This window comes from Bufo gargarizans, chromosome 4 (genome assembly GCF_014858855.1).
Source record: "Bufo gargarizans isolate SCDJY-AF-19 chromosome 4, ASM1485885v1, whole genome shotgun sequence".
NCBI lineage: Eukaryota > Metazoa > Chordata > Amphibia > Anura > Bufonidae > Bufo > Bufo gargarizans.
In genome coordinates, this window is record NC_058083.1 from 858,681 (window position 1) to 930,769 (window position 72,089).

The 72,089-nt window shown below is 46.4% G+C and overlaps 2 long non-coding RNA genes across 5 annotated transcripts; one reads left to right on the top strand and one right to left on the bottom strand.

The window, feature by feature from the left end:
• Positions 1-15,541: 15,541 nt before the first annotated feature.
• On the bottom strand, positions 15,542-44,578 carry LOC122935566. Of its 4 annotated transcripts, XR_006388800.1 has the most exons (4): positions 44,223-44,578; positions 41,074-41,177; positions 17,783-17,929; positions 15,542-15,951 (listed from the first exon to the last, which is right to left on the bottom strand). It is a non-coding gene; the product is annotated as an uncharacterized LOC122935566 (long non-coding RNA). The 4 variants fall into 4 exon arrangements; XR_006388798.1 differs by lacking the exon at positions 41,074-41,177 and having other exon boundaries at positions 44,223-44,559; XR_006388801.1 differs by lacking the exons at positions 41,074-41,177; positions 44,223-44,578 and adding an exon at positions 42,525-42,716.
• LOC122935567 lies at positions 37,844-41,220 on the top strand. The gene is made up of 2 exons (XR_006388802.1): positions 37,844-38,235; positions 40,338-41,220. It is a non-coding gene; the product is annotated as an uncharacterized LOC122935567 (long non-coding RNA).
• Positions 44,579-72,089: the final 27,511 nt, after the last annotated feature.

Sequence of the window (72,089 nt, forward strand, 5' to 3'; positions counted from 1 at the left end):
ATGTTTTTAAAGAGATTGAAGAAGGTTGCAAAGGAATTGAGCAATCCGTTGGGAGCAGGACTGCCAGAAGCCTTTCAGGGCCATGATGAATCAGTGGATAAATATCATGCCCGAGTGGTTAGTATATTTGCAGATCAGGACTTTGTAACTAGTAACCCTGACAGTAGAGACGGGCGCATACACAGAACCTGTTTTATTAATTGATTTAAGGGATTAAAACTTGCCGTTGTATCAACATTGTGCCTGGGATTACCAAACTATGATCTTGGTTTTAATCTGTTTTGCCATGAAAATATAGGACATGCAAAAGGTGTGTTGACTCAATTGCTTGGGGGTAAACATCGCCCACTAGGCTACTACTCGGTACAGTTGGATGTGGTAGCTAGGGTTGCCCCCTCTTGTGTGCAGGCAATTGCTGCCCGTGCATTACTGACTGTAAAGGTTGCTGACATAGTCCTTGACCATGCTTTGATAATTTATGTGCCCCATGCTGTTCAATAACTACAAACAAGAATTTGTCATTTGTCAATGGCTAGGCTGACAAAGTATGAGGTAGCCCTTCTTACACCTCTAAGCATAACAATCAAGAGGTGTACAATCCTTAACCCTGCTACCCTACTCTCAGAGTCTAGTCAGGTAGAACAGGCCGGATGTTCAAATGATGACCATGATTGTTTTGAACTAATGAAAACTGAAACAAAAGAACTTGACAATGTAACTGAGACACCGATACCTAATGCTGATTTTGAGCTTTTTGTAGATGGATCCAGATATTACGTCGATGGAAAGCCATACACGGGATATGCTGTGACTACCTTGGAGGAAGTTGTGAGACAGGGATCACTCCCACCTGGATTTTCTGCACAAGAGGCAGAGCTGAGAGCACTCACTGAGGAATGTATAATGGCTGAAGGTCAGACTGTAAACATTTACACTGACTGAATCTGAATCTCTTGCTCAGTTGTTTAGAGCTTTAGTGCTGCCTAAGATGGTGGCCATTGTTAGGGTACAGCCCTATACAAAAGAACAGACTAAAGAGGTAGAAGGAAACCATCGAGCAGATGCAGCTGCAAAACAAGCTTCTCCGCTACCTCTCCCTATGACAGGCCATGTAGTGGACATAGTGCCACATGTAGGGGAGGTGGATCTGGATGTGCTCCAGAAATTCCAAGAGAAAACTCTGAAGCAGGAAAAAGAAGAGTGGGAAAGAAGAGAGGCTGAGAACCAGGAGGGTTTGTATGCCACAAATTATAAACTTTGCCTTCCTAGGGCACTATACCCAATGATGTGTGCCTTATCTCATGGTCTCACCCACCATTCTAAAGAAGCAATGGTCTGTGCTTGCCATCACATAGGGAGTGATATGGCTCTGATTCTGGATCTGACCCAATAGTCAGGTAAGGTTGATGCACTGCTCCGAATGGTATGAAATGATTGGCATACGTACGCCTTGAGAGATCACACACAGACTGTCACAGAGAAGTCAATGCTATGATGTTCCGTTTATTCAGATTACATGATTTTTTATAGCAGAAAAAGGGGAACTTTATGACTCGGCTAATTTGATGATCTAATTGTCACATTACTAAGTCCCATGATAACGTATCACATTATCACTCCATACTTTAGCAAAAGTCAGCATTATGTCAGCATTATGTCAGCAATTTCAATATCATAAAGTGATTAGTAAGGGATTATTAAGGGAGCTGGCTGCTACTTCAGGGGCCATTTTGTTAAGCAAACTGTTAGATATAATACAAGCAAGTATACATTTGATACTAGATATATGATTCCACAACAGTCCCCCCTTGTAGACTTGATTGTAGACTTGATTGTAGACTTTCCCTAAACCTAGCGAATCCCCTGGCATACCATTCGTATCCTCTTCACCCACAGTGGCGACAACTTATCCCTTGTGAATAAGTTCCCGATTGAGCGGACTTCTGGTAATACCCTGGGATTCATTTGTCCCTAATTCTCATCATCTCTTGGATCTTCAGGCCTGGGTAGAGGAGCTTCATCAGCGGGAGTTGGAGAAGGCGGGGGTGTCGGGAATGCAGGGATCACATTCACATCTATTGCGGTGCTAGCCATTTGTTCATAGAGAAGTAGTATGGTTTTCTCAGCAGGCTTCTTTCTGTTGGTGATGCCGTTAATGCAGGAAACAACAACTTTGATAAATATGTAGATTACCATCAATATTAGGGCTATCTGTAATATTCCCTGAATTATTCCCATCGTCCATCCACTAATTCCCTTGAACCAGTTACTGGGATTAAGGAATGAGAAAGTGTCAGACCACCATGTTGACTTATCTGCACTGTGAGCCTCTAGCCATTCATCACGTATCTCACTCATCTTTTCCAAACCAGCTTTTACTTGTAGATTACCTTGTGGATCGATATAATGGCAGCATGCAGTACCTACTACCTGACACATACCTCCATCCTTTGCAGTCAAATAGTCTAATACTAAAGTGTGTTGATTAGTGACTATGATGAGCTGTTTCTGGACAACATTAGATGTATTCATCAGTTTCATAATTTCCCAAATCTGATCATCCAAGTAGTCGGTAGCCATTACTAGTTTGTCATATGTTTGTGTAAGCATAGGATAGATTAATAAAGTGCTAAAGAACTTGTTGGCACCACTCATTTCTACAAGATGGGGTTTTCCATTTGGTCTAGGAATGTTATCTGCGGCTCTTTTATATAAGGTGTGTTTGGGGATGGCATTGACATTTAATTTTCCATGAGGCAGTGTAAAAGTGGCTGGTGTGAGCCTAGCAATTGTACATAAACCTTTGAAATCCGAAGGGAGCCATTTATATGCCCTGTGTCCACATACTAGGTATATATTTTTTGGGACCGAAACCACTGTACTATTGAACAAACGAGTGATTAAGTGGGCTAATTTGATACCTTCTGCTAGTTTTTGACCCTTTTCTTGACCCTCTGTGGTTTTACTAGTTATCCCTATTGTCAAGTCCCTTACACTGCGCCGGGCGCAGGCCAGATCACCACTTGCTTCAGCATATACCAATGCACTGTACTGGACTGTCTGGGTTGGAATCATTACAGCCTGATCTGTTATGGGAACTGAAAACCATACCATGGGTTTGTACCTGTAGGCAGTAACAGTGGGTCCAATTTGGGAAGCAGGATACATTGCTCCACATATAGTCATTCCAGGGCATATTGCTATTCTGAGCTGAGGGTCCTGTTCTGTTTATCATTAGCCATGGGGACCCATCCCATGCTACTACTATTAGGGAAGCTTTTCTGTTGCCATTTTTGGTATCAACCTCATTTATGCTAGAAAGGAAAACAGCTGATCCTGCCAAATCTTTTATCTCTTGGAAGGTTAGGGGCACAGCTAAATAAGGCTCTAGCATTTACTGGGCCATGTGTACATATCCAACAATCTTTTAGTGAAGAGGTAGTGGTGTCAGAATCACCTTCCTTCAGGCTTTTATACAACACTTGATGATGTTTGACAAACTTATTGTCGGGGGAGGAATGTATGCACTGGTGAGTGTCACCAGTGCTAGCAGATAAAAGAAAATCATTTTGTTATTTCTGAATCTGGCGGGTTCCTTATCCTTTTGCAGTGAGAGGCGTGGATCCAGGTGGATCTCCCTTCGAGCTTTACAGAAGTTGGAGTGGTCAGTAGTACTTGGTAAGGCCCCTCGAAGCGTGGTTCTAGGGTACTTCTGACGTGTTTCTTGACCACTACCCACTCTCCTGGTTTCAGAGTGTGGCTGCCTTCTAGGGAGTCAGGATCTGGAATGGAAGAAAAGACTTGTACATGGATGTTAGACAACTGTTTGCTCAAAGCTATCACATACTTTGCAACAGATTCATAATGCATTTGCAACTGTTGAGGGAAGTACAGCCCCATCCGGGGTCCCGACCCAAACAATATCTCATGTGGAGTCGGCTTATGGGGAGGTTTGGGAGTGTGTCTGACTGCAAAGAGTGCTGCTATTGGTAAACACTGAACCCAATTGAGCCCTGTCTCCCTAGTCATTTTCAGCATTTTTGACTTTAATACCCCATTCAGTCTCTCGACTTTGCCGCTACTTTGGGGTCTGTAAGGGGTGTGGAATGCCAGGTGTGACCCTACCATCTTCCAGACCTCTTGGGTTAGGTTAGCAGTGAATGCTGGGCCCTGATCACTCTCAATGACCTCAGGTACCCCGTACCTACAGACAGTTTCCTGTATCAATTTTTTAGCAGTAGTTGTTGCTGTCTGATTCCTGACGGGGTAGGCTTCTGGCCACCCAGAGAACATGTCTACCACTACTAACACGTATTGAAACCCTTGGCACATTGGCATCTGGATATGATCAATCTGGATCCTCTGGAAGGGGTATAAGGCTTTTGGGAGACATTTTTTGGGCGTGGGCTCAGTCCTACCTGGATTGCATTGGGCACAGATTAAACATGACTGGACATATTTCACTAGTACAGGAGTGATTCCTGGGGCTACCCATATTTTATCGATGAGTTCTTTCATTATTGTCTTAGATTGATGAGTGGGCCCATGGGCCACAGAGGCTATTACAGGATAGAGTGCTCTAGGCAAGCACACTTTCTTCCCTTGTGTCCAAAGTCCGGATTCTTCTTCCAGGGCTGACTCCTTTAGCCAGGTTTCCTTTTCTGAGCGGGTGGCTTGCTTCTGCATCTGTTTCAGTAGATCCCATGATACTTCTTGTTGCTTGACATCCGGTTGTGCTAACATGATTTTATCTGGCTGTGCTCTTTCCTCTTCCATTGCTGCCTGTTTGGCTGCTTGGTCAGCCAATGCATTTCCTTTGGCTTCTGGTGTGTCAGCACGGGTATGTGCCTTTACTTTGATTACTGCTACTTTGGTGGGCAGGAGTACTGCAGTCATCAAAGCCTCCACTGCTAAAGCATGTTTAATTGGGGTTCCTGCTGCTGTAATGTAATCTCTGGCCTTCCATATTATTCCGAAATCATGAACTACTCCAAAAGCATATCTGGAGTCTGTGTAGATGTTAGCAGTGGAGTCTTTTGCTATGAGGCAGGCCTCAGTAAGGGCTATGAGTTCAGCCTCTTGTGCTGACTGGTCTGGGCGCAATTGCCTTGCACACAGTACTTCATACTCACTAGTAACTGCCATGCCTGTATGGAATTTCCCCTTGTCATCGGCATACCTTGAACCGTCTACAAAGAGTGTCCAGTGTGGGTTTTGCAAAGGAGTATCCTGTATTGATGGTGGAGTTCCTACTTCAGCTTCCATCATTGTAATGCAATCATGTTCTTGTTCTTTGTAAAGAGAGTCGGTTGAGGCCCATAGTTCTTCTTCCTGAAGATCTTCTTCAGCACGTAGATCAATAAAATCTTCAGAATCTCCATCTGCAGTATACTTATACTCCCCCCTTGGGAGAGGAAGGAGTGCAGCAGGATTGAGGATGTGGCATCTCTGGATGGTGACATTATCTGGCAGAAGCAGACTACACTGGAGCCTGAGGTGGCGTTGTGCAGTGAGGTGTTTAGGTTGTGTTTGTTGCAGGATAGCTGAGATGTCATGGGGAGCCATGATGGTGAGTGGGTGTCCCAGGACGATGTCAGCGGTAGCGTTCAGGAGAGAACTAGCAGCATGAACGGCCCTGACACAGGAAGGGGTGGCTCTGGCTACAGGGTCTAGACGTTTTGAGAAGTAGCCTAGAGGTCTACTACGACCCCCATGGCTCTGGGTGAGAACTCCAGTGGCATGACCCTGACGTTCCATGACATAAAGGCGAAAGGGAAGCTGATAGTTAGGGATGCCAAGAGCTGGGGCAGTGACAATGATTTGTTTGAGAGATTGGAATGCTTTTATGGCTTCTGCAGTCATTTGGAAAGGGACAGTAGCAATACAGGGTATGCAATCAAACAGTGGCTGCATCAGAACGGATGCATCAGGGATCCATGGTCTACAGTATGAAATTAGTCCCAGAAAGGTTTGCAGTTGGTGAGGGGTATCTGGCAGTGGGATGTCTGAGACTGCTTTCTTTCTGGCATCCGTAAGATGCTTACTGCCTTGTGAGATGCAGTGACCTAGGAAAACAACTTTTGGAAGACACAACTGTAATTTAGAACGTGAGACTCTGCACCCAGCATCCGCCAGGTAGGCAAGAAGTGAGGCAGATGAGTTCAGGCAGACGGGGTGTGAGTCAGCACAGAGGAGTAAATCATCGACATATTGTAAGAGTTCCACCTCTGGGTGATCTGCTTGCCATGGTTATAAGATGGATGCCATTGCTTTGCTAAAGCAGGAAGGACTATTATGAGCTCCTTGAGGCAACACCGTCCAGGTGTATTGTTTTCCATCATGTGTAAAAGCAAAGAGAAATTGGGAGTCTTCATGTAATGGGACAGAAAAAAAGGCATTTGCTAGATCAATGACTGTAAAGATAGCAGCCACAGGAGGAATGCTAGCAAGCAAAGTGTGGGGATTTGGTACAATGGGGGTTTCAAAGACCGTAGCCTCATTAATTGCTCTGAGGTCTTGTACCATGCGATATACAGGAGGCTGTCCCTTCACACTCTTCTTTTTAATTGGGTATAAGGGAGTGTTACATGGTGAGGTGGTAATTTTAATAGCTCCATTTGCAAGAAGAGCCTGTATCTGGAGGGTTAAGTTAAGGTGCCCCCAAGGTGCACTCCAAAGCTCTTATACCCATTCCAGAGACTGCAAATTGCTCACTCCTCACTAATCTTCACCAAATTTGGCACACAGTTACACACAGGTGTCCGGGAAGGTTTTAGACCGGGTTTCGGCTCTCTATTACTTACCATTCCTGAGATATTCCCCAAAAATTACCTGCATTAACCAATAGAAGACAGCAAACCTTTCACTTAAATCCGAACTGCCATTTACACGGTCACATGTCCCTTATTAGCCAATAGAAGCTTGCAGGTCCTACTCTAGGTTGCAATGACAACTGACCACAGGATGTTGCAGTTTGCAGGTCCTTAAATATCAGTCATATGACGTATGACGACACAACTACACTGTTACATGCATGGGGCGAGCCACAATTAAACAGACGGGCACTGTGGAGTTTACTGTTAAAGGGGTGGGCACTGTGGAGGTCACTGTTAAAGAGGAAGGCACTGCAAATGTCACTGTTAAGGGGGCGGGCACTGTGGAAGTCACTGTTAAAGGGGCGGGTACTGTGGAGGTCACTGTTAAAGAGGCGGCTACAATGAAGGTCACTGTTAAAAAGGAGATCAAAGTTAAAGCGGCGGGCACTGTAGAGTTCACTGTTAAAGGAGTGCTCAATGTTAAAGGGGCAGGCACTGTGACGGTCACTGTTAAAGGGGGAAGTACAGTGGAGGTCACTGATAAAATGGCGGGCACTGTGGAGGTCACTGTTAAAGGGGTGGGCACTGTGGAAGTCACTGTTAAAAGGGCGGGCACTGCGGAGGTCAGTGCTAAAGGGGTGGGAACTGTGGAATTCACTGTTTAAGGGGCGGGTACTGTGGAGGTAACTTTTAAAGAGGCTGCCAATATGAAGGTCACTGTTAAAGGGTTAGTCAATGTTAAAGGGGTGGGCACTGTTGAGGTCCCTGGTAAAGGGGCAGAAGTCACTTTTAACCACTTCAGCTCCCCTAGATGAAACCCCCTTAATAACCAGACCACTTTTTACAATTCTGCACTACACTACTTTCACCGTTTATTGCTCGGTCATACAACTTACCACCCAAATGAATTTTACCTCCTTTTCTTCACACTAATGGAGCTTTCATTTGGTGGTATTTCATTGCTGCTGACATTTTTACTTTTTTTGTTATTAATTGAAATTTACCGATTTTTTTGCAAAAAAATTACATTTTTCACTTTCAGTTGCAAAATTTTTCAAATAAAACTACATTTCTATATAAATTTTTCTCTAAATGTATTGTTCTACATGTCTTTGATAAAAAAACAAAAAATTCAATAAGTGTATATTTATTGGTTTGCGCAAAAGTTATAACGTATACAAACTATGGTACAAAAATTTGAATTTCCGCATTTTGAAGAAGCTCTGACTTTCTGAGCACCTGTCATATTTCCTGAGGTTCTACAATGCCCAGACAGTAGAAACACCCCACAAATGACCCCATTTCAGAAAGTAGACACCCTAAGGTATTCGCTGATGGGCATACTGAGTTCATAGAAGTTTTTATTTTTTGTCACAAGTTAGCGGAAAATGATGTTGATTTTTTTTATTTTACTTTTTCTTACAAAGTCTCATATTCCACTAACTTGTGACAAAAAATAAAAACTTCCATGAACTCACTATGCCCATCACAAAATACCTTGGGGTGTTTTCTTTCCAAAATGGGGTCACTTGTGGGGTAGTTATACTGCCTTGGCATTTTAGGGGCCCTAATGCGTGAGAAGTAGTTTGAAAACCAAATGTGTAAAAAATGCCCTGTGAAATCCTAAAGGTGCTCTTTAGAATTTGGGCCCCTTTGGCCACCTAGGCTGCAAAAAAGTGTCACACATCTGGTATCTCCGTACTCACAAGAAGTAGGGCAATGTGTTTTGGGGTGTATTTTTACATATACCCATGCTGGGTGAGAGAAATATCTCTAAAAGTCAACTTTTCCCATTTTTTTTATACAAAGTTGTCATTTTAGAGAAATATTTCTCTCACCCAGCATGGGTATATGTAAAAAGACACCCCAAAACACATTGCCCAACTTCTCCTGAGTACGGCGATACCACATGTGTGACATTTTTATGCAGCCTAGGTGCGCAAAGGGGCACAAATTCCTTTTAGGAGGGCATTTTTAGACATTTGGATTCCAGACTTCTTCTCACGCTTTAGGGCACCTAAAATGCCAGGGCAGTATAAATATCCCACATGTGACCCCATTTTGGAAAGAAGACACCCCAAGGTATTTCGTGATGGGCATAATGAGTTCATGGAAGTTTTTATTTTTTGTCACAAGTTAGTGGAATATGAGACTTTGTAAGAAAAATAAAATAAAACAACATAATTTTCCGCTAACTTGTGACAAAAAATAAAAACTTCTATGAAGTCACTTTGCCCATCAGCGAATACCTTAGGGTGTCTTCTTTCCAAAATGGGGTCAGTTGTGGGGTGTTTGTACTGCCCTGGCATTTGAGGGTCTCCGCAATCATTACATATATGGCCAGCATTAGGAGTTTCTGCTATTCTCCTTATATTGTGCATACGGGTAATGAGATTTTTTTTTTCTGTTCAGCCTCTGGGCTGAAAAAAAAAATGAACGGCACAGATTTCTTCATTCGCATCGATCAATGTGGATGAAAAAATCTCTGCCCAATAAAAAAAAAGGAGGGGAAAGGCATCTGCCAGGACATAGCAGCTCCGCCCAACATCCATACCCACTTAGCTTGTATGCCCTGGCAAACCCGATTTCTCCATTCGCATCAATCGATGTGGATGAAAAAATCATTGCCGGGTTTTTTATTTTTCTTTCTTTTATATACAAAGTGTTTGCCAAAGCATATGAACACCGCCCCTCAGCTTATAAGCCTCAGCAAACATATCTTTTTTACTGCAGAGGAGAAATCTCGTCTTGCAGCGCCGCATACACCGACTTTTGTGTAATCTGACAGCAGCGCAATGCTTCTGTCAGAATGCACATCGGTGCTGCAGCTGGTTCATCGGTTGGTCCACCTGGAAGGTAAAAAACAAACAAAAAAAAAACAGGCTGCAATGCAATAATTGTATTAACATGAACTTTATAATAACAGTTGAACAGAACATTAACTTTATTAAACTTTTGGAACAGAACATTAACTTTTTTGCTTACCGGTGATTTATAATTTTATTTTTACCTTTATAGGACGAACCTCTCCTTCCCCATGGGACAATGTGCAAAGCGCAAATCGCCCAGAGATGTGGCGAAGTACATTATGCACTTTGTCCCAGGTGAAAGGAGAGGTTTGCAGCAGCTCTTGGTGAAAAAGCCCTAAGAGCCCTGTGTGCCTGTCCTGTGTGAAGCAATCCCTATGCTAAGTGTACCTGTGTGTGGTACTTCTGGAAACACTCTTCTAAGCATAGGACAGGGTGGTCAGGGCAGTCAGGACAGAAATAGCGGGTGTCACGCCTTATTCCACTCCTGCTACAGACACGACATACCAGGCGCGCTTGCTTGGGATGTATTGTTTGAAGCCAAGGCGCCCGGTAAAATGTATAAGGGACTCGTCTCTGCAGATGTTTTGCTCAGGGGTATACAAATCAGCAAATTTGGTGTTATGGTGGTCTATGAGGGGTCGAATTTTGTGGAGCCGGTCAAAAGCTGGGTGGCCTCTGGGACGAGAGGTGCTGTTATCACTAAAGTGCAGGAAACGCAGGATGGTCTCAAATCGTGTCCTGGACATGGCAGCAGAGGCCATGGGCATGTGATGAATTGGGTTCGTGGACCAATATGACCGCAATTCATGCTTTTCTGTCAGGCCCATGTTGAGGAGAAGGCCCAGAAAAGTTTTAAATTCGGAAACTTGGATGGGTTTCCACCGGAAAGACTGGGCATAAAAGCTTCCCGAGTTGGCAGCTATAAATTAAGTGGCATACCGATTTGTTTCTGCCACGACTAAGTCCAAGAGCTCCGCAGTCAAGAACAGCTCAAAAAACCCCAGTGTTGATCCGATCTGAGCTGTTTCAACCCGAACTCCAATCTGGGCGGTGAAAGGGGGAACTACTGGTGCGGCTGAAGTTGGGGGCTGCCAATCAGGGTTTGCCAGCACCTCAGGGACTCTAGGGGCTCTACGGGCACGTCTGTGCGGTGGCTGCGACGGGGGAACTACTGCACGTTCCACCGTACAAGCTTCAACTGCCCTTCTGGTGCTCGCTACTTCACCATGTTGTACGACAGTGCTGGTACTAGGTCAGGGAGGGCTGTGCTGCTGGTGTATGCCTCACAACGTATTTATAAATATAATGTGTTAACTGGCTTGTGATTAGTTTTTTTTGAAAATCACCAGCCTGCCAGCGATGATTATTGGCTGGCAGGCTGGTGAAGAAATACTCCTTTAACTTTTGCCGGCCCGCAATGCACATGCGCGGGCCGGCTCTTACCGAAATCTTGCGTCTCGCGAGATGACGCACGGATGCGTCCAGGAGGAATGAATCGACCGCCTCTGGAACGTGATCCTGCGTTAGGCGGTCCGGAGGCAGTTAAAGGGGCGGGCACTGTGAAGGTCACAACTACACTGCTACATGCATGGTGGGCAGGGGCCAATATTAAGCAAACGGGCGCTGCAGAGTTCACTGTTAAAGGGGCGGGCACTGTCGAGGTCACTGTTAAAGGGGCAGGCACTTTAAAAGACACTGTTAAAGAGGCGAGCACTGTGGAAGTCACTGTAAAAGGGGCAAGTACTGTGGGGGTCACTGTTAAAGGGTCGGCCACTATGAAGGTCACTGCTAAAGGGGTTGCCAATGTTAAAGGGGTTGGCAATGCAGAGGTCACTGTTAAAGGGGTTGGCACTGTGGAAGTCACTGTTAAAGGGACGGGCACTGTAAAAATCACTGTTAAAGGGGTTAACACTATAAAGGTCACTGTTAAAGGGGTGGTCAATGTTAAAGAAGCAAGCACTGTAGAGGTCACTGTTAAAGAGGTGGTCAATGTTAAAGAAGTGGGCACTGTGGTGGTCACTGTTTAAAAGGTGGTCAATATTAAAGGGGCAGGCACTGTGGAGGTTACTGTTAAAGGGGCAGGTACAGTGGAGGTCAATCTTAAAGGGGCAGGCACTGTGGAGGTCACTGTTAAAGGGGCAGGCACGGTGTAAGTCACTATTAAAGGGGCGTGCCCTGCGGAGATCACTGTTAAAGGGGTGGGTACTGTGGAGGTCACTTTTAAAAGGGCAGGCACTGTGCAGGTCACTGTTATAGATGTGGTCACTGTTAAAGGGGCGGGCACTGTGGAGGTCATTGTTAAATGGGTGGGCACTATGGAGGTCACTGTTAAAGGGGTGGGCACTGTGGAGGTCACTGTTAAAGGAGCAGGCATTGTAGAGGTTACTGTTAAAGGGGTGGTCACTATTAAATAGATGGGCACTGTGAAGGTAACTGTTAAAGGGGCAGGCACTGCCGAAGTCACTCTTAACCCCTTAACCCCTTAAGGACCGGGCTCATTTTCACTTTAAGGACCAGGCCATTTTTTTGCAAATCTAACCAGTGTCACTTTATGTGGTGATAACTTTAAAACGCTTTGACTTATCCAAGCCATTTTTTCATCACATATTGTATTTCATGACACTGGTAAAATGGAGTAAAAAAATAATTTTTATTTATAAAAGAATACCAAATTTACCAAAAATTAGCAAAAATTAGCTAATTTCCAAGTTTAAATTTCTCTACTTCTATAATACATAGTAATACCTACAAAATGAGTTACTACTTTACATTCCCCATATGTCTACTTCATGTTTGTTGATTTTTTTGGGATGTTACAAGGCTTAGAAGTTTAGAAGCAAAACCCACTTTTTAAGGACCAGTTCAGGTCTGAAGTCACTTTGTGAGGCTGACATAATTGAAACCACCCAAAAATCACCCCTTTCTAGAAACAACACCCCTCAAGGTATTCAAAATGGATTTTACAAATTGTGTTAACCCTTTAGGTGTTCCACAAGAATTAATGAAATATAGAGATACCTTTTCAAACTTTTTTTGGCCGATTTTCCATTTTAATAAATTTTTTCCAGTTACAAAGCAAAGCTTAACAGCCAAACAAAACTCAATATTTATGGCTCTGATTCTGTAGTTTACAGAAACACCCCATATGTGGTCATAAACTGCTGTACGGGCACACGGCAGGGCGCAGAAGGAAAGGAATGCCATACGGTTCCTGGAATGCAGATTTTGCTGGACTGTTTTTTTGACACCATGTCCCATTTGAAGCCTCTGATGCAGCCCTAGAGTAGAAACTCCCAAAAAGTGACCCCATTTTAGAAACTACCTCCCTCAAGGTATTCAAAATGGATTTTACAAACTTTGTTAACCCTTTACGTGTTCCACAAGAATTAATAGAAAATAGAGATACAATTTCAAAATTTTACTTTTGATAGGACCCACACCTATAAGACAATGGGGGCATATCCTAGCGATATGTCCCCATTGTCTAAGATGGGATAACCCCTTTAAAGGGGAGGGTACTGTGGAAGTCACTGTTAAATGGACGGGTACTGTGGATGTCACTGTTAAAGGTGCGGCCACTATAAAGGTCACTGGTAAATGAGTGGTCAATGTTAAAGGGGTGGGCACTGTGGAGGTCATTGTTAAATAGGTGGGAAATGTTAAAGGGGCGGGCACTGTGGGGATCATGTGTTAAAGGGGAGGGCACTGTGGAGGTCACTGTTAAAGATGCGGTCAATGTTAAAGGGGCAGGCACTGTGGAGGTCAATGCTAAAGGGGCGGCCACTGTAGATGTCACTGTTAAAAGGGCAGCCACTGTAGATGTCACTGTTAAAGTGGCGGGCACTGCAGAGATCACTGTTAAAGGGGCGGTTACTGTGAAAGTCACTGTTAAAGGGGCAGCCACTGTGCAGGTCACTGTTAAAGATGCGGTCACCAAACCTACTGCATTTGAAAAACGGTGTAAGCTCTCGGCCACTACATAGGGGCTGATATCTGATATATACGTCATCTTACCTTCTACCCTTCTCCTGCGCTTGTAGGACATGCGTATATGACTAAATGGGAAAAGATTCAGAATATGACTAAATGGGAAAAGATTGATCTGGAATAGGACGGGAATGACTTCCTCCTGCATCACTCATAGGGAAAACTCATGCAAGGTTTTAATGTTTTGGTAGCACACTCCGCAGCTGCTGAGACATCTTAACGCCAATGTTTCAGGTGGATGTTGGCGATGTGGATCGGGATTTGGATCTCATATCCACATATTTGGGGAATGCTCCCTGATACGCCCCTTCTGGTTTACAGTGCAGGACATTCTTTTCCAACTTCTCAACATTAGATTACCATTAGACCCTTTTTTCTTTCTGTTGACCATGCCGCCTACTCCATAGAAACGGCACTTCCTAAGACTATCTTTGCACATTTTGACAGCCGCCAGACGTCTGATTGCGAGCTTCTGGAAGAGATCTGTCTCACTGTACAGCTTGATCTTATTGCTAGTATTGCTGAGGTTAGAAAAATGGAGCATCTGGCAGCTATGCTGGCCAATCCGACTGATCGATTTGAGAAAGTATGGCAATTATTGGAGGAGTTTTTTGACTCACACGCTAAAACATCAATGGTACCAGTCTCCCATCCCTCCTTCCTTCCCCTCCTTTGCCTTGTCTTCTGGTGTCTCCCCCCTTTGTACGAGTTTATTGTTTATATGGCTCTTTAGTGGCTCTTTTTTGGAATTCTTTATTGTATTTTGCCAAATAGACTTTCCTTCATGTATCTTGCAAGTATTCAACTGCTAACTTTATTGTTATTGGATTTAGGTTCCTTCTTTGATCACCTATGCATTTAATGGACAAATGTTTGCTTCTAATAATATATTACTGTATTATATAAAATACTCTAATAAAAAGACAATTACAAAAAAAATAGATGCAGTCACTGTTAAAGGGGCGGGCACTGTGGAGGTCACTGTTAAAGGGGCAGGCACTGTGGAGGTCACTGTTAAAGGGGCAGGCACTGTGGAGGTCACTGTTAAAGGGGCAGGCACTGTGGAGGTCACTGTTAAAGGGGCGGGTACAATATAGGTCACTGTTATGGGGGAAACTGTTGATATATTTTTACGACACACAGAAACATTAAATGAAATAGATGAAATATATCCGTGCAAAGCCGGGTCCTTCTGCTAGTGTATATATTTCTGTCAAAATGACAAAATAAAAAAGGAATGTCCTCACAGGTCGCTGCTTTTGATGTTCTGCAGCAGCTGCGGCTGTGTTATAGGGCAGTAATTGCAGCTAGAAGGCACGGCCAGGCACAGCCAGCGACCTCTTCTCACTCCTGGGCTGACAGTTTTCCCTGTCTGCTCATAGTCTACACAATCCTTCCTCTGTCTGATTCCGGCATTCCCCTTCTCTGTCCCTGACACTAGAATACAATCCTGATTGTGTCTTTTGAATGTCCCTAAAATAGTTTTCCTGGCAGACCCTGCAAGTCCCAACCCCCTCATCCACAGCCCAGCCCAGAATGACGTTCTGCTCGCTCTGCTCGGGCACCTCCCTGTCTGCGGCAGCACTGATTGGCTCATCCATGCTGTCTGTCAGCCCGGGGTCCAATCAGGGCAAGGCCCCCCCACTTCCTGTCAGGGTCATGTGAGAACCCTTCTTCTTCCTCTTTTTCCCGCTGACACGTGCACTAATACTATGTTACGTGCCGTTATAGTGGACTCATCCGAAACAGACCTGAAAAGGTTCATAACGAGTCTGGTTGAGCGCAGTCCTGACCTCTGACCACCAGGACCTCGCCCGCTCTAGACTGCAGTGTCTAATGTCAGCGTCAATGAGCAGGAATTACATTTCTCGGCCACCAGTAATAATTTGATGCCTCACAATGGACGGTCAATGATACATCTCAGTCTCATTTTTCATCTTCTGCTTTATTACATTGATAAATGTCACTATGATCGCTGAGAAGGAGGAGAAATCTGGCTATAATGGGGGTGTATTCAGACTGGGCACCTGGGGCAGCGGATCCGGCCCTGAGTGTCTTCACCGCTGTCACCTCCCAGGGTTATCTGCAACTAGAGAAGGAAAAGCCGCGAGAAGAGAGAATTACTGAGGCTGATCGGCGATGTGTCCTCCGCTGTGAGGGACGGAGATGCATCCGGCCGCCTCACATCACTTATTACACATTGATTCACCATAAGCTACAATTTATGAAGCAGCATTTCTGTTTTCCTGGACAATCACTGTCCACTTTACATATTCCAGGTGGCAGATCGGATGGGCAATCGGTCCGGCGTGGTGGTGGTGGGCATGTTCCGGGCTTCTCTGGAGAAGAAATGGTCATTGAGTTAGATTTCCAGATGTAACTATAGAAACATAAGACACAAAGTATCAACACTACATATCCTGAGAGACTGGAAGAGCGGCATCAATGAGAGAGATATCCAGAAAATGGCAGAATAGTGAGTGCAGCTCTGGAGTATAATACAGGGTGTAACTCAGGATCAGTACAGGATAAGTAATGTAATGTACACAGTGACTGCACCAGCAGAATAGTGAGTGCAGCTCTGGAGTATAATACAGGATGAAACTCAGGATCAGTACAGGATAAGTAATGTAATGTATGTACACAGTGACTGCACCAGCAGAATAGTGAGTGCAGCTCTGGAGTATAATACAGGATGTAACTCAGAATCAGTACAGGATAAGTAATGTAATGTATGTACACCGTGACTGCACCAGCAGAATAGTGAGTGCAGCTCTGGGGTATAATACAGGATGTAACTCAGTATCAGTGCAGGATAAGTAATGTAATGTATGTACACAGTGACTGCACCAGCAGAATAGTGAGTGCAGCTCTGGAGTATAATACAGGATGTAACTCAGGATCAGTACAGGATAAGTATTGTAATGTATGTACACAGTGACTGCACCAGCAGAATAGTGAGTGCAGCTCTGGAGTATAATACAGGATGTAACTCAGGATCTGTACAGGTTAAGTAATGTATGTACACAGTGACTGCACCAGCAGAATAGTGAGTGCAGCTCTGGAGTATAATACAGGATGTAACTCAGGATCTGTACAGGATAAGTAATGTACTGTATGTACACAGTGACTGCACCAGCAGAATAGTGAGTGCAGCTCTGGAGTATAATACAGGATGTAAATCAGGAGCAGTACAGGATAAGTAATGTAATGTAATGTACACAGTGACTGCACCAGCAGAATAGTGAGTGCAGCTCTGGAGTATAATACAGGATGTAACTCAGGATCAGTACAGGATAAGTATTGTAATGTATGTACACAGTGACTGCACCAGCAGAATAGTGAGTGCAGCTCTGGAGTATAATACAGGATGTAACTCAGGATCTGTACAGGTTAAGTAATGTACTGTATGTACACAGTGACTGCACCAGCAGAATAGTGAGTGCAGCTCTGGAGTATAATACAGGATGTAACTCAGGATCTGTACAGGTTAAGTAATGTACTGTATGTACACAGTGACTGCACCAGCAGAATAGTGAGTGCAGCTCTGGGGTATAATACAGGATGTAACTCAGGATCAGTACAGGATAAGTAATGTAATGTAATGTATGTACACAGTGACTGCACCAACAGAATAGTGAGTGCAGCTCTGGGGTATAATACAAGATGTAACTCAGGATCAGTACAGGATAAGTAATGTAATGTATGTACCCAGTGACTGCACCAGCAGAATAGTGAGTGCAGCTCTGGGGTATAATACAGGATGTAACTCAGTATCAGTACAGGTGCTGTATATTATTTATGTACCTAATGGAAATGTATGTAATGGCAGTAGAAATAATACTTCTAGAGGAGCACACAGAACCTTGTGGAGCTATCATATGATGACACATGAAGTGCTCACAGGTCCACACTTTGGAACATTAATGTGCTCCTTGCGTTAGTCCTCACAGTCATGTGATGCAGATACAGTCCTGATAATTGCCGGGCTGCCTGCCACCAGTGAAGCTGAATTTACCTCTGAGATGTGTTTGTGGTAAAGCAGATTTTGGCAGATCAGGTGGAGCTGGTCATGTAACCATACAGCTGTCAGATTCCTTCACCAGGTGCCAAATCCTGTCTAATAATGAGCTCCATCTACTTGTTGGGTTTGGTTTCTAATGAACTTACACTCGATGGGATCCCTGCATTTTATGGTGCACTGATCACTGCAGCACTTTTCTTTTTCAGGACAGACATCGTCCGATTTGCACTCAGGAGGAGAAATGTTAGGAGGACACTTTGCTAATGGTTCTAGGGGACATTGTCCAGGTTTCTCTGTAAATAAAGAAGTTGATGTGTCACACACGTATCAGGTAGTTACATGTCGCCTCTTATAAACCAGATTCAAAAAGTGACAAATATCAGTAATAAACACTTTGGTCGAATGATCCCGTCTGTGACCGACTTTGTTCTTGGTGGAAAGATTTTCCTTGTGTTGACAGAACTGTCTCATTCAGAAGGATCAGAGGCATAACCAGGGGCGTTGCTGGGGTCTGAGAACATCCGGGGCTCAAGCCCACTGAGTGGAAATTTGCATAATAAGAATTAACATACAAGCCAACGCACTTAAATACCAGATGTTATCTCTATGGAGGTTCCGGAGATGGCTGTGTACAGCAATCGGCTGTCTCTGGCACTCCGATAGAAAAGAATAGAGGAATTGTGCACATTTCTGACCAGCCACTCCGTCCATTTCAGGTGGGCTTCACAGGATACAGAGCCTCCATTATCGTGATCTGAGGAGGGGGGTTAGAGAACCCATAGGACCCTCACCAATCCAATAGTGGATAGGGGACTACTTTCTTTAACTGGAAATTGGAATAATCCTTTAATGCTGAAATAAAATTTGTAAAAATAACAATAATGTAAAGGTGCATTTTGTGTCCCTCGCCAACTCTGCGTACAATTATCGGGAAGGAACAGTTCCGTCCTGATAACTGTCTGCTGCTTGTTAGTGGAGGGGAAGAACTACATTTACACTTACAGGCTGGTGTCATGGAAGATGTGTGCACACCTTGTACTTGTTCCGCTGATCCGCTACTTGAGGGCTGCGCGGGCATGAGTTCAGTCACTTCGGTGCACAATCCCGTCCTCCAGCGCGTGATCCCACGAGACTCGTGACCTCCAGTGACGGGTCTTGCGGGATCACGCGCCGCAGGACGGGATTGCGCACTGAAGTGAATGAACTCATGCCCGCGCAGCCTGCAAGTAGTGGAACAAGTACAAGGAGGGTGGGGAGATGATCTGTGGGATTGCCCAGGTCAAATCAATATTAAAGGGCCCTGGAATAGCCAAAAATGCTACCAGCATAACATAACATTCGGGGCACTGGACAGAACATCCGGATGCTTTGACCTAACGACGCCCCTGGGCATAACAGTAAAACCAGTAGATGTTCCATAGCTTTGTCCGTGTGGACTCTTGACAATCACTGAACCCTAACCGTGCAATGATGGTGTTGGTCAGATATAATTCTTCTGACTTCCTCTTTGCTTGGATTGTATATACTATAGCTTGAACCTAGAGATGAGCAAATCGAAGCTGAGGAAGGTGAATTTGTTCAGAGTTTCAGGAAAAATTTGATTCTGAACGAATGCGAATTTCCTCATACTTCGTGGTAACGAAACACAATTTTTCCTAACAATGGCAGCTAAAATGGTGGCTACACGTGTGAGGACATGGGGCAAGGAACTCTGGGAAGGGGGGATGACCCATAATGCCATGAATGCAGCCAATCAGCAGCCCGCCAGCCCGGTGATGTCACAGCCCTATAAATACGGCGGCCATCTTAGATTCTGCCATTCACCATCGTACTTTGTTCAGGGACAGACGTTTCAGGTGCTAGGGAGAGTGAAAGAAAACCTCAATGTGGAAAAAAAGTGCTTTATAAGTGCACGATAAGGATAGGGAGGAATCATGTCACATCAGCTTAGTGCAGGGACAGACGTTGCAGGGGCTAGGGAGAGTCATACAGAAAACATCATTGGGAAAAAATACCATTAAGGCCTCATGCACACGACCATTGTGTGTTTTGCTGTCCGCAAATTGTGGATCCGCAAAACACGGATGGCGTCCGTGTACGTTCTGCAATTTGCGGAACGGCACGAACAGCCATTGATATAACTGCCTATTCTTGTCCGCAAAACGGACAAGAATAGGACAGGTTATATATTTTTGGCGGACCACGGAACGGAGAAACGGATGGGGACAGCACACAGAGTGTTGTTCGTATCTTTTGTGGCCCCATTGAAGTGAATAGGTCCGCATCCAAGCTGCAAAAACTGCGAACCAAAACAATGGCCGTGTGCATGAGGCCTTACAAGTGCAGGGAAAGATTATTTGGGGATCCAAATGTCCATTATACAGCTTTGTCATTCCAGTAATTTGTTGTAGGGGTTCAAGTGTTATGTTGAAAAGCCTTTAGTGGCTTATATCTGTGGGAAAAGAGAAACACATACTCTGTTCACTTCTGCAGCTATATATGGTGAAAACGTTTAGTGCCCTATTATAGTACAATACGAGAAAAATAGACGCTGTTCACATTTGGTTTTATTTGTGGTAAAAGCGTTTCTTGTCATATTTCTAGAGAAAATTAGAAAAATACACACAGTTCACATTTGCTGTTATTTGCGCAGAAATAATTTAGTGACCTATTTCATTACAAAAAGAAAAATATATTTGTCACTTTAATAGATTTTTGTTTAGTTTAGCTACAAGTATGTGAGACAGAGAAGTGCCAAACCATGCACAGAGGAGTGGCAGAGGCCTGAATGTTTCTGGCACAGGTCGCAGCAGAGTAAGGGGGCACGGCAGCAGGAGTTGCAGCGAGAGGCTTGAGCTCCCGGTGTCATCTAGGTGTCTTGACCAGCAACCCAGAAGTTCTTGATTGGTTAACTCGATCATCCACATCATCCCAAGTGACATCAGACACCCCTAGCCAACAGTTGGTGGGTTTGTCAGACACAACCCTTTGTTGGCATGGTCCGTGAGCAGGCCCTGTGCCCTCACTTGTCCTCAACCTGCCTCTGTCCTTTTCTGTTCCATCACCGCAAGAAGTATTATATGCTGTAGACTCGGCTCCACTTTTCAGCGAGGAAGAACTACTAGAGGACAGTCAGCAGCTACTGCCCAGCCAAGACCTGGAGGAGGCATCCGCCACTTCCTCAACTAGGTGGGCAAGTAGTGATGAGGAGAGCTTGTGTCGCGAGCGGTCAGGTTCCTGACCCAAAGACCATTGAGGAAGACATCAGTGATGTGCAGACACTAGTCGATGATGATGAAGCCGATCGCACTTGGGATTCGGGTGAAGAAGGGGCTTCGTCATCATCAGGAGAAGAGGGTGGCAGCTTGCTAGTGACCCAGCGGCTGAGCCAGCAAGTATCTAGCGTGGTCGGGAGTCAGCAGGGTGGCAGCAGTGGGAGGTCGGGAGCCAAATGGGCACGAGGTAGAACACCCGCTTTGCAGCAGCCTACCTCTCCGGGAAGGAGTGGTACAGGGGTTCACGGAGGCAGCGGCAGTAGCAGTCAGCCAGTGAGTAGTGTTGGAGGGAAAATGAGGTACTCGGCGGTGTGACAGTTTTTTGTGATGCCGCCAGAGGAGCTCAACATGACCTCATGTAGAATATATAGGCAGAAGGTGAAGCGTGGGCAGGGTGCAAATGTTGGCACCACAGCCTTTCACCAACATATGTAGTGTCACCATAAAGTGGCCCGGGAGAACTGTGGCTCTGATGTGGTGGTCCAGCCTGCCACAGCTACTGGCACGCACCTAGTTTCAGCCAGTTAAGGCTCCACCACCTTAGCAGGAGGGAGCTGTCTGTCAATCCCATCTTTTGCTGGAGCAGATTATCCTGCTCCTACTCCTTGTCAGTCATTCCGTCAGCAATCACCGAAGCGATTGCCAAGAGACAGCAGTATGCGTGCACGCATCCAACGGTGCAGAAGCTGAACGTGCTTCTGTCCAAGTGGCTGGTGCTGCAGTCCCTCCCTTCCAAGTGGTAGACTCTGCACCTTTCAGAACTGATGGCTTGTGGCGAGCCGAGGTGAAGAGTCCCAAGCCGTGATTTATAGGGATGAGCGAACCCGAACTGTATAGTTCGGGTTCGTACCGAATTTTGGGGTGTCCGTGGCACGGACCCGAACCCGAACATTTTCATAAAAGTCTGGGTTCAGGTTCGGTGTTCGTCGTTTTCTTGGCGCTTTTTGAAAGGCTGCAAAGCAGCCAATCAACAAGCGTCATACTACTTGCCCCAAGAGGCCGTCACAGCCATGCCTACTATTGGTATGGCTGTGATTGGCCAGTTCAGCATGTGACCCAGCCTCTATTTAAGCTGTAGTCACGTAGCGCCGCACGTCACTCTGCTCTGATCAGTGTAGGGAGAGGTTGCATCTGCGACGTCAGGGCGAGATTAGGCAGTGATTAATTCCTCCAAAACACTTAAGACAGTGATCGATCTACAGCTGTGGATCATTGAACTGCTGCTATTCAATTGCTCACTGTTTGTAGGCTGCCCAGAGCGTTTTTCAGTCACTTTTTTCTGGGGTGATCGGCGGCCACTTTGTCTTGTGGTGCGCCAGCACAAGCTGCCACCAAGTACATTTAACCATCAATAGTGTGGTTATTTTTTGACTATATCCTACATCAGGGGCAAGCTGCCACCAAGTCCATTTAACCATCAATAGTGTGGTTATTTTTTGGCTATATCCTACATCAGGGGCAAGCTGCCACCAAGTCCATTTAACCATCAATAGTGTGGTTATTTTTTTGCTATATCCTACATCAGGGGCAAGCTGCCACCAAGTCCATTTAACCATCAATAGTGTGGTTATTTTTTTGCTATATCCTACATCAGGGGCTTGGCTGTGCTTGCTATTTTATTGAGGAGTGAAATACAATTGCCAAAATAGCAGTACCCTAAATCTGGTGTTTCAGCTGTGGCAAGCCAATTGTAATACTGTCTGCTGTCTGGAAAAGGATATATTTTTGTTCTGGGTTGAAATACAATTCCCAACTTAGCAATTTCCTAATTTAGTGGTTTCTGCTGTATCAGGCCTACTTTAAATCTATCCATAAAAGGTTATATTAGATTCAAGGTGCGGATAGGGTCATCCACAATAACTTCACACACACGCTACCGTGCATTTCCAAGTCTAATTCTGTCCGTAAACGTATACCTGTCACCCAGCGCCTAAATACTAGGCCTACAATTTATATTCAGCTAAATCTGTGGTTACTGCTGTGCCTGTATTAGTGTAATACGGTACCTAAATAGATAGCCAGATAGTGTTAGGTGTCTGTAAAAAAAGGCCTGAATTTGAATTCAATACATTGGGCCAAATAATATTTTTGTTATTGTGGTGAACGGTAACAATGAGGAAAACATCTAGTAAGGGACGCGGACATGGTCGTGGTGGTGTTAGTGGACCCTCTGGTGCTGGGAGAGGACGTGGCCGTTCTGCCGCAGCCACACGTCCTACTGTACCAACTACCTCAGGTCCCAGTAGCCGCCAGAATTTACAGCGATATTTGGTGGGGCCCAATGCCGTTCTAAGGATGGTAAGGCCTGAGCAGGTACAGGCATTAGTCAATTGGGTGGCCAACAGTGGATCCAGCACGTTCACATTATCTCCCACCCAGTCTTCTGCAGAAAGCGCACAGATAGCGCCTGAAAACAAAGCCCATCAGTCTGTCACATCACCGCCATGCATAACAGGGAAACTGTCTGAGCCTCAAGTTATGCAGCAGTCTCTTATGCTGTTTGAAGACTCCGCTGGCAGGGTTTCCTAAGGGCATCCACCTAGCCCTTCCCCAGCGGTGGAAGACATAGACTGCACTGACGCACAACCACTTATGTTTCCTGATGATGAGGACATGGGAATACCACCTCAGCATGTCTCTGATGATGACGAAACACAGGAGCCAACTGCTGCGTCTTTCTGCAGTGTGCAGACTGAACAGAAGGTCAGGGATCAAGACTGTGTGGAAGAAGATGCAGGGGACGATGAGGTCCTAGACCCCACATGGAATGAAGGTCGTGCCACTGACTTTCAGAGTTCGGAGGAAGAGGCAGTGGTGAGACCGAGCCAACAGCGTAGCAAAAGAGGGAGCAGTGGGCAAAAGCAGTACACCCGCCGCCAAGAGACTCCGCCTGCTACTGACCGCCGCCATCTGGGACCGAGCACCCCAAAGGCAGCTTCAAGGAGTTCCCTGGCATGGCACTTCTTCAAACAATGTGCTGACGACAAGACCCGAGTGGTTTGCACGCTGTGCCATCAGAGCCTGAAGCGAGGCATTAACGTTCTGAACCTTAGCACAACCTGCATGACCAGGCACCTGCATGCAAAGCATGAACTGCAGTGGAGTAAACACCTTAAAAACAAGGAAGTCACTCAGGCTCCCCCTGCTACCTCTTCTGCTGCTGCCGCCTCGGCCTCTTCTGCTGCTGCCGCCTCGGCCTCTTCCTCCGCCTCTGGAGGAACGTTGGCACCTGCCGCCCAGCAAACAGGGGATGTACCGCCAACACCACCACCACCTCCGTCACCAAGCGTCTCAACCATGTCACACGGCAGCGTTCAGCTCTCCATCTCACAAACATTTGAGAGAAAGTGTAAATTCCCACCTAGCCACCCTCGATCCCTGGCCCTGAATGCCAGCATTTCTAAACTACTGGCCTATGAAATGCTGTCATTTAGGCTGGTGGACACAGACAGCTTCAAACAGCTCATGTCGCTTGCTGTCCCACAGTATGTTGTTCCCAGCCGGCACTACTTCTCCAAGAGAACCGTGCCTTCCCTGCACAACCAAGTATCCGATAAAATCAAGTGTGCACTGCGCAACGCCATCTGTGGCAAGGTCCACCTAACCACAGATACGTGGACCAGTAAGCACGGCCAGGGACGCTATATCTCCCTAACTGCACACTGGGTAAATGTAGTGGCAGCTGGGCCCCAGGCGGAGAGCTGTTTGGCGCACGTCCTTCCGCCGCCAAGGATCGCAGGGCAACATTCTTTGCCTCCTGTTGCCTCCTCCTCCTACTCGGCTTCCTCCTCCTCTTCTTCCACCTGCTCATCCAGTCAGCCACACACCTTCACCACCAACTTCAGCACAGCCCGGGGTAAACATCAGCAGGCCATTCTGAAACTCATATGTTTGGGGGACAGGCTCCACACCGCACAGGAGTTGTGGCGGGGTATAGAACAACAGACCGACGAGTGGTTGCTGCCGGTGAGCCTCAAGCCCGGCCTGGTGGTGTGCAATAATGGGCGAAATCTCGTTGCAGCTCTGGGACTAGCCGGTTTGACACACATCCCTTGCCTGGCACATGTGCTGAATTTGGTGGTGCAGAAGTTCCTTCACAACTACCCCGACATATCAGAGTTGCTGAATAAAGTGCGGGCCGTCTGTTCGCGCTTCCGGCGTTCACATCCTGCTGCTGCTCGTCTGTCTGCGCTACAGCGTAACTTCGGCCTTCCCGCTCACCGCCTCATATGCGACATGCCCACCAGGTGGAACTCCACCTTGCACATGCTGGACAGACTGTGCGAAAAGCAGCAGGCCATAGTGGAGTTTCAGCTGCAGCACGCACGGGTCAGTCGCACTGCGGAACAGCACCACTTCACCACCAATGACTGGGCCTCTATGCGAGAACTATGTGCCCTGTTGCTCTGTTTCGAGTACTCCACCAACATTGCCAGTGGCGATGACACCGTTATCAGCGTTACAATACCACTTCTATGTCTCCTTGAGAAAACACTTAGGGCGATGATGGAAGAGGAGGTGGCCCAGGAGGAGGAGGAAGAGGGGTAATTTTTAGCACTTTCAGGCCAGTCTCTTCGAAGTGACTCAGAGGGAGGTTTTTTGCAACAGCAGAGGCCAGGTACAAATGTGGCCAGCCAGGGCCCACTACTGGAGGACGAGGATGAGGAGGAGGTGGAGGAGGATGATGATGAAGCATGTTCACAGCGGGGTGGCACCCAAAGCAGCTCGGGCCCATCACTGGTGCGTGTCTGGGGGGAAACGCAGGACGATGACGATACGCCTCCCACAGAGGACAGCTTGTCCTTACCTCTTGGCAGCCTAGCACACATGAGCGACTACATGCTGCAGTGCCTGCGCAACGACAGCAGAGTTGCCCACATTTTAACGTGCGCGGACTACTGGGTTGCCACCCTGCTGGATCCACGGTACAAAGACAATGTGCCCACCTTACTTCATGCACTGGAGCGTGATAGGAAGATGCGCGAGTACAAGCGCACGTTGGTAGACGCGCTACTGAGAGCATTCCCAAATGTCACATGGGAACAAGTGGAAGCCCAAGGCAAAGGCAGAGGAGGAGCAAGAGATCGCCAACGCAGCTGTGTCACGGCCAGCTCCTCTGAGGGCAGGGTTAGCATGGCAGAGATGTGGAAAAGTTTTGTCAACACGCCACAGTGCACCACCACCTGATACGGAACGTGTTAGCAGGAGGCAACATTTCACTAACATGGTGGAACAGTACGTGTGCACACCCCTCCACGTACTGACTGATGGTTCGGCCCCATTCAACCTCTGGGTCTCTAAATTGTCCACGTGGCCAGAGCTAGCCTTTTATGCCTTGGAGGTGCTGGCCTGCCTGGCGGCCAGCGTTTTGTCTGAAGGTGTATTCAGCACGGCAGGGGGCATCATTACAGACAAACGCAGCCGCCTGTCTGCAGCCAATGTGGACAAGCTGACGTTCATAAAAATGAACCAGGCATGGATCCCACAGGACCTGTCCATCCCTTGTGCAGATTAGACATTAACTACCTCCCCTTAACCATATATTATTGTACTCCAGGGCACTTCCTCATTCAATCCTATTTTTATTTTCATTTTATCATTATATTGCGGGGCAACCCAAAGTTGAATGAACCTCTCCTCTGTCTGGGTGCCGGGGCCTAAAAATATCTGACAGTGGCCTGTTCCAGTGTTGGGTGACATGAAGCCTGATTCTCTGCTATGACATGAAGCCTGAATCTCTGCTATGGGACCTCTCTCCTCAGTCTGGGTGCCGGGGCCTAAGTTATATGACAATGGACTGTTCCAATGTTGAGTGATGTGAAGCATGATTCTCTGCTATGACATGAAGACTGATTCTCTGCTGAGTCGCTGACATGAAGCCTGAATCTCTGTTATGGGACCTCTCTCCTCTGTCTGGGTGCCGGGTCCTAAATTATATGACAATGGACTGTTCCAGTGTTGGGTGACGTGAAGCATGACTCTCTGCTATGACATGAAGACTGATTCTCTGCTTACATGAAGCCTGAATCTCTGTTATGGGACCTCTCTCCTCTGCCTGGGTGCCAGGGCCTAAATATATAACAATGGACTATTCCAGTGTTGGGTGACGTGAAGCATGATTCTCTGCTATGACATGAAGACTGATTCTCTGCTGACATGAAGCCTGAATCTCTGTTACGGGACCTCTCTCCTCTGTCTGGGTGCCGGGGCCTAAATATCTGACAATGGACTGTTCCAGTGTTGGGTGACGTGAAGCATGATTCTCTGCTATGACATGAAGACTGATTCTCTGCTGAAATGAAGCCTATATATCTGTTATGGGACCTCTCTCCTCTGCCTGGGTGCCGGGGCCTAAATATATGACAATGGACTGTTCCAGTGGTGGGTGACGTGAAGCCTGATTCCCTGCTATGACATGAAGACTGATTCTCTGCTGACATGAAGCCTGAATCTCTGTTATGGGACCTCTCTCCTCTGCCTGGGTGCCGGGGCCTAAATATCTGACAATGGACTGTTCCAGTGTTGGGTGACGTGAAGCATGATTCTCTGCTATGACATGAAGACTGATTCTCTCCTGAGTCGCTGACATGAAGCCTGAATCTCTGTTATGAGACCTCTCTCCTCTGTCTGGGTGCCGGGGCCTAAATTATATGACAATGGACTGTTCCAGTGTTGGGTGACGTGAAGCATGATTCTCTTTATGACATGAAGACTGATTCTCTGCTGACATGAAGCCTGAATATCTGTTATGGGACCTCTCTCCTCTGCCTGGGTGCCGGGGCCTAAATTATATGACAATGGACTGTTCCAATGTTGGGTGATGTGAAGCATGATTCTCTGCTATGACATGAAGACTGATTCTCTGCTGACATGAAGCCTGAATCTCTGTTATGGGACCTCTCTCTTCTGTCTGGGTGCCGGGGCCTAAATTATATGACAATGGACTGTTCCAATGTTGGGTGACGTGAAGCATGATTCTCTGCTCTGATATGAAGACTGATTCTCTGCTGACATGAAGCCTGAATCTCTGTTATGGGACCTCTCTCCTCTGCCTGGGTGCCAGGGCCTAAATATATGACAATGGACTGTTCTAGTGTTGGGTGACATGAAGCATGATTCTCTGCTATGACATGAAGCCTGATTCTCTTCTGAGTCGCTGACATGAAGCCTGAATCTCTGTTATGGGACCTCTCTACTCTGTCTGGGTGCCGGGGCCTAAATTATATGACAATGGACTGTTCCAATCTTGGGTGACGTGAAGCATGATTCTCTGCTATGACATGAAGACTGATTCTCTGCTGACATGAAGCCTGAATCTCTGTTATGGGACCTCTCTCCTCTGCCTGGGTGCCGGGGCCTAAATATATGACAATGGACTGTTCCAATGTTGGGTGACGTGAAGCCTGATTCTCTGCTATGACATGAAGACTGATTGTCTGCTGACAAGAAGCCAGAATTTCTGCTATGGGACCTCTCTCCATTTGATATTGGTTAATTTTTATTTATTTTATTTTTATTCATTTCCCTATCCACATTTGTTTGCAAGGGATTTAACTACATTTTGCTGCCTTTTGCAGCCCTATAGCCCTTTCCTGGGCTATTTTACAGCCTTTTTAGTGCCGAAAAGTTCGGGTCCTTATTGACTTCAATGGGGTTCGGGTTCGGGACGAAGTTCGGGTCGGGTTCGGCTCCCGAACCCGAACATTTCCGGGAAGTTTGGCCGAACTTCTCGAACCCGAACATCCAGGTGTTCGCTCAACTCTAGTGATTTCTTTGTGAAAAAGGCAGTACCAGCCCTGCACACACATGTAGAACAGAAGGTCGGCCAGTCCTTAAGCCTGTCGGTGTCTGACAAAGTGCACAGCAGTGCCAACGTGTGGAGCTGTAACTACGGTCAGGGACAATACATGTCCTTTACGGCCCACTGGGTGAATGTGGTTCCTGCACAGCCACACCAGCAACTTGGCCAGGTCAGGCCAGCAGAGCCACACCAGCAACTTGGCCAGGTCACGCCGCTTCCGCCTCCTTGTTGTCAAGCTGTTGGTCCTGCAACAATGTCCACCTCTGCCTCCTCATCCTCCACCATGTCCCCAGCCTTCACTGCAGGGACAAGGCACAGTGCCCCTCCAGCATACCACATGTGCAGGACTCTGCGGTGTCACGCTGTTCTGCACCTGGTTTACATTGCCGAACGGAGTCACACAGGGGAGGAACTGCTCTGTGTGATGCATCAAGAAATGGAAACCCAGCTTTCTCTGAGACAACTGAAAATCTGAACCATGCTGACCGACAACGCAAAGAATATGGTGTCAGTGCTGCGTCAAGGAGGGCTGAGCCATGTGCCCTGCATGGAACACAAGTTCAATCTGGTTGTCAAGCGGTTCCTGAAGTCTTCCACCCATCTGCAAGACATCCTAAAAATGGCCAGGAAACTTTGCATGCACTTCAGCCACTCGTACACCGCAAAACACCCCCTTGAGCTGCAGCGGCAGAACGGCATCCCCCAACATAGGCTGATATGTGATGTTTCCACTCGTTGGAATTCCACCCTCTATATGTTGGACCAACTATACGAACAGAGAAAGGCCATCAACGATTTCTTTATAATGCAAGTGGCAGATCATGCCTGACACCTGACGTTTGCTTAGGCCCTTTGAGGAGGCCACGTTATTTGTCAGTCGCCAGGACTACGGAATGAACAACGTAATTTCACTGCTTCATGTCCTGGAACAGATGTGTAACATCCTGGAGTATGTCACTAAACTATTTCTCCCTGCTACAACATGTTAGGTGCATATGTATTGTCATCTTGTGTAGTCTAACATTGCATTTTCCATTACAGTATTTTCTATGCCTGTTTCATATATTATGCTGTAATTGCCATGTACACCAGCAGGTGGCAGCAATGTGTTTAGTTCAGTTTAGCATAGCTAGACTGGAATAGTTTATTCCAGTGTTTAGCTCCCCCTCTTCTAGGAGCAGAAGTGGGCTGGTCCCACGCCCTGCAGCAAGGGAGGGAAGAAACCAGTTAGATCCAGTGTGTACCAGCCACCCCGGCTAGGGGAAGGCTGTGTTAGTAGGAGCTCCCAGAAACAGGGATCCCAAGACAGGATCGAACCTCGGCTGGGGCCAAGATCACTCTTCCCAGCCTGAGCCATCAGCCTCAGCTGGTTGACAAGAAAAGCAGCCATCTCCAGCCTCCAGGAAGAAGCATTCCCTGTGAGCCAAGCTGTGAGTGCATATCCAGAGACCAGGAGAAGCCGAATCCCTCCTCAGCTAGTCAGGCCCAAACCAAGCAGATTACAGACAGAGCAGAAGACAGATACCTGCCAGACTCTCCAGGCATATAGTATAGGAGCAGAAGAGACATTAACCCCTGCCATACATTGCCTATACCTGCTGGGACCTAAGGACTATTGCTGTACTCATATGGATTTATGCTGCACCCCTTCAGTAAAGACAAGTTGGATTATATCACCAGTCTGGATCTCATTTACTATTACCCAAGTTCCTCAGTTGCTCCTACTGACAACACTCATTTTATTGCATGTGAGCCAGGATCCAGGAGCCCAGCCGTACCAAGGTAGGAGACACCATTGACATTACACAGAGACATTATTCCCCCTCTGGCATTCCTCACCTGGTACGTGAGCTATAACATCTTAAAGGGCCCTGCTACAGTACCTGCGCAAGCTGCAATTGGCGTCACAAACTACAAACCATTAATTTTGCGCCAGTGTGCATCTGTCCCAATCCGGCTTACTGCAGATGCTGGTAACAATGGGTGGTCAGGGGACAGGAAACGTGGTGCCTTGATCTTACGGCCACATGAGCCCTGTGGGGGCTAAACTGGAAGAGGAGGGGGAGGAGGACATTGGAGCACAGGCAATGTGTAGCCAAATGGGTGGTTTTTCTATTCAGCTGATAGGTTAAGAGGAGCAGGAGCAGCCACAGGAGCTACAGGGCGATGAGGTAGACAAGACAGAGGACCCAGACACAACGTGGCAGTATGCAGTGAAGATGGAGGCAGGGAGTCCCTCCGAGTCACTTGCACAAGTGGCACGATGCATGCTCACTTGCTTGCGTAGTGACAGCCAAATTGTCACCATTCGGCAGAGGGATGACTTCTGGCTCTCCGCCTTGATGGACCCTCGTTACTGGTCCAGAATGGGGGCCTTTTTTACACCCACCGAGAGGGAGGACAAACTGAATTACTACAGAGACATCCTATGTAGTCAGTTGACCGCTGCTTATCTGCACCATCGTCCATCCTCTCGGAAATCTGACCGAAAGGGCCCTCTGCGCTCACTTTCCACTGCCATGGCTGCTGGGGAGGGGTGGGGTGGCAGGAGCAGTACCAGCTCCATGAGCAGCAGCCTGAGTCTACAGTCGCTGATGAGCAGCTTTCTTCACCCGCATAGTGAAGAAACTACTCACCAGCAGCAACTAGACGTAGAGCAGAACCTGAACCAGCAGTTGGTGGCATACTTGGACAGCACCCTGCCACCCCACATTGAAGATCCGCTGGACTAATGGGCAGCCAAACTGGATTTGTGGCCACAAATGGCCGAGTTTGCCCTGGAAAAGCTGTCCTGCCTGACCAGTAGTGTGGCTTCAGAGCGGGTGTTTAGTGCGGCGGGGCCATAGTTATCCCAAGGAGAACTAGCCTGTCCACCCAAAATGTGGAGAGACTGACCTTTATCAAGATAAATCAGGCATGGATCAGCCAGGATTCCCAACCACCAATTCCTGATGCATCAGACTAGATAATCCATGGTGCCACACCAACACTTTGATACAAGAGACCGGAGTACCTGCCTCAGCTACTAATTTGATGCTGCAACCCGCCTGATTCCACACATCTGATGCCAAGTGCTCCTTATTTCACCTACCTTCATCAGCGGGTACTGGTATTGACACCCACCGCTCTTCTCTGTTACCGGGTCACTCTGTGGTCCCGGTTGCTGCTGCCATATCCACACTACATATGTCACCTTTCTACTCTGTGGCCTCCTGATGCTGTCTCCACCTCCAAAATATGTCACCTTGCCACTCTGTGGTCTCCTCATGCTACTGCCATCTCTACACTATGTTACCTTGCCACTCTGTGGTCTCCGGATGATGCTGCCACCTCCAGACTCGGTCATTGTGTCACTCGGTGGCCTCCTCATACTGCTGCTATCTCCAGACTCTGTCATTGAGCCACTCAGTGGCCTCCTTATACTGCTGCCAATTCCAGACTCTGTCATTGTGCCTCTCGGTGGCCTCCTCATACTGCTGCCAACTCCAGACTCTGTTGTTGTGCCACTCGGTGGCTTTCTCCTGATGCCGCCAACTCCAGACTCTGTCATTGAGCCACTCAGTGGCCTCCTTATACTGCTGCCAATTCCAGACTCTGTCATTGTGCCACTCGGTGGCCTCCTCATACTGCTGCCAACTCCAGACTCTGTTGTTGTGCCACTCGGTGGCTTTCTCCTGATGCAGCAACCTCCAGACTCGGTCATTGTGCCACTTGGTGACCTCCTCATACTAATGCCAACTCTAGACTCTGTCATTGAGCCACTCAGTGGTCTCCTTATACTGCTGCCACCTCCAGACTCAACACAAACTTACTGCTGACACTCTCTCCACTCTGTCGGGGGGCTGTACTTGTATAAGTGTTTAAAAGAACAGGCTCTGTACATCTATGTGGAATCAGCTGACGAGTAGTGATGAGCGTCAGTGTTCATATTTGAATTTGCGATATTTCGCGAATATTTCGTAGAATATTCGTGAATTCGAATATTCGTTATATAAAAAAAAACAATTTACTCGAAAAATTGGCAAGGTAATGATCGCGTAATATGCGAATACAACGCTATCAATACAGGCGTGGGTCAAAAACGAATATATAGCACTATAGAATTTAGTGCTATACGGTATATTCGTTTTTTAGACTATTTCGTGATTTTTTTTTCCTATTCTACAAAATATTCGCCAAATATCGCAAATTCAAATATGAACACTGATGCTCATCACTACTCGTCAGCTGATTCCACATAGATGTACAGAGCCTGTTCTATTAAACGCTTATACAAGTACAGCCCCCCCGACAGAGTGGAGAGAGTGTCAGCAGTAAGTTTGTGTTGAGTCTGGAGGTGGCAGCAGTATAAGGAGACCACTGAGTGGCAGGGAGGAATCATGACTTTAGATGGAAAAAAAATGCCGAATATTCTAAAAGACGAATTTATAGAGCAATATAGCTAATAAAGTGCTATATTATTTTTTCTGAATATTCGTTATATTCTAAACAAGAATATATAGCAATATAGCAAATATTCAAAAAAATGAAAATAGAGCAAATTTAGCTAATATAGTGCTATATTCGTTTTTTAATAGTTGTCTTTTTTTCCAATCTGAACTTCAGATGAGAAAAAAATTACAACTATTAGACAAAGAAGATTATAGCACTATATTAGCTAAATTGCTCTACATTAGTTTTTTCGAATATTCACTATATTGCTATATATTCTTGTTGTACAAAAAAAAGTATGTAACACTTGAAAAATGAATATTCTAAAAAACTAATATATAGCACTATATCGAATATATTAGTTTTTTAGAATATTTGTCTTTTTTTTTTCAATCTGTACAGTTGTTCCACTTCAACATACTCCTCCCCGACAAGCGTCGTTCCCTTGGTGACGGGGACGCTTGTCGGGGAGGAGTATGCCGAAGTGGAACAACTGTACATATTGAAAAACAAAAAGACGAATATTCTAAAAAACTAATATATTCGATATAGTGCTATATATTAGTTTTTTAGAATATTCATCATTTTTCATTTTTCCCATCTAAAGTCAGGATTCCTCCCTGCTTAAGTTGCTTGTGGGCCAATGACTTATTGGCCCACAAGCAAGAAGCAGGGAGGAATCATGTTTTTAGATGGAAAAAAATTATGAATATTCAATATAGCGAATATATAGCACTATATTTAACCCCTTAAGGACTCAGCCCTATTTCACCTTAAGGACTTGGCCATTTTTTGCAAATCTGACCAGTGTCACTTTATGTGGTGATAACTTTAAAACACTTTTACTTATCCAGGCCATTCTGAGATTGTTTTTTTGTCACATATTGTACTTCAAAACACTGGTAAAATGGAGTCAAAAAATTCATTTTTATTTATAAAAAATACCAAATTTACCAAAATTTTGGAAAAATTTGCAAATTTCCAAGTTTCAATTTCTCTACTTCTATAATACATAGTAATACCTCCAAAAATAGCTATTAGTTTACATTCCCCATATGTCTACTTTATGTTTGGATCATTTTGGGAATGCCATTTTGTTTTTGGGGGGGGGGGACGTTAAAGGCTTAGAAGTTTAGATGCAAATCTTGAAAATTTTCTGAAATTTTCAAAAACCCACTTTTTAGGGACCAGTTCAGGTCTTAAGTCACTTTGTGATGCTTACATAATAGAAACCACCCAAAAGTGACCCCATTCTAGAAACTACACCCCTCAAGGTATTCAAAACTGATTTTACAAACATTATTAACCCTTTAGGTGTTCCCCATCAGTTGATGGCAAATGGAGATTAAATTTCAGAATTTCAATTTTTTGCCAAATTTTCCATTTTAATCCATTTTTTCCACTAACAAAGCAAGGGTAAACAGCCAAACAAAACTCTATATTTATTGCCCTGACTCTGCGGTTTACAGAAACACCCGATATGTGGTTTTCGCTGGATTTCGCTGGACTGGTTTATTTATACCATGTCCCATTTGAAGCCTCCTGATGCACCCCTAGAGTAGAAACTCCAAAATCGGAAAATGCACCGTTTGGCAGCCGCATCCGTGATCCGTGTTTCCTGGCCGTGAAAAAAATATGACCTGTCCTATTTTTTTCACGGCCAACGGTTCACGGACCCATTCAAGTCAATGGGTCCGTGAAAAATCACGGATGCACACAAGATTGTCATCCGTGTCCGTGATCCGTGTCCGTGATCCGTGTCCGTTTTTTCCTATCATTTCAATGGCAAACTTGACTTAGATTTTTTTTTCATTTTTCATGTCCGTGGATCCTCCAAAAAACAAGGAAGACCCACGGACGAAAAAACGGTCACGGATCACGGACCTACGGACCCCGTTTTTGCGGACCTTAAAAATAAAACGGTCGTGTGCATGAGGCCTTTGCCTCTGACTCTTGTGGAACACTTAAAGGGTTAACAAAGTTTGTAAAATCAGTTTTGAATACTTTGAGGGGTGTAGTTTCTTAAATGGGGTCACTTTTTGAAGTTTCTACTCTAGGGGTGCATCAGGGGGGCTTCAAATGGGACATGGTGTCAAAAAACAAGTCCAGCAAAAACTGCCTTCCAAAATCCATATGGCATTCCATTCCTTCTGCGCCCTGCTGTGTGCCCGTACAGAGGTTTACGACCACATATGGGGTGTTTCTGTAAACTAAAGAATCAGGGCAATAAAATTTGAGTTTTGTTTGGCTGTTAACCCTTGCTTTGTTACGGGAAAAAATTGATTAAAATGGAAAATTTGCCCAAAAATACCAGTTTTGACACCGTTTTTATTTTTTATTATTTACAAAGTTCATCTGACAGATAAGATCATTAACTATTTTTATAGAGAAGGTAGTTACGGATGCAGGGATACCTAATACGTTTACTTTTTTAAATTTATTAAAGTTTTACACAATAATCTCATTTTTGAAACAAAAAAAATCATTTTAGTGTCTCCATAGTCTGAGAGCCATAGTTTTTTTTTATTTTTTGGGCGATTGTCTTAGTTAGGGTCTCATTTTTTGCAGGATGAGATGACTGTTTTAATGGTATGATTTTGGGGTACATACGACTTTATCACTTTTATTACCTTTTTTTGGAAGTAAGGTGACAAAATTATGGCTTTTTTTACACAATTTTTTTTTTTTTTTTTTACGTTGTTCACCTGAGGGGTTAGATCATGTGATATTTTTATAGAGCAAGTTTTGGCATACATATGACTTTTTTGATCACTTTTATTACCTTTTTTTGGAAGTAAGGTGAGCAAAATTTCAATTTAATCATAGTTTTTTTTTTTTATGGCGTTCACATGCGGGAAATGAAACATGACCGTTTTATAGATCGGGTCGTTACGGACGCGGTAATATATAACATATGTAAGGAATTTAATTGTTTTAATTTTTAATTAGGGATAAATGTGTATTTTTTATTTTTACTTTTTTTCACTTTAAAATTTTTTTTTTTTACCCAGACCCACTTGGTACTTGAAGATCCAATGGGTCTGATGTCTGTATAATACAGTACAGTACACTATATAGTGTACTGCACTGTATTTTACTCACACTTTGTCTGAACAGATCTCTGCCTTTAGCACAGATCTGTTCAGCAACATGGACAGCAGGATGCCTGAGAAGGCGTCCTGTTGCCATGGGAACCCTGTCTGCCACAGCTCCCTCCCTCTGTCACCCCATCCTTTCCGGGGGCTGCAAAGGCACAGCAGTCCCCCGATGGGAAAGGGAGGGATCTCCCTCCCTCTTCACCTCTTCCATACAGCGGTCCCTACGGACCCCGGCATTGTAGGGGTTAAAACGGCGGACATCTGCACAGATGTCTGCCATTTGAATCGGAGTGTCAGCAATGAGCTGACACTCTGATTCAACCGCTTGGCCATCCTGAAAATAAACGGGGGGCGGGCGGAAGATCGGGCACCCGCCCCCCACACTGCCGCACGTCTCCCGCCCGCCTCCCGCACCGCCCGCAATCCCCCCCCCCCGCTGCGCCCGCAGGCACAAAAACACAGAGGGCTGCAGGGGGGGGATAACTTTCAAAAATATGGGCACTTTGAGGTTTCTGATCCCTGCGGTCACGGACCGCAGGGATCAGAAACTTGCATAAGCGCTTAAAACCGCAGGTCTGAATTGACCTGCGGTGTGTAACGATCGGGTTCATAGGACCCCCTAGGCATTGTCACAGGGTGCCTGCTGAATGATTTCAACAGGCACCCTGTTCCGATCACTGCCGGCCGTGCGGCAGTGATCAAAACTACACAGGACGTACCGGTACGTCCTGGGTCCTTAAGGACTCGGGAAACAGGGCGTACCGGTACGTCCTAAGTCCTTAAGGGGTTAAAATATTCGTGAATTTTCTAAGTTGCGATATTCAAGATAAATATTTATAATTCGAATATTCACGCTCAACCCTACTGACGAGGGTGTAAAAGGAGTGCGCATCATCTTTACACTAACATCAACCTGTAAGGCTGAGTTAATACTTGAGTTATTTGGTCGGTTTTGGCCCGGCGACTGTCCAAATAAGTGAAGTGTGCAGTGATTCTAATAGTGACGCCTGTCATCTGCATGTCATCTGCATGTCATACTGACTCACAGTATTATTTCACTACCACAGCACACTCCCTATGCGTGTTACTGCAAGGCACCGTGTTCTACACCCATATAAAGGCTCTATGCAGCCCGGAAATAGCCATTTTTTTAATGTGATTTGTCGCGAATTAATTTGGATCGAAGCAAATTTTTCAGGAAAATTCAGCCGAATCGAATTTTTGAGAAATTCCTTTATCTCTAGTTGAACCATTGGTCCAATGAGCGCCTTAATTAGGTGGTACATATGGCTGTGCTTGCTCCTCCTCCCATTGGTTGCTTGATGCACATGGAGGTTACTAGGAGCAGCACACCATATGTGCGGCGTCTGCGCTCCTGAACATAGAAGCCCAATGGCTTAGGTAGGTTTAGCGTAGGACCCGCCTGACCTGAGACCACCTTGACGTTCGGTAGGCGGGCTTAGATGTGTTTTGATCAAAATATATTGACTAAGTGTCTCAGACATTATCATATCAGAGTGAGGACTTAGTCCATATATAGTGCTTGCATCTGCTTTAATAAGTGCATTATTATCTTATTTCTGTGGTTTTCTTGAACCATTGGTGTACCAGTTCTGACTGAGCAATGACTCATTCTGTACCTATAGGTGAATAATACGATCTTCTGAAGGTTGGTGTTAATCTCTCCTGTCTCTCTGAGGTCTTTCTACCTGCACTTAAAGGTCTTTGACATATTGGCAGGTGTCCACCACCAGAAAAGTGACATCTACACATTTACATGTATTATCCTCTGTTATGCCTCCACACATCTACCTTCTCCAACTAACCTTTAGTATGTCATCTCACTCTCCTTTTGGTAGATAAGGCACGTGGAAACCAACATGTGAGAAGATATACTGAAAAACATTTACCATGCAGTAGAATGAGATGTCTATTAGTGGAGGACTCAACATGCCAGTGCTTTACAAGGATTGAGTATTGACTTCAATGGTCAGGTGCAGGGCCGGCCTTAGGTGTTCACGCGCCCTGTGCGAGCTAACCTTGTGGCGCCCCCCCCCCCCCAAAAAAAAAAAAAAACTGCTTGTTGCTGGCATCATGGCATAGGCTGGCTGACTATCCAACCAAGTAGTTACCAGCCCTCACACCCCAAAGGCCGGTGTAATGTTATACTTCCCTAGTTCGTGAGATTTCCCTACCCTCGTCACTTCCGGTCGCACCGGACATGACGTGAGGAGGTGTGCAGCGCCGCGCAGGCGCACAACGACAGGTTAGGGAAATTTCACAGCAGAATGCGCATGCGCCAGGAGCCTCGCCGGCGGTTAGGGTAGGGAAAAACAATGGGCCAATGCGCAGGCGCAGTGATCGGATGGATGTTTTCAGCTGAACACCGGCCGACACTGCGCATGCACCGGGAGCCTCACCAGCGGTTAGGGAAGGGAAAAATTTACGTACGGGCCAGTGCTTTTTCCCTACCCTAACCGCTGGTGAGGCTCCCAGCGCATGCCCAGTGTCGGCCGGTGTCCAGCTGAGAAAATTTGTTTCCAATGTAGTATTAATAACTAAACAATTAAATAATAAACATATTGCATTGTCTACTTACCACCAGGACAATAAGATGATCTGGACTCTGGCTGCAGTCTGGCTCTGGGGACTCCATTGTCACTCTCCCCCCCCCCTTCCCTCGTCACTCTCATTATTCCCCCCCCATCACTCTCATTATCCCCCCCCATCACTCTCATTATTTCCCCCCCCCCATCACTCTCATTATTTCCCCCCCATCACTCTCATTATTTCCCCCCCATCACTCTCATTATTTCCCCCCCCCATCACTCTCATTATTCTCCCCCCATCACTCTCATTATTCTCCCCCCATCACTCTCATTATTCTCCCCCCCATCACTCTCATTATTCTCCCCCCCATCACTCTCATTATTCTCCCCCCATCACTCTCATTATTCTCCCCCCCATCACTCTCATTATTCTCCCCCCCATCACTCTCATTATTCTCCCCCCATCACTCTCATTATTCTCCCCCCATCACTCTCATTATTCTCCCCCCATCACTCTCATTATTCTCCCACCCCCAACACTCTCATTATTCTCCCCCCCATCACTCTTATTATTCTCCCCCCCATCACTCTCATTATTCTCCCCCCCAACACTCTCATTATTCTCCCCCCCAACACTCTCATTATTCTCCCCCCCATCACTCTCATTATTCTCCCCCCCCATCACTCTCATTATTCTCCCCCCCCATCACTCTCATTATTCTCCCCCCCCATCACTCTCATTATTCTCCCCCCCATCACTCTCATTATTCTCCCCCCCATCACTCTCATTATTCTCCCCCCCCATCACTCTCATTATTCTCCCCCCCATCACTCTCATTATTCTCCCCCCCATCACTCTCATTATTCTCCCCCCCATCACTCTCATTATTCTCCCCCCCATCACTCTCATTATTCTCCCCCCCATCACTCTCATTATTCTCCCCCCCATCACTCTCATTATTCTCCCCCCCCATCACTCTCATTATTCTCCCCCCCATCACTCTCATTATTTCCTCCCCCCCTCCCCCTTTTCATTCTTAGACTCATTCTACTCCCACCTCCACCTCTAGTGTAGCGTGGCCGAGCTCTGTTCGATCCGCGGTACAGGAGCATTTGTTTCCTGTACCCGGCCGGACTGACAGGAAGTGCACACTAAGTGAGCACTTCCTGTCAGTCCGGCCGGGTACAGGAAACAAAAGCTCCTGTACCGCGGATCGAACAGAGCTCGGCCACGCTACATTAACAGCACACAGCAGGCGCAGGCAGGATTCTTTAGAGCGGCAAGCGCTCAGCCTCAGCCACTCAGGCGGCGCAGAATGAGGGGCGCCGCCAGCCGCCCGAACTTATATAAGCAAGTTTTTTTTTTTTTTTAACCGCAACGGGGAGGGGGAGATGGAGGGGGCGGGGGGCCCGCCCCGTGGGAAAACATAAGTGCCGCCTCACCTGCCCATATTACATTGCGAGCTGTTGGCCGCCCGGCGCCCCTGTTGCTATGGCGCCCTGTGCGGCCGCACAGCCCGCACACCCCAAAGGCCGGCCCTGGTCAGGTGGATGGTTTCGTTTCTCTGTGGCACTGGTGTAATAGATCTGAACACTTGCTGTGAGTTTCTCTTGTAAAAGAAAGCTGATGGCTGAGGGTCTAGGCTATTTGAGATCCTTCTAACAAATAATATTGTTAAAGCATACAACCCCTTTTATGGTTGGTAGTCTGAGTGGAAACATTACTTGGAAAGGGCACAGAGTGGGTTAAAAAAAGAAGTCATACCCTCCCAACCTGACAGTTACTTAAACCGTCTTGTCTCGTCATCCTGGTCCAATCTCAATACCCGTGAAATGCCTGGCGATGCCTGCTTAACAAACCACTGACTGAGGCTGAACACCACTGTGGCCAATAACTGGCTGACAGGCATCTCTAGGCATTTCCATGCGTGTTGACAGGAGAGTAGGAAGCAGAAACCAGTGGGGACTCAGTAAACGTCAAAAGAGAGGCAGCAGGGGATCAATAAGAATGACCCTCTTCCCCCATACAACCTTCTCAATCTGCTGTATGTCTACCATCCATTAAAGGGGTTGTATGCCTTGGACAATACTTTTTTTGTTGATAAGGTCACATAAAATTAACTGTTGCTGGGATCCCAGAAACTACTTTAATGATAACAATTAGTGATGAGCGAATTTCAGGATAAATTAGATTCGATGCAAAACCAAATTTCCTCGCGCTTCGTAGTAGTGAACCGATTTAAACTGAAATGGTGAAAAAGACAAAAAGAAAATTATATTCACCTGATCCACTTGCTCGCTATGGGCCGGGCACCGTCATCTTGATTGAAGATCTCGGCCGAAATCCTGTGCATGTCATCGCGTCCCGAGCGAGATTTTCGCCAGACCTTCAATCAAGATGGCAGTGCCCGTCCCAAGCAAATGGATCAGGTAAATATATATATATTTTTTTTTACACTGTACTTTTACTATCAGATGCCGCAATCATGTATGAACATGGCATCTGAGGGTTACAATGACGGGGAGTGGCGCAATCGCTGATCCCTGTTATTGCACCCGCTACTTACAAAGAAATGCGCTTTGTGATGTAATTCGCCACAAAGCTGATTTTTTTGTAAAATTCAGCGAAGCAGCCGAATCAAATATTTTGAAACTTCACTCATCTCTAATAACAATGATCATCATGTCTATGGTGAAAATATGCTTTACTGGTCAGACACTCATGGTAAATGTCTCTGGTAAATCTAACTCCAGGAGATCAGCATGATGGCCTATTAATGGTTAAATGGTGGAATGGACATGCGTAGACACATGAGAGTGAGGATATCTGTAAATGTCTATAGACCCCCCCTATCCTTCCTGGTGGACATCTGTCAAAGGGGATTTCTATTAATTTAAGTTTGTTGAGTGAGACGTTGGAGGAAACCAATGGAATCTTGACCAAATCGAGAAAAAGCTTTTATCCTATATTTTACTGTAATGTTCAATAGACATAAAGGAAATAGAGGAAGAGGATGAGCCTTAAAGAGATGGAGACAATGACATGAGAGGAATCATGATGAAGATATTATGAGATTTTAAAAGTTTGACTCAGAGCTGGGGGTTGTGTAAAACCAGGCTTACCTTATACCTGTCCTGCAGCTTCAGAGTTGCTCTGAACCCACACCTTCCCACATAGATGGTGTCACATCCATCGTTCTCATGACTGACCACTACTGCCAATCAATGACTTCGGTGGTCATGTGTGAATGAGGTCAGTGATTGGAAGCAGAAATCATGTGAACGATGGATGTGATGTCATTGCTGCAGGACCAGATGAGGGGCAGGTTATATAAAAGGTAAAGGGTTTTTCCTTTCATTTACAGCCCCCTGCATTGGACCCAATTTTTAAAAATCTTTGAAAACCTCTTTAAGGCTTATTCACATATGCACCCCAGTTCCCCTTTCCCAGAGAAAAAACAAGCCCTTATTCAAAAAGGGATGAAACAACTGATTCTATACTTTCCTATGGGGTCTATTTGTCTTTGGTGGCATCAGCTTTGCCATGGACCTCTTTCTTTATATGCAATGTTACTCAATCAAGCTATGGACATTACACAAGAGTCCAGCTTGGCCATCAGTTGTACCCAGCACAGAAGAACTAGCCAGACACAGCTGAAATATTTAAACCAACCCATAGATACACCTTAGAAGGTTCTCTATCTGTGACTCACTAACATTCTAATTAGTATTACCTGGTAGTCGTACACACACAGCACAGCACAAAATTAGTAGAATGAGAGAGACGGTAACCGGTGCCATATCTGCTGAGCACTGGAAGTATGAGCCATCCAGGTGAAGGACTCACTCTTTTATAGAGATGTAGAAGTAGGGAGTGTAACGAACCAGAGGGTGTGAACCCACTTTTGCCACTGACTCGCTACTCTCTAGAGGAGCGTGACTAAGCAACACCTGGTATTCACTAGAGCCTCTGGTAGTCAGGATAGACTTAAAGGGGTTCTGCATTTTCAATTAACTGATGATCTATCCTCTGGATAGATCATCAGCTTCTGATCGGCGGGGGTCCGACACCCGGGATACCCGCCGATCAGCTGTTTGAGAAGGCAGCGGCGCTCCAGCAGCGCCGCGGCCTTCTCACTGTTTACCGCCGGGCCGCCCGCCCACTGACGTCACGACTTGTATCAACTAGAGTGGGCGCGGCTAAGCTCCATTCAAGTGAACAGAGCTTAGCCGCGCCCACTACTAGTTGATACAAGTCGTGACGTCAGTGGGCGGGCGGCCCGGCGGTAAACAGTGAGAAGGCCGCGGCGCTGCTGGAGCACCGCTGCCTTCTCAAACAGCTGATCGGCGGGGGTCCCGGGTGTCGGACCCCCGCCGATCAGAAGCTGATGATCTATCCAGAGGATAGATCATCAGTTAATTGAAAGTGCAGAACCCCTTTAAGCCAATTGTATTTCCCAGGAGCGACTCCTAGAGTGACACCAAGTCAGTGGCAGCTGGTTCGGCAGACCAGAAGATACCAGCGATGGTACCAGCAGAGTCAGACAGTGATTCAGATACAGATTCAGATAGCGATTCCCCTCTGGGGAAGCCAGGGACCCTCTTACGAAGGCAGAACGGAAGCAGTGAGGCACTGCCAAACAGGGCATTAGACAAAACACAACGGTAGCAGTTAAAGGGGTTCTCCCATCTCAGACAATGGGGGCATATCACTAGGATATGCCCCCATTGTCTGATAGGTGCGGGTCTCACCACTAGGATCCGCACCTACAACGAGAACGGAGCTGGGAAAGCTGTGGCTGGAGAACCCCGGTTTCCGGGGTCCATCCACCACCAAGCGCTGCTCCCATTAAAGTGAATGTTCCGATTAAAGTGAATGGGAGCCCCCTGCGCACGCACGGCCCCTGCTCCTATTCATTTCTATAGGGCAGACGGAAATAGCCGAGCCCCCATTTCGGCGGCTTTATAGAAATGAATTTAGGGCGGCTGAGCATGCGCATGGCACCCTCCACTCATTTTCCCGCTCCGCTCTCATTGTAGGTGCGGGTCCCAGTGGTGAGACCCACACCTTTCAGACAATGGGGGCATATCCTAGCGATATGTCCCCATTATCTGAGATGGGAGAGCCCCTTTAAACACTGCCAGGCTGCAGTTACGCACTGCTAGGCGATACAAAGAACAGACAGGGATACAGATTATACAGGCACAGAACAGACCAGGGCTTCCCATTATACAGGACAGGTACAGATCAGAACAGGCAAGAACCTGACAGCACAACATCACAGAACAGCTGCCTGCGAACAGACGAGGCAAAAACAGAATACATAATACAACAATGAAAAACCAGGCAAAACCATACAAACGGGCAGACGGTAAGACCCCCTGGGTCAGCAGCAAGGGTCTACACCAAACACGGAACTAGAAACACTGACCTCAAGCCCCACAGCTCACAGGTAGACATAGCTGATTAACGAGGCACCGGAGAAGCCGCACCCAGGCACAGATCAGGGGAAGTTAACCCCATCAGAGCAGGAGAACAGAACCACACAGGCCGCAGTGCAGGACGTTGCCCCTGGCAACCAGCATATACAGAGACACCGCAGCCAGTATGCCAGGGCAAAACCAACCCGTGTGACAACAGAAACAAAGAAGCAGACAGGAAGATAGCAAACATTCACAGGCAGTTCACAAGAGACACCGCAGCCAGCCCCTATCAACCAGCCTGCACAGGAGGCAACCTGCAGCCAGTACACTAGGGCGCCGGCAGCCAGCGTACACAGAGACCACAGTCACAGTGAACCGCACTGTGACAGGGAGGAGAAGCTACAGGGCAGACGTACTCTTCCATCGGCCACGATTTCACAATTTAAAGTACCCTATCATATGAAGATACCACTACAATTAGGACTGACTGATAATTATTGTCAGAAACCTCATTGTATCTTTGGTGGTGGAAGTGTAACGCCCTGCAAGTGGGCATTACCACTCTTTTTGCCCCATCACTGTCTCTTGGTTAATCTAATGTCATCCTGTGTATTTATTCCAGATCCTGCAATATGTGTATAAATTCCAATGCAACTGTTATGTTAATGTAATGTGCCTGGTTCACCAGCAGATGGCAGCAAATATGGCAGAGCTAGTTCACCTAAGATGGAACCTTTTTGTCCATTCTTGCCCTCTTTAGAGAGGGAAGAGTTTAGTTAGTGAAGGTGAGTCTAACCTTCCCCTCCTTGGGGAGAGCTTGTGTGCAAAGTTCAGGAGAACCCCCTCCAAGGGGAAGGCTGTGTTCCAGCCAGCAGAGCACTGTCTGCTCTGCTGGGTCCTGAGCCCTAAGCTGAAGTGCCTCCAGAGAAAGATAAAGGTAGAGATACAGAGACAAAGATAGAGATTCAGACTACAGAGATCTAATGCACAGATAGAGGGATTGCAGCTTACAGAGAAAGGAAAAGTCCCTGTTTAATCCAGTTAAGTACAGCAGAGCTAAGAGAGTACAGATGTAGCAGAGCTGAGAGTGTTGCTTGCCAGAATTAACTCTGCTGGAAACCAAGATAAAGCTTGAAGATTGTTTTCTGATGCAAGTTTATTCAAGTAAAGCTGGTAACTACTTCAATACAAGTCTGGACTCAACTTATTCTGCAAATCCACCACCTATTCACCCTATTTGCTCTGCTTCGTCCAGTGACGCCTGGGGTTCCAGGATATCCATGTAGGAGCACCGTGACAAGTGCTACACCACTAAGGGACATTAGGCCCCCTTACACCACTCTGGCATTCCTCCTGGGTACCCACTATCACCATCTACTTAGGGGGACTCCCCATCCCTCGTTGCTGAAATGAAACTTTGTCACAACAAAAACTTTCACATAAAGGGACCTCTAGCCATAGTACGGGCGTTGCAGAAGAAAAGTTATTTTATATCTACAAGATTATGTATATGAGATATGAATGGAGCAGATGACAAGACATTGCATTTAGTTGACAAAATTCCTGTGTACATTTTCATTTGGAAACGGGAATTTTCTTATGGGAAATATTTATTTGTAGTAACTGATGCACAAAGAGTTCACACCAGATACTGAAAGTAAAGGTTCACATACTTTTACCACTTACAGACGTGTGATATTGGAAGTAGGGATGAGCGAATTGACTTTGGAGGCTTCATCCGAAGTCAATTAGCATAAATCTTTGTTGTAATACTGGGAGCTCCGTACAGTATTAGAATGTATCGGCTCAGTCTCGCGAGGCTTCGTGTAATAACTGACACAGAAATATAATAATTAATCTGGCTGTTAATTCTGTGGGTGACCTATAGCGATTTTTTTGTGGGTTTAATGCACCATCTTTGTACCCCAGACAAAAAAAATATAATAGTTAATCTGTCTGTTAGTTTCGGTAGGTGACATATACCCATTGTTTTGTGTGAGGTACACCTGCATTGCATCTGTGACAGGCAAATTTATAAAGTTAATCCATCTGTTAGTTTGGTGGGTGACCTCAAAGGATGAGGAAAGCATCAAATAATGGACGTGGCCCCGGTCGTGGTGCTGCTGGTGCTGGTGGAGCTCCTGTTGCAGGGAGAGGACGTGGTCAATCTGTGCCAGCTACACGCACAAGTGAAACACCTTCCTTAGGTGCACGTAGGCGACAGAACGTTCAGCGTTATTTGGTGGGCCCGAATACCGGTGTACAAATGGTGAGGCCAGAAAAAATATAGGCGGTAGTAGATTGGGTGGCTGACAGTGCCTCCAGTTCCTTCACATTGTCTCCCACCCGGTCCCCTGCTGAAAGATCAGAGTTGGCACCTGCAGCCCATGGGCATCTGACTTTCACCTGACCCCCTTGCAAATCAGGCAAGTAGCGGAACTTCGGCCTTCCCGCTCACCGCCTCATATGCGAGGTGCCCACAAGGTGGAACTCCACCTTGCAGATACTGGAGAGACTGTGCGAGCAGTGCCATCCTTAATTCCATCACTGGAGCGTGATCGGAAGATGCGCGAGTACAAGCGCATGCTGGTAGATGCGCTGCTGATGGCATTCCCACCTGACAGCAGGGGCTCAGTGGAAGCACAAGATGAAGGCAGAGGAGAAGGAAGAAGTCGCCAACTCAGCTGGGGCACAGCCAGCACCTTCAAAAGAAACCTGAAAACCCACCTCTTCAGACAAGCCTACAACCAGTGACCCTGCTGCCTCTTTACCGCCATGACCAACATCACCCGCACCTACTGTGTCCTTCTCCCATACCATGTAGATTGTAAGCCCTCACGGGCAGGGCCCTCTCTCCTTCTGTACCAGTTTGTAACTTGTCTTGTTTATGATTAGTGCAATTGTCTGTATTATATATGTATGCCTCTTCTCATATTTACAGCGCTATTGAATGAATGGCACTTTAATAATAAATAATAATAATGGCCAAAATGTGGAAGAGCTTTGTCAGCACGCCACAACAACCAGCACCACCAGCTGATACAGAACGTATTAGCAGGAGGCAGCATTTCAGCAACATGGTGGAACAGTATGTGTGCATACGCTTACACATACTGAATGATGGGTCTGCCCTAGGGTTTAGCGAACCAGAACTGTAAAGTTCGTACCGAGCTTTAGGGTTTTTTGTACCCGGACCCGAACACGAACATTTTCGTAAAAGTTTGGGTTCGATTTAGGTGTTCTGCGATATAATGGCGCTGGTTGAAAGGCTGCAGGGCACCCAATCAACAAGCGTTTAACTCTTGTGCCCGTAGAAGCCATCACAGCCATGCCTACTAATGGCATGGCTGTGATTGGCCAAGTGCAGCATGTGACCCAGCCTCTATATAAGCTGGAGTCACGTAGCGCCTCACGTCACTCTGCTCTTACTAGTTGTAGGGATAGGATGCTGCTGTTGTGAGGGAGAGATTAGGAAAGACTGATATCTGGACTTGGTGTGAAGTCTGCGATCTACAGCGTTTTTTGTTTGGGGGTGCAATGCAACATTTTTGTACCCTGCCCTGAGCCCAGTGAGACTGAAAAAAAAAATTAGTTAGGTGGGCGTTGGTGGCCATCTTGTGCAACAGCAGTGCACCAGCACTGCATATGTGCCAGGGACAATCATTTAATCCTGTTCTTGTAGTTCAGTGGCCGACATATACCCATTTTTAAAGTGCACCTGCACTGCATATGTGCAAGGGGAGGGGAAAATGATACCGTCTGTGAGTTCAGGGACCAAGGGGGTGACATATCCTATTTTTTTCTGTAAAGTACCTCTGTGCTGCATTTCTGAGAGTGAAATATAATCAGTTAAATCCATCTGTTCCATTGTGGGGTGACATATTTAATTTTTTTGTTGTAAAGTACCTCTGAGGCCACATAAATTCAGCAAATCCATCTGTAGGGGTGACATATCCACCATTTTTTTATGTAAAAAACCCATGTGCTTCATTTGTGAGAGTGAAATATAATCTCAGTTAAATCCATCAATTTCATTTATGGTTAAAGAAACCCTTTTTTGGGGGCAATAACGTCAATTTTTGCCCTGTGCTGCATTTCTGACAGTCCAATAAAACCGCTATTTTTGTTGAAAAAGAAAAAAAAATTGTTGCTAGAAAGTACATTTGCTGCCTACGCTGCATTACTGTCAGTCAAATAAAACGATTAAATACCGCTGTTACATTTTTGGGCTTCAAATTCCCATTATTGGGTGTAAAGTACCTCTTAGGACTGCACATGTGACAGGCAGGCACATAAATTCAGCAAATCCATCTGTTCCTTTGTAGGGGTGACATATCCACCATTTTTTATGTAAAAAACCCCTGTGCTTCATTTGTGAGAGTGGAATATATTCTCAGTTAAATCCATCTGTTTCATTTAGGGTTAAAGAAACCCTTTTCTTTGGCAATAAAGTACCTTTTTGCCCTGTGCTGCATTTCTGGTAGTTAAAGAAATACAGTTAAATCCATCTGTTTCATTGTGTGTGAGAAAAAAACTTTTTTGGGCAATAAAGTACCTTTGCTGCCTGCACTGCATAGCAGACCGGCAATAAGTAAAAAAAAACTCATCTGTTCCATTGTTGGGTGACATTAACCCATTTTTCCCGTCAACAAAACCCTGCTCTGCCTAGGTGACAGGGACCTAAATTTCTAAAATTCGTCTGTTGCACTGTTGGGTGACATTAACCCATTTTGGCCGTCAAAAAAACCCTGCCCTCATTGTTCACAAGGAACTTAATTTAGTAAAAATGTCTGTTACTTCAGTGGGTGACCGCAAAAAATGAGGAGAGCGTCAAACAAGGGACGTGGCCCTGGTCGTGGTGCTGCTGATGTTGGTGGAGCTCCTGTTGCAGGGAGAGGACGTGGTCGATCTGTGCAAGCTACACGTCTAAGAGTACTTTCACACTAGCGTTTTTCTTTTCCGGCATAGAGTTCCGTCACATGGGCTCTATACTGGAAAAGAACTGATCAGGCATATCCCCATGCATTCTGAATGGAGAGCAATCCATTCAGGATGCATCAGGATGTCTTCAGTTCAGTCATTTTGATTGATCAGGCAAAAGAGAAAACCGTAGCATGCTCTACACATGAGCAGAACTATAAAAATGAGAAAATGGACGGGCATGGAACAATGAGTGGTTTGTGCCAAGGAGCCTCAAGCCAGCCTCGTGGTGTGCGATAACGGGCGAAATCTCGTAGCCGCTCTGGGCCTAGCTGGTTTGACGCAAATCCCTTTCCTTGGGCATGTGCTGAATTTGGTGGTGCAGAAATTCCTGAAAAATTACCCCGATATGTCAGAGCTGCTGCAGAAAGTGCGGGCCGCGTGTGCGCGCTTTCGGTGTTCTCATCCTGCTGCTGCTCGCCTGTCAGCGCTGCAGCATAACTTCGGCCTTCCCGCTCACCGCCTCATATGCGGCGTGCCCGCAAGGTGGAACTCCACCTTGCACATGCTGGCCAGACTGTGTGAGCAGCAGCAGGCGATAGTGGAGTTTCAGCTGCAGCACGCACGGGTGAGTCGCTCTACGGAACAGCACCACTTTGCCTCCATGCAAGACCTGTGTTCCTTGTTGAGCCGTTTCGATTACTCCACCAACATGGCCAGTGCCGATGACGCTGTTCTCAGCAATACTATCCCACTTCTATGTCTCCTTGAAAAAACGCTTTGGCCAATGATGGAAGAGGATGTGGCACAGAAGGAGGAGGAGGAAGAGGGATTATTTACAAGGGTTTCCGGACAGTCATTCCCAAGTGGCTCTGAGGGTGGGTTCCTGCATCAATATAGGCCAGGTACAGAATTGTCCAGCCAGGGCACAGTTCTGGAGGATGACAAGGTGGAGAATAAGGAGGAGGCGATGGAGGAGGAGGAACCGTGTTCACAGCAGGGTGGCACCCAAACCAGGTCATCACTGGCCATCACTGGTGCGTGGCTGGGAGGATACAGAGGACACAGACACTACACCTCCCACAGAGGACAGCTTGTCTTTGCCTCTGGGTAGCCTGGCACACGATTACATGCTGCAGTGTTTCCACAACGACCGCCGAGTTGCCCACATTCTAACTTGTGTTGATTACTGGGTGGCCACGCTGCTGGATCCCTGTTACAAGGACAACGCACCGTCCTTAATTCAGTCACTGGAGCATGATCGTAAGATGCGCGAGTACAAGCTCACGCTGGTAGACGCGCTGCTGGTGGCATTCCCACCTGACAGCGGGGGCTCAGTGGAAGCACAAGGTAAAAGAAGAGGAGGATGAAGAGGTCGCCAATGCAGCTGAGCACCTCAGAAGGCAGAGTTAGCATGGCCAACATGTCAGCACGCCACAACAACCAGCACCACCAGCTCATATGGAACGTCTTAGCAGAAGGCAGCATTTCACCAACATGGTGGAGCAGTATATGTGCACACGCCTACACGTACTGAATGACGGGTCTGCCCCCTTCAACTTCTGAGTCTCCAAATTGGGCACATGGCCTGAGCTTGCCCTTTACGCCTTGGAAGTGCTGGCCTGCCCTGCCGCCAGTGTATTGTCTGAACGTGTGTTTAGCACAGCAGGGGGCATCATCACAGACAAGCGAAGCAGCCTGTCCACAGCCAACGTGGACAAGCTCATGTTCATTAAAATGAACCAGGCATGGATCCCATAGGACTTGTCCGTACCAAGTATACCGGCCTCACCCAGCCATTGTTATACTCCAGCGCACTCTCTCTTTTTTTTATTTTTTATATTTCCCAATATTTTGGGGTGTACCCTAATAAAAAAAAATTCAAAAAAACAGGCTTGACTCCTCAACCTCCTATTCCATATGGACCTCCAACTCCTAGATCAAGATGATTACATAGTAATTATATCTCCCCTCAGTCGTCTTTTTTCTAAAGTGAATAACCCTAATTTTGATAATCTTTCAGGGTACTGTAGTTGCCCCATTCCAGTTATTACTTTAGATGCCCTCCTCTGGACTCTCTCCAGCTCTGCTATGTCTGCCTTGTTTACAAGAGCCCAGAACTGTACACAGTACTCCATGTGTGGTCTGACTAATGATTTGTAAAGTGGTAGGACTATGTTCTCATCACGGGCATCTATGCCCCTTTTGATGCAACCCATTATCTTATTGGCCTTGGCAGCAGCTGCCTGACACTGGTTTTTACTGCTTAGTTTGCTGTTCACAAAAATTCCTAGATCTTTTTCCATGTCAGTGTTACCGAGTGTTCTACCATTTAGTATGTACGGGTGACTTGCATTATTCCTTCCCATGTGCATAACCTTACATTTGTCAGTGTTAAACCTCATCTGCCACTTATCTGCCCAATCCTCCAATCTATCCAGATCCCTCTGTAGCAGTATACTGTCCTCTGTAGTGTGTATACAGTCTACTGTCCTCTGTAGTGTGTATATATATATACAGTATACTGTCCTCTGTAGTGTATATATATAGTATACTGTCCTCTGTAGTGTGTATATATATATATATATATATACAGTATACTGTCTTCTGTAGTGTATATATATAGTATACTGTCCTCTGTAGTATATATACAGTATACTGTCCTCTGTAGTATATATACAGTATACTGTCCTCTGTAGTGTATATATATAGTATACTGTCCTCTGTAGTATATACAGTATACTGTCCTCTGTAGTGTATATACAGTATACTGTCCTCTTCGGTGTTAATTACATTACACAGTTTAGTGTCATCTGCGAAAATTGATATTTTACTATGCAAGCCTTCTACAAGATCATTAATAAATATATTGAAGAGAATAGGGCCCAATACTGACCCCTGAGGTACTCCACTAGTGACAGTGACCCAATCTGAGTGTGTACCACTAATAACCACCCTCTGTTTTCTATCCCTCAGCCAGTTACTTACCCACATACAGACGTTTTCTCCCAGTCCGAGCATTCTCATTTTATATACTAACCTTTTATGTGGTACAGTGTCAAATGCTTTGGAGAAGTCCAGATACACGACTGTCAAGTCTAGAACTTACCTCCTCATAGAAACTGATTAAATTAGTTTGACATGACCGATCCCTCACGAAGCCATGCTGATATGGCGTTATTTGCTTATTTCCGTTAAGATGCTCTAACATAGCATCTCTCAGAAAACCTTCAAACAGTTTACCCCCAGCAGATGTTAAACTTATCGGCCTATAGTTTCCAGGCTCTGTTTTTGGACCCTTTTTGAATATTGGCACCACATTTGCCATGCGCCAATCCTGTGGGACATTCCTTGTCATTATAGAGTCTGCAAATATCAAAAATAAGGGTCTGGCTATGACATTACTTAATCCCCTTAGGATACGGGGGTGTATGCCATCTGCTCCTGGTGATTTATCTCTTTAAGGCCTCATGCACACGACCGTTGTGTGCATCCGTGGCCGTTGTGCCGTTAGACGTGTTTTTCAGCGGCTCCATTGACTTTCAATGGGTCCGTTGAAAAATAGGCTACTGCGCCGTTTTTACACCGCGCCCGTGACCCGTGTTTCCAGGCCGTGAAAAAAATATAACCTGTCCTATTTTTTTCACGGCTAACGGATCGCGGCCCTATTCAAGTCAATGGGACCGTGAAAATATGCGGTTGCACATCCGATTGTCATCCGCGCCCGCGTCCGTTTTATTTCATAATTTTGCCATGGCCAAACTGTCTGCCAAATCTTGTGCCAATAAATTGTAAAAAAAAAATATACAGGAAGTATTAGGTCACTGGTTATGCTAATTTCTAGCCACCTGTGCCTAACAGCTTCTGTGTGGTGAGGCAGACATTTTAGATTCTCTACAACAACCATGCCACGGTGGAATGTGGAGAAACTGATAACCCTGGTCCAGGAGAGGCCCGAGCTCTGGGATACCAGAGCCAATTCCTATTTGGACCGAGGGCGTAAAGATGCTGCATGGGAGCAAGTGGCCCGGAGCATGAGGAGGACTGAATGGGCCAAAGCAGATAGCCGAGGCCGAGCAGATTTAGGTAAGTGATAGCAATGTAGTTCTGCTGTCCTTGTCACAATAATGTTGTTTTTTTGGAACACCATCATTTGGCATAAAGGCCTGTACATGGTTTGTAAATGAGACGTCTAATAAATACCAGACCATGCCATTTCTAACTTTATATGGCTGTCCCTCCCTTTGCTACAGCATACAGTACTCATGTGTAATCACATGTCTGGGTACTTTTTTTATGGGTGAGACGTGTCCTTGTAATTGAGCATCTTACAGTTGTCACCTTCACATATTGTTATGAATTTTAGTTCAAATGGCTTGCACGACTCGTCTCCTCCATCATGAACTTCTTCATTAGTATCCACACCCCAGCATGACTGTACCATGTGTTCGTGAATCCGTTCAATTTGGTGATGTTGGTGCTTTTTTCCTTTTTCTTTGAGGTGTTTTTTGCCTCCTTGAACAATTTGAATGTATTATACTATTTATTATTGTTGTTTCTAAAAGTGTGACTTATATGTCATTTCTTAATAGTAAAACAAACGAAGACCAGATGGGCAAGCTGCCGGGACCAGTTCCGCAGGGAGGATCAGCAGCAAAGGCCGGAGCGGTGAGGGGCCATCGCGGAAACGGCCCTACATTTATACTCCGCAGCTTCAATTTTTAAGGCCAGTTATGGATTTGAGGCTATAAGTAATTTTAATGATACTTTTAAAATTAATTATTGTTGTAAATGTACGTTTGCATCTGGGTAAGCAAAAGCTTCCAAGAAAGTAATGGGTTGAGTTGGGTTGTACTGTAGAAGACCTATCCTTTCAGTTGGTCAGCCATGTCATAACTGACTCCATCCAGCTCTTTTCAAATTAAAACTCCCAGCATGCAAGAATGGCTGTAAGCTAACCAGTCCTGCTTGGAGTTGTAGTTGTGCATCAGCTGGCGGGCATCAGTTTGTACAAGCCTAGTGTTGGTGGTCTCCATCATTTCAGGGGGTGAGTCACACCAGGCACCACCGCTGCAGATCTGTCTGATTAGACGACACGTGCAGTGCGCAGATTGCGCCTCTCCTCTCTGGTTTGTACCTGTTGAAGCAATTTATTTATGGTCCAGGAACATATATGTTTGCAATGTGACCAGGAATAGAGAAGGGAGATGACACGGGCAGCACTGCACGCATTATCCCCTCAGACAGTTGATAATTGTGTTTGTCGTTTGTTGGTCACCCACCAATATATTCTTTTATACATATCCTATGGATAGGTATGATTATTGAGAAAGTTGACTAATCCCTCCCTATTTTTTTGGAGCCCTGAATACTAGTATTTTTATTAAAATCCAATTGGCTGCGGGAAATGTGTGCTCTACCCCAAACCAAATAATTTAATGTTTGGTAAATTGTTAGCCAAAAGGTATTTGACTGGTCATTGATATTGGTAACTTTGATTGGCACAAACCATGACATGGATTCTTTACTTTGAACATCTAAGATTGCAAAAATCGAATCCTATGTTAATGGATTAGAAGGATGTTGCAACTACGCTTCACCAGCCGCATTTTAAGTACTACTCCCACCATGCTCAAGTGTTGCCTGGTACATGTTTTGACTATTTAAATGATGTTGGACTGGGTTAACATTACATCTTGTATGTTGGGATGGTGGTATTGGGGCACATACAGACGAGATGGCCTGATTCTCAGCAGTGGGGTTGGTCCTTGAAGGAGTAATCCTCTTCTGAGGCTGGACAGCTCCAAACGGCCCACAATGTTTTCCCATCTCAGTTTCATGATCGCTTTTCCACACTTGGCCCCTTGTAACATTTAAAATGTATTATAAATATGTTTTTCTCTATTCACATCAAAGATGTTATGCATTGTGTAATATCAAATATCAGATGTTTGCTGACACTCCGTATATATATTTTGGATACACATGGCTGTTTACGCCAAAGTTAAATGATGTACTTTTTTAAAGATGTAAGCAAATGTTAATATTTGTGTTTATGTTTCTTTCAATTACAGTACTGTGGACAGTCTGGAAGCCTCAGAGGAATCCGACACAGCCGGGAGTGAAACCCCTGCGGTCTTCTCCCCCACCACAAGTCCCGCTGCGACGCCAATCGAGGACCCTGAGGACTCGGCACAGGCCCAGGAACCCCTACCACTGGCTAGTCCACCTCGTCATGTCCAGCCCCAGCCAAGACGGCGCCGCCAAGTCCCTCCCTCTTCCTCTGGGTCAGAGAATCGGGAAATCATTGACGCACGCGTCATCGATTTTCTGGCCCAGAGGAGGAGTGATGGCAAGGAGGAGAAAATGTTGAGGGGACTCGGGCCGCTACTGCAGCAGGTCCCTCAGAATGAGCAGCCTGACTGCATGGCTTGCTTGAACATGGTTATTAAAATGTTCATTTGCCCCAACCATGGGGACCTCATTGGGCAATTAAATGCCATGAAAATAAACATAGAAAATGCAGGCCAGCAGCCCAATCCTGCACCATATCCATTCCCTCCCCAACCCACCCAAGGCCCTTCTTATGCCCCCCCCCCCCCCCACAGTACCTTCCACCTCAGGGGCCTATTCATTCTGTGGGCCAGCCCAGTTTACCAACTGGGGCACCACCACAGGCCCAGGTTAGTCCACGGTCCACGTTTGCACCTGGCTCATTCACTCGGGACCTTCTGGATTTATAATTTGGGATGGTGGTTTTTATTCAAGCACTTTATTTTTATGTTATTCGTCTGATGTTATATAATTAGCCTTGCCAGTGTTTTGGGTGACCCCTAAATTTTTAGTAAAGTATGGTTTGGGTCCCAAAAAATTGACTATTGTTTTATTTGCACACTACACACAACATGTACATTTTAAAATGCATTCTAAAACAAAAGCTACACACACTGTATCTCACAAAGCCACACTTTATTTGGACGATCAACATCTTTATTTAGGGTTCCTGTGCAGATGAGGTTTTAGAAAACTTTTTGGACCATAAGAGCAAAATATCAAGATGTTTCTGAAAAATACCATTTAGACAGAAACATCATTAATATTTAGTTATATGTATGTTTAAATATGTGATGTCCAAAAAATCTCAGCCCGCAAGCCCACATCAAGGGTCCTCATTATCTTGCGAGTCCCTACACTCAACTAACACAATCATTTATAGTAATTTAGCTAGAAAATAAAAAAAATAAAGAGCCCAGAAGATTTCAAAAACTGCCACGAATAGCGTCCCTCTGCCACGGCAAAGACCCCTCTGGGCTGATAAAGTAGTCTGCAAAGAGTTCCCGAACTGCAATGCCTGCAGTCCCAGGTCGTCTATGCAGGGTCCTTTCCAAACCCAAATCTGATGACGTAGGAAGATCTCCCATGTCAAGAGAAGAGGAAGCCTCGTGAATCCTGGTGAAGTTGTGTAGAACAACACAAGCTTGAATCACCAGGGTAGCATTCTCCGGATCCATCTGTATGGATGACAAAAACACCCTCCACTTGCTAGAGAGTATCCCGAAAGCGCACTCCACATACCGACGGGCACGAGTCAACCAGTAGTTGAAGATACGCCTCCTGACATCCAAACCACGCTTTGGGAAGGGCCGCATAACATGTGGAGTCAATGCAAACCCTTCATCCGCCATGATGACAAACGGAGCCGGCGGACCTGCATATCCGGGCAGTCTTCTGGACTCGGGCAGGGCAAGCTGGTTGGCACAAAGCCGCTCACCCATTCTAGAAGCACTAAAGATGCGAGCATCCGCAGTGCTTCCATAGGCCCCGATATCAACCATTATAAACCGGTAGTTACTGTCAGCAACAGCCATCAGCACTACCGAGAAAAACTGTTTATAATTGAAGAAACGGCTCCCTGAGTGTGGCGGCTTCTTCACACGGATGTGCTTGCCATCCATTACCCCGATGCAGTTTGGTAACTGTGCAGAATTTTGGAAGCCCTCAGCGATCCGAAGCCAATCGTCCACCTTGGGCTGTGGCATCACCGTCTCTCGGAGTTGCTGCCAGATGACATGGCAAGTGTGTCGTACAATTCTCGAGATCGTTGAGGTCCCTAAAAGAAACTCAAAATGCAGGGATGCAAAAGAGTTCCCAGTGGCAAGGAATCTGTAGGAAAAAGGGAAAAAAAACAGTCATCAACAAATCGCATGTAAGAACAGATTCAGGATTCTAGTATAATGCTGTATACACTACACGATTGAAAACACCATATGTCTAGTGGTGGGGAACCTATGGGACGGGTGCCATAGTCGGCACTCAAGGCCCTGTGTGTGGGCAGTACTACCACAACTAAGTGACAACAACTATGTTTAGACCCTTTTAAATGCAGTAAATGCTGTGCAAGTGCACAATTATGTGAACATTATGCATGATGAGGACGATAGCTGGAAATCTCGTGGGTTGCCAGCAGCACAATCCTACAAAATAGGGTCCAGACCGGTACATAGACTTTGACCAGGGTGGTGCACGCCGAGAGAGATCCTGACAGAGGGACCAATTTCATTCAGACACTACAAAAAACCCCGGCACTCGCCAGTATTGGACGAAAATTGTAGAAAGATTAATAACTCAGAAAGGAAGGTTACAGCTGCTGAATCACGGCGGACTGACTGGATTAAACACCATTTTTAACAAACGCCTGGCGAGTGCAGTGTATTTTTGGAGTGTCTGGAGAACGATAGCTGAACACAAGTTTGGAACTTGCTCCAAATTGTAAAAATTAATCAAAAAATGATAGGGATTAATGTGTTAAGAAACAAACCATTAAACACCCCCAAAATAAAAAAAAGGGCAAAGAAATGCTACTTCAGCAAACAGTAGCACATGTCTCTCAGCAGCCATTTTGGAGCACATGTTACTCCTGACACAAGCCGTGCACATTTCTGTTGAAACTTAACAAGTACTATACTGCTTACCTCAACGTGACGATGAGCCTTTCCTCAGGAGTAATGCTGCGCCTCATATTGGTGTCCATGAAGGTAAGGACAGTACTTAGAGACGACAGCAAGCGATCAAATGTACCCACTGACATCCGACAGAAGGAAAAGAACTTCTCCGGATGGCGGCGAAGATCTTGGTATAGCGTATGGAAGTGTCCTTTCCGGTACCGTTGTGAAACAATCGGATGGACCCAAAATCGTCGCCTTCTACTCGGTTCCTCATTCATCAAAGGAGTGCGCCGTCCCCAACGCCGAGAAACCAGACAATGCAGCAAGACCTCTTCCTCAGAATCAGACATGGTGATACAGCAAAGAGAGCAGCCAAAATAACCTCTGTACTCTGGAAAGACTACAGAAAATGGCCACAAATCCATACTCAGGTGCCCCTGATTAATACCAGTATCCTGGGTGGAGATATTAAAATGACATTTTTTTAACCATTCCAAGATTTCTGACGGGCCGCAAAAAAAACGGGAACACGGACACACGGAAGCACAACGGAAGCAAAAACGGCCACGGATCACGGAACAACGGAACCACGTTTTGCGGACCGTGAAAAAATACTGTTGTGTGCATGAGGCCTAAGGCTACTTTCACACTTGCGTTCGGGGTTCCGCTTGTGAGTTCCGTTTGAAGGCTCTCACAAGCGGCCCTGAACGGATCTGTACAGCCCCAATGCATTCTGTGTGGATGCGGATCCGCTCAGAATGCATCAATCTGGCAGCGTTTGGCCTCCGTTCCGCTCAGCAGGCGGACACCCGAACGCAGCTTGCAGCGTTTTCGTGTCCGCCTGGCCGTGCGGAGCCAAACGGATCCGTCCAGACTTACAATTCAAGTCAAAGGGGACGGATCCGTTTGACGTTGACACAATATGGTGCAATTGCAAACGGATCCGTCCCCCATTGACTTTCAATGTAAAGTCAGGAGTCCCTATTAATATACCATCAGATCGGAGTTTTCTCCAATCCGATAGTATATTTTAACTTGAAGCGTCCCCATCACCATGGGAACGCCTCTATGTTAGAATATACCATCGGATTTGAGTTAGATCGTGAAACTCAGATACAACAGTATATTCTAACACAGAGGCGTTCCCATGGTGATGGGGACGCTTCATGTTAGAATATACTGAAAACTGTGTACATGACTGCCCCCTGCTGCCTGGCAGGTGCTGCCAGGCAGCAGGGGGCAGACCCCCCCTCCCTCCCTCCCCTGTATTTAACTCATTGGTGGCCAGTGCGGCCCCCCTGTTTTTAACTCATTGGTGGCCAGTGCGGCCTGACCCCCCCCCCTGTTTTTAACTCATTGGTGGCCAGTGCGGCCGGCCCCCCTCTCCCCCTAATTAAAATGACCAACCCCCCATTATTGGTGGCAGCGGAGAGTTCCTATCGGAGTCCCGGTTTAATCGCTGGGACTCCGATTGGTAACCATGGCAACCAGGACACTACTGCCTCCTGGCTGCCATGGTTACTTAGCAATTTTAGAAGCATTATACTTACCTGCGATGTCTGTGACCGGCCCGGCGCTCCTCCTACTGGTAAGTGAAAGGTCTGTGCGGCGCATTGCTTAAAAGACAGACCTGTCACTTACCAGTAGGAGGAGCGCCCGGATGGTCACAGACATCGCAGGTAAGTATAATGCTTCTAAAATTGCTAAGTAACTATGGCAGCCAGGAATGCAGTAGCGTCCTGGTTGCCATGGTTACCGATCGGAGTCCCAGCGATTAAACCGGGACTCCGATCGGAACTCTCCGCTGCCACCAATAATGGGGGGGGTCGGTCATTTTAATTAGGGGGGGAGGGGGGCCGGCCGCACTGGCCACCAATTAGTTAAAAACAGGGGGGGAGGGAGGGGGTCCGGCCGCACTGGCCACCAATGAGTTAAAAATAGGGGAGGGAGGGAGGGGGGCCGGCTGCACTGGCCACCAATGAGTTAAATATAGGGGAGGGAGGGAGGGAGGGGGGGCCGGCCGCACTGGCCACCAATGAGTTAAATACAGGGGAGGGAGGGGGGGCCACATATCAGTTAAATACAGGGGAGGGAGGGAGGGGGGGTCTGCCCCCTGCTGTCTGGCAGCACCTGCCAGGCAGCAGGGGGCAGTCATGTACACAGTTCTTTTAGTATATTCTAACTTGAAGCGTCCCCATCACCATGGGAACGCCTCTGTGTTAGAATATACTGTCGGATCTGAGTTTTCACGAAGTGAAAAATCAGATCTGAAAAAAACTGTTATGCAGACGGTTCCGTTCTGAACGGATGCAAGCATTTGCATTATAGGAGCGGATCCGTCTGTACAGACGCCAGACGGATCCGCTCCTAACGCAAGTGTGAAAGTAGCCTTAATCTTTTTAAGTCGCTGTTGTACTTCTTCCTGGGTCAGACAGGACACTTTTAATGGGGAATTTATTTTTACATTCTGCATGTCATCTGACAGTTTATTTTCCTCAGTGAATACATTTGAGAAAAAAATATTTAACAGCTTTGCTTTCTCCTCGTCGCTCTCTGCAAATCCCCAGTCATTACTCTTCCGGGCCGACACCTTCAGATTTATACTTTTTAACATTTATATAATTGAAGAACATTTTAGGGTTAGTTTTACTCTCTTTGGCAATTAATCTCTCGGTCTCTAGTTTGGCCGCTTTTATTTGTTCTATTTTTTTCCTTATAGTTTTTCAGTGCTTCCGTGCTTCCCTCCTGTTTTAGTGATTTATATGCTTTATTTTTGTCATTTATTGCTTTCTTTACAGTTCTATTTATCAACATTGTTTTTTTTTTGTTCCTTAACCTTTTATTCCCATACGGTATGTACCTCTCACAATGAGATTTTAGGATGCTTTTAAAGATATCCCATTTTGTGCCTGTATTTTTATTTTTGAGGACTTTGTCCCAGTTAGTTTGGCCTATGGCCTCTCTTAGTTGGCTAAATATAGCTTTTTTGAAGTTTGGTATTTTTATTCCTCCCTGTAGAAACACTCTTTTGAATAATAATTGGAAGGTTATTACTTTATGGTCACTATTTCCAAGGTGTCCCCCGACCTGCACGTCTGTTGTTCTGTCAGGCCTATTGGTTAATACTAAGTCCAGTATGGCCGTCCCTCTAGTCGGGTCCTGAACCAGTTGGCTATTGCCAGGAACCTGTTTCCTTTATGAGATATACAAGGTTCAGTTTCCCAGTCTATATCTGGGTAGTTGAAGTCCCCCATAATAACCACCTCATTATGATTTGTGGCCTCGTCTATCTCGTTTGGTAGTAGATTTTCTGTGGACTCCGGTATATTAGGTGGTTTATAGTAAACTCCTATTAGTAATTTATTATTGTTTTTAGCTGCATGTATCTCTACCCACAGTGACTCCAAATGTTCATGTCCCTCACTTATGTCTTCACGGAGTGTGGGCTTTAGACAAGACTTTACATAAAGGCAAACCCCTCCCCCTCTCCAGTTGTGACGATCCTTTCGAAACAGACTGTAACCTTGTACATTAACTGCCCAGTCATAGCTATCATCCAGCCATGTCTCAGTTATTCCCACTATGTCATAGTTCTCCTCACACATCACTAATTCCAACTCCCCAGTTAGATTACTCAGGCTTCTGGCATTAGTATACATACATTTGAGAGGTCTATGTATATTTTTTACCCTACACCTTTCCTCCTGAACTGTTCTAGTCCCTCCTTCCTTTCCTCCCCCAGTCCCACTACCTTTCCCCCGGTCTCTACCTGCACTATCTTCCCCTCCTATAATGCAATTTCCCTCCCCCAGTCCCTAGTTTAAACACTCCTCCAACCTTCTAGACATCTTTCTTCCCAACACAGCTTTCTCCCCATTGAGGTGCAGCCCGCTCCTACGATAGAGCCTGTAGCCGAAGAAGTCGGCCCAGTTCTCTAGGAACCCAAACCCCTCCTTCCTACACCAGTTCTTGAGACACTTGTTAATCTCCCTAATCTCCCGCTGCCTTTCTTGTGTGGCCCGTGGTACAGGCAGTATTTCGGAAAATACTACCTTTGAGGTCCTTGCCCTAAGATTTTGACCTAAATCCCAGAAATCATTTTTAAGGACTCTCTGAAAACCCCCTGCTCTGCATGGTGTTGGTGGAGCTCCTGTTGCAGGGAGAGGATGTGGTCGATCTGTGCCAGCTACCCGGCCAAGTGAAACACCTTCCTCAGGTGCCAGTAGGCGACAGAACCTTGGCCATCTGTCTTTCAACTCACCCGCTTGCAAATCAGGCAAGCAGTCTGAGCCCCAGGTCATGCAGCAGTCTCTTCTGCTTTTTGATGACTCTGCTGGCAGGGTTTCCATGGGCCATCCACATAGCCCTGCCCCAGAACTGGAAGAGATTGAGTGCACCGATGCCCAACCACTTATGTTTCTGTCAAGGATGATGTTGCAGATAGCTGGAAGTTATGGGTAAACATCCGACTGGCTTGATCCCAAACTAAGGAGCATAAAGGTGACCCCTATAAAACCCTAAGAGCTCACCCTGACTGCTAAGCACATACAAGGGTCTCAGAGGTAGACGATTGCATGCCCTCGTACCTAGACTGTGTGACACCTGAAAACCCTATAATAGTGAGGGGACACGACCACGGGCTCCCTGCACTTAATACGGAGGGAGTCAGGGTCACCTAGAATCAAGCCAGCAAGGAAACACAATACATTAAAGGACTTATCTTTTATCTAATTATAAACCGCAAAGTGAGGCAGTATGGGAGGGAATATAAAGGGAAGCAATTTGTGTAAATAGGTAACATCTGGGAGAAGGAAAGGAGATGGCAAAGTGAAACCAAAACAAAGAACATCATGCAAGAGGTATAGAAGAATGTCTGCCAGACCTTCTCAGAGTTCTGGCGGTGACAGTACCCCTCCCTCTACGGGTGGACTCCACACCAGATCACCAACATTCAGGTCCGGACCAGGCACACGTCTCTTATCCGCCACATGCTCATATCTCTCACTCATGCTCTTTAGATTATCCTGAATCTTTTGCCAAATAGATGACAAAGACGAGGAGAATCTGTCCTCATCAGATAAACCAGAAGACCCCTCTCCCGAGAATGTCCCAAACTGCGGATGAAACCCATATGCACCAAAAAATGGTGACTTATCAGAGGACTCCTGACGACGGTTATTTAAAGCAGACTTTGGCATGAGCGCAGGTCTCGCAGGCTGCCACAAAACCCTCAACCGACTTACGAAGAGCCGGCCACCAGAATCTCTGAGCAATGAGATCCACTGTGGCTCTACTCCCCGGGTGCCCAGCAAGGACAGTATCGTGGTGCTCCTTAAAAACCTTGTGTCGTAAAGCGAGAGGCAAAAACAACCTCCCAGGAGGACAAAGATCAGGAGCTTCTGCCTGGGCTGCCTGAACCTCTGCCTCCAAATCAGGATAAAGAGCAGAGACGACCACCCCTTCAGCCAAAATGGGACCCGGGTCTTCAAAGTTCCCACCTCCCGGAAAACAATGTGACAGGCCATCTGCCTTCACATTTTTAACCCCAGGGCGGAACGTGACAACAAAATTAAACCTTGAAAAGAACAAAGACCATCTGGCCTGTCTCGGGTTCAGACGCTTGGCTGACTCCAAGTAGGCTAGATTCTTATGGTCAGTAAACACGGTAATAGAGTGTCTGGCTCCCTCTAACCAATGGCACCTTTCCTCAAAAGCTAATCTTTCCTCCCTATCTCCCACATCCTAATTTCTCTCTGCGGAGGAGAGTTTCTTCGAGAAAAAGGCACACGGTCGCCATTTGGCAGGAGAGGAACCCTGAGACAATACCGCACCCACACCCACCTCAGAAGCATCAACCTCAACTATGAAGGGTAGAGAAATATTAGGTTGTACCAAGATGGGAGCGGAAGCAAAACTCTCCTTGATATTAAAAAAGGCCTTACGCGCCTCTACCGACCAGGAAGAAAAATCTACCCCCTTTCTGGTCATATCAGTGAGTGGTTTAACAACAGAGAAATAATTAAAAATAAACTTCCTGTAATAATTGGCAAAGCCCAAAAAACGCATCAGCGCCTTCTGATTCTCAGGAAGCTCCCACTCAAGCACAGCGCGGACCTTCTCGGGGTCCATGCGAAAACCAGAAGCGGAGAGAAGAAACCCCAGAAATTGAATTTCTGGAACCACAAACACACATTTTTCCAGTTTCGCGTACAATTTATTCTCCCGCAGGATGAGCAAGACCTGACGTAAGTGTTCCTTATGAGTTTTGAAATCAGGAGAAAAAAATCAAAATGTCATCCAAATACACTAATACAAATTTCCCCATTAAATATTAAAAAATTCTGTTCACAAAATGCTGAAAAACGGCTGGAGCATTCATCAAACCAAAAGGCATAACCAAATTCTCAAAATGTCCCTCAGGGATATTGAAGGCCGTCTTCCATTCGTCTCCTTCTCTGACCCTGACCAGGTTGTATGCCCCTCTTAGATCTAATTTGGAAAAAAACTTTTGCCCCAACAATCTGGTTAAACAGGTCCGGGATCAGAGGAAGCGGATAAGGGTCACGAATTGTGATATTGTTCAGCTCCCTGAAATCCAGACAAGGTCTTAAAGAACCATCTTTTTTCTTAACAAAGAAAAAACCAGCGGCAACAGGTGACTTCGAGGGTCGTATGTGTCCTTTTCTCAGACTCTCAGAGATATAAGCACGCATAGCGACCCTTTCAGGTTGGGAAAGATTGTATAAACGAGATTTAGGCAGCTTGGCGCCTGGGATGAGATTAATAGGGCAATCGTACTCCCTGTGAGGGGGCAAATCCTGAACACCACTCTCAGAGAAGACATCCGAAAATTCAGAGAGAAAAGGTGGTACAGTCTTAGTAGAAACCTCAGAAACAGATGTCGTGAGGCAATTCTCTCTGCAAAAGTCACTCCAACCATTTATTTGCCTCGCTTGCCAATCAATGGTGGGGTTATGTTTAGTGAGCCAGGGTAGCCCCAACACTAGAGGAGTAGGCAATCCGCTAAGGACGAAACATGACACATCCTCAACATGAGCATCACTCACAATTAAACGGATATTGTGAACTATGCCCTTTAATGATTTCTGAGAAAGTGGAGCGGAATCAATAGCAAAAACAGGAATATCCTTTCCCAAAGTGCATACCTGGAAACCATGAGTTATCGCAAATTGATTATCAATGAGATTGACAGCTGCTCCACTATCTACAAAAATCTCACAAAAAATGTTCTTGCTCTCTAGCTCCACCCTGGCAGGCAGGACAAAACGGGAACTACAAGCAAACGGAAAACCTTCAATTTCCGCCTCAACCCTGCCAATGGTAACAGATGGAACAGTTTTAAAGATTTTTTCCTTTTTGTTTCTTTATTACTCCCAAAAAACTGCCTGAATCTCCTAGAGGGACAAACATTTGCCAAATGATTTATACCTCCACAACAAAAACAAACCTTCCCGTGCGGGCTGAATCTTCTATTGTCAGAGGCAATCAACCCCAGCTGCATGGGCTCCTGCTCAGAAGGGGATGACAGCGACTGAGACCCCTGCGCACAGAAAAAGACCGCTGCACTGTCCTGGGATTGAGTATGACAGGAAGGAGTGATCTCTCCTCTCTCTCTAAGACGCATGTCAATACAAACGGCCCGAGACATAGCAGAGTCCAAGGAAGTAGGCCTCTCATGAAAGCAAATGCATCTTTCAATCCCTCTGAAAGACCATGGCAAAATTGACTTCGGAGTGCAGCATTATTCCAACCAGTATCAGCTGCCCATCTCCGAAATTCTGAGCAGTATATCTCTGCGGATTGTTTACCCTGGCATAACAGACGTAGTCTAGACTCAGCCAAAGCAATACGATCCGGATCATCATATATCTGACCCAGGGCTAAAAAGAATTCATCCACTGAACGGAGGGGCCGTGCCCCCATCGGCAGCCAAAAGGCCCACGACTGAGCGTTACCCCTGAGCAGTGATATAATGATCCCCACCCTCTGCTCTTCATCACCAGAGGAATGGGGAAGTAGACGAAAATGGAGTTTGCAAGCCTCTCTAAAATGCACAAAATGTTTACTACCCCCGGAGAACGTATCCGGGAGCGAGATCTTAGGCTCAGAACAAACTCCATGAACGCAAGCTGAACCGGTCACTTGAAACTGAGAAAGAGTCTTACGGAGGTCAGCTACCTCCAATGAAATACCCTGGAAGCGTTCAGTCAAAAGTGAAACCGGATCCATGCTTGAGACGGTTTTGGCGGTTTATAATGTCACGGAAGGTGTACAGGAAACAAGACAACACAAAATGAATATACGACTCACTGGATCCAAAACTAAGGAACAAAAAGGGAGACCCCTGCATCAGACCTGGCACTCTCCCTGACTGCTCAGCCTATGGGAAAATCCCAATGGTAGATGATCGCATATCCTCGTACCTTGGCTGTATAACACCTGAACACCCTATAATAGTGAGGGGACCCGACCACCGGCTCCCTACACTAGATAAGGAGGGAGTCAGGGTCACCTGGGATCCAGCAAACAGAAAATCACAAATGAATGCACAACACTTATCTTGTAGAAGACTGGGAAGTAAGATCAGCATGCACACACACTCCAGGAAGAACTATAAATCGCACACTAATGCACTATGGGGAGGAATTTAAAGGGATGCAATCAGTACAACTACATGACAGCTGAGAGAGGCTAACGAGATGAGGAACTGAAAGCAAAACAAAGGAAGCTCAAGGAGGAGGTTCTGAAAGGCATCTGTCAGAGCTTCTCAGATGTCTGGTGGTGACAGCAGCGAGATGATGATCCCCACCCTCTGCTCTTCATCACCAGAGGAATGGGGAAGTAGACGAAAATGGAGTTTGCAAGCCTCTCTAAAGCAAACAAAATTCTCTCTACCCCCGGAGAACGTATCCGGAAGCGAGATCTTAGGCTCAGAACAAACTCCATGAACGCAAGCAGAATCGGTCACCTGAAACTGAGACACAGTTTTACGGAGATCTGCTACCTCCAGTGAAAGACCTTGCATGCGGTCAATCAAGGCTGAAACCGGATCCATGCTTAAGACGGTAATGGCGGTTTATAATGTCAAGGATGATGTGGCAGATAGCTGGAAGTTATGGGTAAACATCCGACTGGCTTCATCCCAAACTAAGGAGCATAAAGGTGACCCCTATAAAACCTTAAGAGCTCACCCTGACTGCTAAGCACATACAAGGGTCTCAGAGGTAGACAATTGCATGTGTAACATCCCAGAGTATGTCACTAAACTTCTGATCACCCTGCTATATCATGTTAACGTGTAGATGTGTTGTCACCCTGTGTAATCTGACATTACGTTTGTGTTATCTGGATTTCCTGGTACTGTTTAATATGTATTTGCGTAATGCGTAATGTACACCAGCAGGTGGCAGCAGTATGTCGTAGAACCAAGCCAGTTAGTATATCTAGACTGGAACATACCATTCCAGGCTAGCTTCCCCCCTATCTGAGGCGGAGTGGAATGTTCCCACATCCTTCTTCAGGAGGAGGAAAAAAAGTTCTAGGCAGTGTACCAGCCACCCGCTGTTGGGGTAGGCTGTGTGAATAGGAGCTCCCAGAAAACAGGGATCCCAACCAAGGATTCAGGCCTTTGCTGAGGCCCAAAGCAATCTTCCCAGCCTGAGTTCCTTACCTCAGCTGGATGACAAAGAAAGCAGCCATCTTCAGAACTATCAGATGTCCAGGAAGACACCACCATTCCCTGCGAGCAGTCCTGTAAGTACAGATTCCAGAACGAGGAGAAGATAAGTACCTCCATAGCTAGTCAGGCCCAAACCAAGCAGAATACAGACAGAGCCGAAGACTGATTACTGCAAGGCGTATGTACCAGATGCAGAATATAGATATAATTCCTGCCACATATTGCCAATACCTGCTGGGACTCTAGACTATTGCTGTAACATTGTATGGAACTAAAGCTGCATATCATAACATCAAGTAAAGACAAGTTGGACCCGCTTTTCTGTGTGGAATTCCATCATTCCTCCATTACTCCTATTTACAACACTCCTATTATTGCATGTGAGCCAGGATACAGGAGTCCAGCCGTACTACAGGTAGGAGACACCGTTGACACAATACAGAGACAATCTCCCCCTCTGGCATTCCTTACCTAGTACGTGAGCTCATACCATCTTAAAGGGCCCTGCTACAGTACCTGCGCAAGCTGCAACTGGCGTCACAAACTTATACACACCTAAATCTGACCCACTGCATAGCAGCCCCAATGACCCAGTGTCCTGCTCATTGCATCAAGTGGCGTCATGAACAGGATCGGATTATATTGTGTGTCCATCCCCAGCAACAGAACCGCATCTAATTGTGCGCAAAAACAGATTTAAAAAAAACGCATGTTTCATAATATTAGCAAGATTAAAAGACAGAAACATGCAATGCGACAATAAACTGCAATATAGAGTACAACATTGCATAATAATAACAAGTGCTACACTATAAGTGCGAGATACTTGGCAAATCGTTTTGTACAAAATTATTTGAGCCCGTCTGCCGAGCGTCAAGGCGATCTCTATTAGACGGGTTCCTACGCTAAATTCTACCTGTTAGGTGCCATGACGGCTACCATACACTTCAGGGAGTGTAGGTTACACAGCAGGCCCACTCCACAACACCACCGGCACCAATGGATACCAAGGGCTGCAGTGAGAGTCCACAAACTATCTCACTCCTGGTGCCATGGCTTCAGTGAGTGAGGGGGAGCAGGCCTGGCTATGTACTGACACTAATTACAATCCGCCTGTAGGGCAGACAGGGTGGTCAGGAGTGCATGACCGAGGAGGCAGCCACACCTCCAGTACAAACTGCAAAGAAAAACCCAAAAAGGGGGTCAGTCAGCACACCAAACCGCAGGAGCACATTGCTATAGCAGGGAACACCATGAAAAGACAGAAACATGCAATGCGACAATAAAATGCGACATAATTTTGTACAAAACGATTTGCCAAGTATCTCGCACTTATAGTTTAGCACTTGTTATTATTATGCAATTTTGTACTCTATATTGCAGTTTATTGTCGCATTGCATGTTTCTGTCTTTTAATGTTGTTCCCTGCCATAGCAATGTGCTCCTGCGGTTTGGTGTGCTGACTGACCCCCTTTGTTGGCTTTTCTTTGCATAATATTAGCAAGGCTGAAGATTGTACAAAGATCGCTAAAAAAGTGACTGTCTGAGGTCTCATGCACACGACCGTTGTGTGCATCCGTGGCCGTTGTGCCGTTTTTCGTTTTTTTTCGCGGACCCATTGACTTTTAATGGGTCCGTGGAAAAATCGGAAAATGCACCGTTTTGCAGCCGAGACCGTGATCCGTGTATCCTGTCCGTCAAAAAAATAGGACCTGTCCTATTTTTTTGACGGACAATGGTTCACGGACCCATTCAAGTCAATGGGTCCGTGAAAGAACACGGATGCACACAAGATTGGCATCCGTGTCCGTGATCCGTGGCCGTAGGTTACTTTCATACAGACGGATCCGAAGATCCGTCTGCATAAAAGCTTTTTCATAGCTGCACCTGAAGGGGTTAATTGTGCTATCATAGCCCCCTGTAAGAGATCCGTGGCTGCCAGGCAGCAGGGGGCAGACCCCCCTCCCTCCCCAGTTAAAATTTAATTGGTGGCCAGTGCGCCCCCCCTCCCTCCCTCTATTGTAATGATAACATTGGTGGCACAGTGTGCACCCCCCCCCGCCCCCTCCTCCCTCCATTGTAATAATAGCATTGGTGGCCTTCCCTCTCCCCCCCCCCCCCCAGATCATTGGTGGCAGCGGAGTTCCGATCGGAGTCCCAGTTTAATCGCTGGGGCTCCGATCGGTAACTATGGCAACGAGGACGCTACTGCTATCCTGGTTGCTATGGTTACTTAGCCTTAGCAATAGTAGAAGATTCATACTTACCTGCTGGCTGCTGCGATGTCTGTGTCCGGCCGGGAGCTCCACCTACTGGTAAGTGACAGCAATGCGCCGCACATGCAACACGCCAGACCTGCAGGGTATAGCGAAGTGAGGTCACGGTTATGGGCAATCGAGGGTTGCTCACTGTTTCGGAGAACCCTGGGCAGGCGCGTGGCAGTGAAGGAGAGGTAGACACGGTTCCTCTGGGGCACACTCGGTATGTAGGGACCAGGCCTGATGGTGGATGAGGTGCCCTGGATGTTACGGGTATTTTGAGTGCCTGGGGCAAGGTCCCTTTAAGGTTCGTGACGCCAGTGCCTTTGACGGTGGCACACCGGTTGATAGTTGGAATAAGTGAGGTACACAGGTGGTGTAGTGAACCAAACGTTGCTTTACTTAACAGTCCAACTTTATACATCAGATGGTAACACAGTCTCTTAGATCACAGCTTCACAAGCAGGCTTATTCCACAAGATGGCAGGTGTTGGTTATGCAAGATACTCAGAGGGTAAATCCACAATGCGCTCAGAATCAGGTTGTACCTTTCCTCAGAAATAGCGTACACTGTTCTTTCTAGAACTCCTCTCTGGCTTTCTTTCCCAAGGCCCGGATGCCTAAATGGTGGCTTAAAGGGGTTGTCCGGGTTCAGAGCTGAACCCGGACATACCCTTATTTTCACCCCGGCAGCCCTCCTGAGCCTGGCATCGGAGCATCTCCTGCTCCGATGCGCTCCAGTGCCCTGCGCTAGATCGCACAGGGCACGGGCTCTTGTGTTTTCAATAACACACTGCCGGGCGGTAACTTCCGCCCAGCGGTGTGTTCGGTGACGTCACCGGCTCTGAGGGGCGGGCTTTAGCTCTGCCCTAGCCGTTTTACTGGCTAGGGCAGAGCCAAATCCCGCCCATCAGTGCCGGTGACGTCACCGGGCTGCCTGTCAGCCCCATAGAGAGCCCCGGTACGTCACCGGAACTCTGAAAAATGCCTTTGCCCTGCGCCATTTAGCGCAGGGCAAAGGAGAGCATTGGAGCATGAACTGCTCCGATGCTCATGTCAGGGGGGCTGCCTGGGTGAAAATGGAGGTATGTCCAGGTTCAGCTCTGAACCTGGACAACCCCTTTAAATCCTTGGTATATCTATATATCTTCCTCTCGTATTAAATCCTTGCTTTGCTTTTCTAAGGCGTCTGCCCATCAGTGTTACTTATCTTTACTTGTGATATCCTGACTTGTCTGGTGAAGGGCTGTGGGTTTCTCCCAGGAGGTTCTGTCCTGCTACTGGGGTGTCTCAACTGAGCTAAGCTTAGCCTCAGGAGCTTCAGGCTGACGAGGTAACTCCTCTAGTCCCCTGGCATGAACTAACTCTCCCCTGTCTGGGCCTTCCTATATATCACTAGGGCTCTCCAGCTCCCTCTAGAGTCCGGGAGGCTAAACTGCACCCTGACAGGCCTGACACCCAGATAACACAGGGAAAAACATGCACAGGACATTCAATGCAATGAAACACATTAACCTGTGTAGTGCCCACCTTTACCTAGTGGGACACTACACACAGACCTGTCACTTACCAGTAGAAGGAGCTCCCGGCCGGACACAGAGATCGCAGCAGCCAGGTAAATATGATGCTTCTATTCCGCTGACACCAATGATCGGGGGGGGGGGGGGGGGGGAGAGAGGGGAGGCCTCACACTGCCACCAATGCTATTATTACAATAGAGGGAGGGAGGGGGGGCGCACACTGCCACCAATGCTATTATTACAATAGAGGAAGGAAGGGGGGGGGGGGGCGCACACTGCCACCAATGCTATTATTACAATAGAGGGAGGGAGGGAGGGCGGGGGCGCACACTGCCACCAATGCTATTATTACAATAGAGGGAGGGAGGGAGGGAGGGCGGGGGCGCACACTGCCACCAATGCTATTATTAAAATAGAGGGATGGGGGGGGGGGGCGCACACTGCCACCAATGCTATTATTACAATAGAGAGAGGGAGGGAGGGAGGGGGGGGGGCGCACACTGCCACCAATGCTATTATTACAATAGAGGGA